This window comes from Sphaerodactylus townsendi, linkage group LG02 (genome assembly GCF_021028975.2).
Source record: "Sphaerodactylus townsendi isolate TG3544 linkage group LG02, MPM_Stown_v2.3, whole genome shotgun sequence".
Lineage (NCBI taxonomy): Eukaryota > Metazoa > Chordata > Lepidosauria > Squamata > Sphaerodactylidae > Sphaerodactylus > Sphaerodactylus townsendi.
Window position 1 is genome coordinate 55,365,036 of NC_059426.1, and position 72,089 is coordinate 55,437,124.

The following is a 72,089-nucleotide window of genomic DNA, read 5'->3' on the forward strand; positions in this document are numbered from 1 at the left end:
ATGAACCACCAGACAATCTAACCTTTCTTTCCACTTTCCCCTGAAGAGCCTAATGTATACTTTATGTACTCCATATACAATGTGTGTAGAGATATACATTTTTGCAATATTTGAAATTTTTACCTAATTGTTTGTGTGCACAAACAATACACATGCACAACATGTTGCCATGCTTTTGACTGTTGTAGGCTATGTTCTGCAGTGACTCTGTCATAGTTTCTCACCTACCCTCACATTCTGCTATTGCTCCCCAATCTCTTTTCCCAAGAGGGTACAGGAAGTGGTCATGCTATTAATAGCCTCTCTACTGCTACGAGTCCTCCACCTATAATCGCACACTGCTTCAGCACTTTTCCTTCCTTTATTTAGTATCCCATTTCACAGTGGATGTCAATCACTTCCTGCAATTGCTTACAGGAACATGAACTCTAAAACCACACTAAGTGAATGACAGAAAGTAAATGTGCAATTAAAGTTCAGATTCATCTGTTTAGCTATAGCCCTGGACAGACATTATATGGATACAAAGAACATGCATGCAGGCTGAGAGTGGGATTATGCCCACTAGACCTACCACTGCCTTCAGTATAACATCAGAACAAATCCTGCAGGCATGATCTTCTTTTCACTATCACACATGTACACAACCAGGGTACATGAAAGCCCTGTTACTAGGTTTCCCATTTGTCCACTTATGGTGGGCGACCTCTACGTATTTGCCCTGGTTGCCCACTGATGGACAGGTTAATGTTCAGCAGTTTGTTTCATATTTTACATTAGTTGCAGGACACTAGAATTTGGATTGATTCCAGTCCAGGTTTTATTCACAGCTCTGGATAAGTAGGCTAGGCTAGACTAGAGGGACTGCCATGAAGGACTCTTGTAGGCCTTGCATTCCTTTATTAATTTCTTCCAAATAAAGAAGAAGAGGAGTTTGCATTTATATCCCACCTTTCTCTCCTGTAAGGAGGCTCAGTGTGGTTTACAAGCTCCTTTCCCTTCCCCTCCCCACAACAGACACCTTGTGAGGTAGGTGGGGCTAAGAGAGTTCCAAAGAACTGTGACTAGCCCAAGGTCACCAACCGGAATGTAAGAGTGCAGAAACACATCTGATTCACCAAATAAGCCTCTGCCACTCAGGTGGAGGAGTGGGGAATCAAACACGGCTCTCCAGATTAGAATCTACCTGCTCTTAACCACTACACCATGCTGGCTCCCTAAAGGTAGTATATAAAGGTAGTATATAAAGGTACTATACGTTAATTTAAAAGACCATAAGGGTCTTTCTGAATAATTGCTGCATTTTACATTCAACTGGTTAGCAGGCAGAAACAGGCTGGCCAAGCAAGGGGTCATAATTGGTCTGGCACAACTCAGAAATGAAAGTATGGTATGGTAACAATGCTGTAGAACTCTGCCCACATCTCTGTGGAAACCATAGGATTTTGCATGAGGGCCTCCATGTTGCCTGGAATTAAATATTTTAATTTATATATATATATATAGAGAGAGATTTAAATGGGAAACCCATGTCTGTCGGTAATGAATTTTGTACTCTCAACCTATCAGAGCAAAATTCTCAGTGTCTGAACCACCTGTTCAGTAGATTCTCCCAGAACATTTTCAGCGAAACTGCCTGATTTTATAGGCAACTGAGGGTGCCATGCTAGGGTCCCTGTCCCCTTTGCTTTTTAAATAACTGGTCCTTGAGGCACCTCTCCCTCACCCTTCCAACCTGAGCCCGTGTCCAGGAAAAGACACAGGTGTTCTGTGGATGTTTACTCTGCCAGGTGGAAGTTTCTGAGAGATATGGATGGAGGTATCTGAGAGATATGGTTGTCATTCTCTTATTGTGTGTCTGTTTATCGAATGGGAACATGTTTGTAGGAGAGGATTCAATCTCAGTTTGTTATCACAGGGCTCCTACTCAGTGGTGGGATTCAGCAGGTTCGCACCACTTTGGCAGAACCGGTTGGTAAAATGGTGCTTGTAAACAACCAGTTGTTAAATTATTTGAATCCCACCACTGCTCCTACTGTGTAAATCACAGATGTCACCGAAATCACAGTTACAGCAGAAGGTGCTGTGTCTCCTGTGTCCTTTCCACTGTTGTGCTTGCTTTGGCATGTTTTCACAGCTGTTTCCATATGTGGTTCACATGCTGCCCCATAACAATGGGCAGAGTCGCTAACCTCTGCAGTACAGTTGCTACGCTACTATCTCCTGAGAGCTGGGTATTTCTGCCATTTCCTTTCTCTTCTGAGAGAGCATATGGATGCCAAGTAGTGACATCCATTCCCAAATAGAAGTTGCCCATTGTTGCAATTTTCAATGACTGGATAAATTATGTTAAATATATTTAAAGAAAAGAGAATATTTGGGTTGCATATTAACGTGTTAATTTCCAAACGCACACACCCATTTGTTTGCTTCCTCTGATACGTTATTGAGCCCCGCCTAAAAAAAAAGCCCGTCTACACAGCTATTTGAAAGAAGGTGCACGTCCGCACTTCCAGATTAACAAACAAATTCCAAATTAAAAATGCAGAAAGTCCATTGTTACAAAGGTGGATTGTTTACAAAGATAGATTTTCATCTTGACTCTCCAAACCAAGACCCCCTTACAGAACTTTTTTCACCATGAGACTGCCTTGTGGCTACATTTGGGCTTTGTAGCTGAATGACATTTTACTGCCCCCATCGGGTCAGCATAAATTTTCATTCTTTTTTTAAGCAACAGTACATGTAGTTTCTAAATAAAAGAAAGCTCACTTCTGTATTTCATTCAATATCCACTATGTTAATTCAAAGTCTGTGAAGCATGTGTGAAAAATAGGGATTTGGTGTGGGAGTGGGGGCAGCGTCTACAAATCACTTTCTCATTACATTTCTCCATCATTGTCTCTGTAACAGTGGGGTTTGATCAGCCTTCTCCTCTGGGTAATGGATCAATCAGTATTATTCCCTTCACTCCTGTGGCCTTCTTCTAATGTCATTACTTAGTTAAGTAATTACTTCAGAGCAGGCCTGGCCAAAATGTTCTAATCTAAACTAATCTGTTACAACCACAAAGAGGAACAGAAATCAGGTGAGGTGGCACTCATAGAAGCAATCTCTGCTGCTTCCAGAGTACAGTATTTCAAAGGCAGTATGAAATCCCTGATAAAGAATGGTCGGAGCAACCTCTGACAACATTTCTTTAAATGCCTAGGAGAGCCCCAGCAAGTGTCCTAGCAGAAAAAGAGTACTCTGATAAAGCATTCTGTTCGTTCTTACCCATTTGGCTTTCCAGTAGAGCTGTGTGTACAGCTGAAGGGATTCTCCCTGCTGCCATTTTCTGGAGGTTATCCAGGATGTTTGCTCTGCAGGCTCCGATCCTGGGCACCTTTTCAGCCTAAAGAATACATAGTTGGATTCCGCTCATCCTACCGATTCTGGCAATATATGATTTTTCTATTTTTTAAAAATTTTCGATGAGCTATCTCCATAGCTACACAGACGTGAGGCCAGGAATCTCAGCTGCACAGAAGACCTGTCTGTCTCCCATTCAGAAGCATTGGGTAGACGTGCCCTCTGCACACCAACTTCTTGTGCTGTAAGAAAAAAACTAAACTACCAAGTTGGTCTGCAGAGGGCAGGTCTACCCAGTGCTTCTCAATGGGAGGCAGACAGGCTTCCATGTGACTTAAGATTCTCGGATGCGTGTCTTGTAGCTATGAAGATAGCTCATCACAAATAAAAAAATAGGAAAACCATGTATTGCTGGAAGTGATAGGACCAGCTGACAGGACCAGCTCACCCTTTTGGGCTGAAAGGGTGCCCAGGATCAGAGCCTGCACAGAAAACATCCAGGGGCAACCTTCAACAAATTGTGGCATGGAGAATCCCTTCAGCTGCACACAAAATGTCAGGCACACGCTGAGAGCAAAACAGTCAGGAGGGGGAAAGGCTCCCCCCCACCCCGATGACTTTGCGGTCTGGGAAATACATCAGAAACGGCCTCTCTTTGAAACGAACATTGGATGTCTTATTTTGATTGCGGAGTGAAAAGAGGCAATCTTCTCTTTTTGAGATGTCCCACAGACTTTTTTTTGTGCTGCGAGGAACAGTCCAACATGACTTCCTTATTCCTCCACCATGCCTGAAAAATCAAATAAAAGCATATTTTCTTCCTGTTCCCCAAGTAAACAATTTAAAGGTGCCCTGTTCTTGGCTGGAACAGTCTGGGAGACACAAGCAAGGTGCAACAGTACGAAAATAAGGTTTATTACTTAGAAGATTGATACCCTAACTCCTCCCAGGGTTTAACTAAAAAAAAGTACTTGCTTGACTGATGAACCAATCTGAAACTGTAGACTCTTATTCTTTCTTGATTCTGTTCAAGAAAGTTCACTTGTCTTGCTTCCTCCTGGTTCTTTCAGTCTTTCATCTGTACTCTGCTCTCCATGGACACCTCAACTTTCTGCCTCTCTAGACTGTAAATACTTTAGTCTATCACCATAGATGTAACTAATATTGCTGCCTTCTAACGCCCTAGGCACCTTGAACTGACTCAACTTAAACAGGATTACTCGGTAATTAAGGAAGACTGCCTTTTCGGAAACTTCTTAAAGGGACAGGGTCTAACTTAAATCCCTCCCTTTGAAGATGATACAGAGAACTAAACCATGCTAATTATAGGGGTAAGTGATACTTAATAATGAAAATAATAAAAGCTTCTGTGGGGGCATGACACTTCCATATACACATTAGGCCTTTGTGCATCTCTCACAGAGATGTGACAGAACAGGAAGCAGATGACACTTCTATTTCCTGTTCCTATACATCTCTGTTATATCTGTTCCAGCTGTTAGACATTTGTAGATTCTTTGCACACATGTAGAAATATTAAAACAATCATTCATAAACAAAGGATTCACAGGAATGTTTTGCTGGATTGGGGACCCAAGTTACAAAGCTTAGATTTTAAAAAATAATAAATGTAGCTGTTCTGTGTACCAAACATTCAGCGTGTTGATGGGAAATGTATCAATTGCTCGGCTGTGACCAACAGGGTCTGTCTGGATGGCACAGTCCAGAAACCAATCACCATAGCACAAAATCACAATTTCAGTAAGACACTCTTTCTTGGAGATCTTTACTCTCAAAACTGAAATGCTAAATCAGCTATGTATACTGCTGTCTGTATCAGGTTTCCTGTAAAGTGCTGGGAAGCTAGGTCAGTGCATTGCACCATTCAGGAGGCTCGTTCGTTCAGGAATAAAGGATGTGACTTTAAATGAGGGACCCTATCCCCATGCAGCTATTCATCCAACTTGTATTGATTCAATTGACACTTCATTCACTTGCAAAAAATGGACGGTTGTCAGAGAGAAACATCTTTTTTCTAGCCATTAGGAACTAATAGCTTTTCATCAATCATAGATGCTGAGGAAGCTTTTTTTTACTTCCCTGAAAGAGGCAGGAAGAAGAAGTGACAGCACAATTGCAACAACCTTGACTGCAGACATGTTGGCTGATTTGCTTATGTCTACTTCCAAGAGTAGAGAGTCAGCATGATGTAGTGGTTAAGAGCAGCACACTCTAACTGGGGAGAACCAAGTTCCAATCCCCAGTCCTTGACATGAACCCTGCTGGGTGACCTCAGGGCAGTTACAATTCTCTCAGAACCCTTTCAGACCACACCGAGGCAGGCAATGACAAACCACCTTTGAGCATCTCTTGCCTTGAAAGCTTGAGGGAGTTGCCATAAGTCACCTGTGACTTGATGGCCCGTTACATACATTCTCTCACACACACTTCAAACATGGTTGGTAGGTGGATCAGAAGCAGCAACGTATATACCAGACAAAGGAACAGAGCTGGATTTCTGCACAAGCTAAGTCATGGGGATTACTAAATTATCATTTAGGGTATTGCTCCAGGGTTTCTTAAACTTGATCTAGTGTAGGAGTTTAGCAAATCCTTCATCTGGCCCCGCACAGGGAAGGAACTACAGGCCAAAGCACACTAAAAAGGCATGACCTAAAAGTTTATTAGTGAGGCAGCATTAAAAAAATCTCTCTCTGATGAGGGGGTCAGCATGCTATAATGGTTAGCAGCACATTGGATTGGATTTTTGGAGACTCGGCTTCAAATCCTCACTAAGGCAGAAAACCTGGGGTCACTGATTCTCCTTCAGCATAACTTATCTAAAAGTCCATTGAGGAAGTCCAAGGAGGAATCAGATACACTGAACTCCTTTGAGAAAGGGGGGATTAAAATGTTCTAAATAGATAGAGGGAAGTATCAGTGCAGCTGTGTAGATCCTTATTGGCATTCCCCTCAAATGTTCTTAAAAAGGACAATACAAGTTCTAATAACTGTTCCAAGAGTTCACAGATGGCTCACATTAAGATGCTTCTTTTTTGTGCTCCCCCCCCCCAACTTTGGGAACCCAAATATCCATGTGTGGCAGGGGTGGGGGGGTTAGATGTTAGCTACATTATATAAAGTAAACAGTAAATAGACAGCAAGATGGTGATGCACAGTTAAGATAGTTTGAGAAAAAAATTCAGACTTAATGTCATTGCTTAATGTATCTCCTTTCATGTTCATTATCTGAATTCTAGTATTGCGATTAGGTAATGTCACTGTTGCTTGACAGTGGTATAGGTTCTAGTGCACCGGAGTGGTATAGTGGTTAAAGTATAGTGGTTAAAGTGATGGACTAAGAGTTGAGAGATCGCACCTCAGTTCTACACAGTTCATACTGCCATGTATCCAGTCAGTCTATCAGACAAGGGGCGTACCTGCCAGAGGAACATGGGGTAACCCATGTCCCCGGGCGCCACCTATCTGGTCACGCAGTCTCCCAGCCCAGCCCACAGCTTCATGGAAGAGGCGTGCCGGCGCTGCTCCAGGCAAGCAAAGCAAGTCTCCGATAGAGGTAGGGGGGCAGCAGCTGGCGCTGGGCTGGGAGCCTGCCACAGGCAGGGCCTCATTCTTGTGCCCCATCTATTGGAGGCCGGGGGCGTGGGGGTGGGGAGGGCCCAAAAACAAAGACTTGCCCCCAGGCACCATTTTATGCTGGTACACCTCTGTATCAGACTAACCTACTTCATAGGATGATTGTGAGAATAAAATAAGGTCAGAAGAACCACAAATCCCTCTGTAAAGTCTTTGGAGGATATATGGGACAAAAGTGAAGGGGAATCCATATTTCAGCAGAAATCACCATAGAAAATAATAGTCTTCTATAGGTCACTTCAGTTCATTAATCAAGAACAATACATTGACTAGTTAGAAGTTATGGAGGAAGTGCTAAATATGCCATTTCAGAGTTGGGGTGGGGGGTGGGGTGAAAGCTGGTTCGAAACTTTCCCTCACCAATAGGAAACACCCATATTCATGCATATGCAGTCATTAAATCAGGAATCCCTTTTCTTTAGTTAAAATTTGATCATGGATAACCACGCTTGTTTGAATGATGAGCTCTTCAGTGACAGCACAATGTTGACTCAGACAGCTAAGATGAATTTTGTGCCATCTGGAATTGCAGCATTTGAAATAAGTGGTAAAGTATTTCAACTGACTGATGATGATAGACTTACTGTGGGAGAGATCATTAGTGAAAGAATGTCTGAGCATTTTTCTTTGTAAAGGCTTCATCTGACTTCGTTGCAACACATGGCACTGTCTTGTTTCAATAATTGCTAAGAGAAATTTAGTGGAGTTATCATGCCATTTTAGTGGCTAGCAGTGGGGTCAATGTTCATTTTACATTTAGAAGTTCTATACAAATATACGTGTGTCAGATGAATGGAGAATGACATGCAAATGTATAAATGAGTGTTTTTGTCCAGCAGAACAGATCCAGACCTTAGTGAGACACTACTTTTCTATATGTTGCTGGAAACATGACCAGGGAATTGTGTGTCCCTTTTACAGAAGATACAAGTGTTTTGTACTCAAACATTCAGACCTTCAGACAAATGTACCATAACAGTTTAATTCAGAATTACTTTTTCTTGAATTCCAAGGTAAATCTTATGCCTGTAGTAAAGAAGCCCTGGGTAGTAAGAGTTGTGTCTGTTGATCCAACAGAGTGGACAGACCAAGTGATAATTTGGTTTCACATTGATGTTAAAATGAATTAAGCTTTCAATGAAAATCTGTGTGGGAATCCAATCTTATGAATTGCTTATCATGTGTCTAGTTTGAGTTTTCTCCATTCATTCACTAATATAAATCTATACTGTGTTCTCCATAACAGAAAGATCTTATGGAAGATGGTGAGTCAATGCTGTGTAATGTTGGAGCATTATCCCAATCTACTAAAAAGCCACACACCATGCTCACCTTGCAGAAAAATGCTGGCATGAAACATCTCTAAAACAAGAGATCAAAAGACTTCAGTACACAGAAGATTATATTTGCAGTCCCAATGAAACTTCACAGGGAGTAAATCCCACCAAATAACATGGAGCTTACTTCTGAGTAGACCTGCTTAGGGTTGTTCCCTTTCTCACTTTGCAGAAGAACCCAATCCAATGAGATTTCCTCCAGAGTAATAGAATTCAGGACTGTGGTCTAAAAGAACAATAAATCATACCCTACACATTGATCTTCTGGAAATGACAGGACTTCATTATCTATTTGTTTTATTTCTCCCACAAACCTTAGAACCAAAAAGCCAGAAAAGGTGTTCCAAAAGCTGCAAATGGACCTTTGTTATAGTGTACCTGATTATGCTCACTGCAGGCTTCGGAATGCTGGCTTATACAGGTAATTGATCTTAAATGCTATCTACTGCCTTGGAACAAATCACAAAGATAGTGTATATAGGAAAATTTTCAACATCTTGTTTATAAATTTTGTCTGAAGTTCAGTTAAGATACTTGGAGATAAATGGAGAGTTTGGTACATGCCGCTACAAGGAATGATGTGCTGGATAAGGGGAAAGACACTTGTGCTAAAGAGTTCAAACCATTTTCTCCCATAAAGGCATTGCAGATAAATATGGCTTCCAGGAACCAATTCTTAATTGACTGCTTTAGGGGTGGGTGGATATTCTTAGTCACAATTACCCCAAAGTGTCAGGAAGCACTGCAATAATAAATACTTCCACGTGTCCAAATAAAGCCCCTGCACTTGTCAACATTTCTTTACAAATATAATAAAATCTAAAACATTTGAGGGCATTTCTAGTGTGCATGGCAAAGAAAGAAAGAAAGAAAGAAAGAAAGAAAGAAAGAAAGAAAGAAAGAAAGAAAGAAAGAAAGAAAGAAAGAAAGAAAGAAAGAAAGAAAGAAAGAAAGAAAGAAAGAAAGAAAGAAATAGAGAGGAAAGGAAAGGAAAATAAAATAAAATAAAATAAAAATGGGCATGTTCAGAGATCCTTACATACATTGCATTACCACAGTCCTTCACAGAAAATATAAAATAACACCAGAAAATCAGTACATTTGAATAATAGCTCTTAGAAGAAATAGGTGGTGGGTTACTATCTATCTTATATATTCCGTAACTTCTTGTCTTCAATGTTGACAGTCTATCAGATGCACAAACAGATCGATCAGATATATGAAATCAACCTCCCTTTAACGGAAAAACTGGTGAGTCATTTTCCCAATGGAACAGGACAGATGAAGACTTTTTTGGAAACAAACTTCCAGAGAGGGGAAGGAAGCTGGGTCAGAAATGTAAAGGAAGAAATCCACATAATCAAGCTGAGCAACCAACAACTGCAACTGAAAATCGACAACATTACAGGTATGTCTTCACTTCACCTGCTTGCTATAGAATATTTTACCACTTTATAGCAAGGGCATTGAACACTTAGTATTGTAAATGAAATAGAAGCATATGGATTTCTGCATCTAGATGACAACTATGCAGGTCGCGATGATTCAGCAATGACTGTTCATTTCATGATCATGTGCCTGTCCTGGTTAGATAAAAGGGTTTCTCCACTATTATAACTCATTGTGCAATTAAGACTTGGTGTGGCTGATTTGTTGGATAGCTCTACATTTCAGCAGACTGCAGAAATTCTAGCACAGAAATCTATGGCTCATTCCGCACATGCAGAATAATGTACTTTAAAACTGCTTTCAGTGCTCTTTGAAGCTGTGCGGAATGGCAAAATCCACTTGCAAACAGTTGTGAAAGTGGTTTGAAAATGCATTATTTTGCGTGTGTGGAAGGGGCCTATGTCTCTTTCCTATTTCCATTCCTATTTTCCATCACCACTCTCCTCAATTTTTCCCTTGATGTGAAAAATCAGGGTTCCTAGACAAATGGAGTAGATGGAGAAGATAATGCAAGCCCCTTAAATTACCATGTGATGCCTCGCTCAGCAAGGCTTTGCAAAACCCTGTTTTAAACTATTCAAGTATGTGACAGCTTCATAGCTTTCCTGCCCCATCTTATATGCAACATATGGGCTACACAAAGAACAGGGTATATTTCTCTATTTTAAAGAAGGGAATTAAAGATAAAACTGCAGCAAATGCACGTACAGTACAAACATAAGATCAAGAAGCACTAGAAATTATTACTTCAATTATAGTATCTTCTGTAGTGGCTGGCAATTAGGACTTCAGTTTTATTTTACAATCTGAGCCTTTAAGAGGAAGGAGTCAGTAGCTGTAAGAGAATGTATAAGACTCCATTAATGACTTATTCAATAAAGGTAATGTTTTCTCTAAATGATATCTCTACACTGTACAACATTCTAGCTTAATGATTAAGATGTATGCTGAAACATGAAACAGCTTGCATCCTGCTGGAAACCTGGGCAAACAGAAACATTTTGGCCTGACATCTTATTTAAAAAAACCAATGTAGGTGCCAGGTGAGTCTCAAGGGGAAAGACATTCCATAAGTGAAGTGCCACTAGTGAAAAGGTCCCATCTCTGATTGTCCCCCACCTGACCTCTAAAGTTGGGGCACCAACAGAGGCAGGGCTGGTGAGGGAGATCATAACTGCTGAGGTGGACATGAGGGAGGAGACAGTCCTCCAAGTATAGTGGTCTTTTAAGAGCCATGGGACTCCTATTTATTTTAGCTTATCTGTGATAACCTGATGCACTCTCTTAAGGGCAAACTAAACATGAAAGATGAAAGATTACAACATATTTTAGGAGGCATTTCTAGGAATAATCGCATACAGTGAGCATGCATTTATGTGTATGTCTGCGTTTTCAGAAGCATTCCCTTCCATTCCTATATAGTCAATTATATTTATTATGAAAATATCCACAGACTGCTTTGTAGTTCTGAGGGAACTCACAACACAGCTCACAATAATAACCTTAGCTAAAACAAATCTCTCCCAAGAGATTTAAAATGATTTTTAAATGTCCCCTGAAGGTCCGAATATCATGAAAGTGCTATATAATAACTAAGTAAGCACAATATAAGAACATTAAGAAGAAGCCTAACACATCACACCATTAGCAAATCAACAAATGGGTGGCAAGAGTCCCACAGCTTTCTGGGAGTAAATTGTGGAAGACTAGGGAAGGCAAGGGCAAACCACTCCATAAACTTGGTCTGCCTTATAAATATCATGATATTTCACTGCACTAATGACCCTGTGCTTTCACTGAGGACTAGTTTTACACTTTTAAAAAGCCTGCTTACAAACCACATTCTTGCTGGTCTTCTGGAAAGCTGACAGTAAAGACACAAACAAGATGAACCTCATCAAGAGGCCAAAAGATATATTTGTTGGTGTTGGATGTTGCACAGACACGCAGCACAGGCCCAGTTAGGGTTGTCAGGTCCCCCCCAGGCCACTGGCAGGGGCTAGGTAGTCAAATCCAGGTTTGGCAACCCCTTCAGATTTGGAGATGGAGCCTATGGAGGACAGTGACCTCAGTTAGTTACACTACCATAGAGTCCACCCTTCCAAGCCATCCATTATCTCCAGGGGAGCTGATCTTTGCAATCTAGCAATCAGATATAATTCCAGGAGATGAGTATTCCCAGGTCCCACCTGGAGGCTGGTATCCCTAGGTCAAGTCATCTCTCTTCCCCATAACAGGACATAGCCTTTGATCAGTATACTATCTATTATTTATTTATTAACCTCTAAAAAATGAATGATTATGTCTTTTGGTTACAAAGTAGTTTAAGCATGCACTTACCTCACTGCCATTTGTTCCACTATCACCCGTCTCAAATACTAAACCCTTGAAAGCTTCTTAGAAAAAATAGGGAGAAGAAAAGTATACACTCCATAAAGAGCAATCTGCTTGTAAAGGCAGGAGGCGTAGAGAGCTGGTTTGCCACTGCCTGCATCCACAAGACCGAGGCTTAGTTCATACTGAAGACTTATTTCACAATTGGTGGTGTTTTAAGGTCTGAACGTTGTCAACAGATATTAATATCTATTTCAGAACAATTTGAAGGCAAAAGTATTCCAGGACCTCCAGGTGGGTATATATTTTACCTTTTTTGTGTGTCATCATCATAGCTGACTTGGGGGTTTTCAAGGCAAGAGATATTTGGAGATGGTTTGCTATTGCCTGCCTCTGCATCATGACCCTGGTATTCCTTGGTGGTCTCCAGGTCAAGTGCTTGCCAGGGTCGACCCTGCTTAGCTTCTGAGATCTGGCAAGATCAAGTTAGCCTGGGCTATATTCCACTCTTCACTGTTAACCTTCTCTTGTTATGTTCTAACCCTGATCCCTATAAAAGAGGACAGTTGAATCAGTTTTTAGCTGCTATGTAACTTCATTTAGTGCATAGATTGGGAGAGTCAGGTTAGAACCCCCACTCTGCCATGAAAGCTTGCTAGGCGATGCTGGGCCAGTCACTCTCACACAGTCTATCCTACCTCACCAGGCAGGATAGAATGGAGGAGGGGTTTATGATGCCACTGCTTTGGGTCTCCATTGGGAGAAGAAGTGAAGCATATATATCTAAATAAATAAATAAACCTTCATAAATATTCTAAATTCAAAATCTGGCAGAAAATATCTGTCAATCAAGACTGGCAGAGTTTACACAGGTCAGTTCAAATCTCTGAAGAAGGATTTTTACTAAAATATAAGGTACAAGCATAGCTGTGGAGGCAAAAATACAGAATTCACCTCACACAGGAGTCTGCTAGACACAGTACAGTAAAAACGATGCATCCTAAAAACTGTACCACATAGTTATTTCCACTATTTAATATATGATTGGCTACAGCTGGCTCTTCAAGGCATGATTCTCTGGTCATATATATATTAGGCAGTCTCACCTTTCATATCATAGTTTAGAGGGGAGCTGAACTAAAATGTAAATTGATTCTAATTTGGATGTTGATTTGATTGATTCAATTTGAATGTCCTTGTCTTACGCTAGCTATAGTCTGGGGTCTGAGCTTCTAAACGTACACTAGGCAAACCTGGATTTAGAGTTGCCTGTCTGTTTTCAGTTTCTGCCTTTCAGCATTCAGTAAAATTAAATCATCACTGGGGCTTTTTCCCCCATGTTCAGGTCCCAAAGGAGAAAGAGGAGTTCCAGGAGCAAAAGGTGACCAAGGCAATAAAGGTTCGTTTTCATTCACATTGTCTGTTCATTAAAAGATGCAGAAATGTACTGAGATCCCAAAACTATTTAGTTTGGAGAGAAGACGTCTGAGGGGGGATATGATTGAAGCCTATAAAATTATGCACGGGGTAGAAAATGTTGACAGAGAGAAATTTTTCTCTCATTCTCACAATACTAGAACCAGGGGCCATACATTGAAAATGCTGGGGGGAAGAATTAGGACTAATAAAAGGAAACATGTGTTTGGTTTTGGAATATGCTGCCACAGGAGGTGATGATGGCCACTAACCTGGATAGCTTTAAAAAGGGCTTGGACAGATTTATGGAGGAGAAGTCGATCTATGGCTAGCAATCTTGATCCTCCTTGATCTGAGATTGCAAATGCCTTAGCAGACCAGGTGCTCAGGAGCAGGAGCAGCAGAAGGCCATTGCTTTCACCTCCTGCATGTGAGCTCCCAAAGGCACCTGGTGGGCCACTGCAAGTAGCAGAGTGCTGGACTAGATGGACTCTGGTTTGATCCAGCAAGCTTCTTTTTATGTTCTTAACTGATAACTATATTAAATGTCATGCAATTGACAACATACAGTTGGTGACACAGCTGGGCCGGAAGATCAATAAGGTTGAATAAGAAATCCACAAAGAAGGCTACCTGATTTCTTCAGTCAAATAAGGGACAGAGCTAAAGCCTTGACAATAATTACACCTTCTGACTAGCCAAATGCATATGCTTGACCATTTTTCAGGTGATAAAGGAGACCCTGGCCTAAAAGGAAACAAAGGGGATCAAGGACCAAAGGGTAAGCAAGATACAGTGGGAGTATATAATGGTTTTGAAGAAAACTAAGCTGATTTTCATTTATTATGACAATAGTTAAACACAAAAAATGCATTTGGTATTTCAGGTGTTGGACTTCCAGGACCAAAAGGAGACAATGGTAATTTGTTTCTCTGGCATTATACACCTACCCACCTAGGAAATCCCTAATAACTTTACTGAAATCAGACTGCAGATGTGAGTTATAGCAAGCCAGACAGTACATAGTATTTACACTGATTCTGAGGCAAGAATTTTCCTAAGTCACAAAGAGTACTTTCCTGGAAGAAGGCCTCACAGAATAAAAGGAAATTAGTTCTGAGTAATCTTAGGATAGCTCCTTCATCTGCCTTGTGACTAAGATGCTAGTCTCCAGATGGGTCTGGAGGTTTCTGTCTTTTACAACTGATCTCTAGAACTACAGAGATCATTTCCCCTGGACAAAATGGTGGCTTTTGAGGGTGGACTGTGTGGTCCTGTACTTTGCTGAGGTCCTTCTCCTCCCCAAACCCACCCTCTCCAGTCTCACCGCTAAAATCTCCATATATTTCATAACCTAGAGCTGGCAACCCTACAAAGTTGTGACCCTCATCCTATTAGTGGTATTCATTGTTTTGAAATAAATATATTCCCTTAAAAGAGCAATCAAGGGATATTACGGGAGGTTTCTTAAAGTGAAAGAATACAATTTTTAGTTGATTTTTGGAATAGTACACCTCAGTTAACAGAAAAACGAAGAATACCAAATATCGGTAACAAACTTGATACTTGTGGTACACTGAAGTTACCCATCTTTCAATCTGATGATGGCATCTGAGACATATTTTTGTAAGATCATCAAAGAGTGGTGTATGTAATCCATAACATGATCACTATGACATGATCACAGAAGACACTGCACATTTTGCCCTTGCAAAGCTCACATACAAGTATCCAAACTGAACTAACATGATGTGGAAATGCATGCAACAAAACCAACAGCCCCTTTCTCTCAGCATCGGGGGGGGGGGGGATTAGAGTGCAGAAACCTTGGGGAGAAGGGGTACTTGATATTTCCCCCACCTTTACAAATTTACTTTTTTATTTACATTTTAGGAACTCCAGGAATGAGAGGACCTCCTGGTGTCCAGGGAGAAAAGGGTAAAAAACCTATTTTATCATTTAACTGGCAGCTGTTCTAATCTTGCCATTTTCTTTACATTTTATTGTTTTTAAGTGGTGCTACAATTTGAGGACTTTTTAAATTGTCTTCTGCTAGTTGAATTTCCTTGTGCCTGTTGGTGGTTTTCCTGTTGGTGGTTTTATTTATGTTGTCTTTTGATGACATTGGCCTTTTCCGCACAGACCATTTAAAACATTTGGGGAATGTTTTGAAAAGAACTGTTTTGGCTTTTTTTTGTCCACCAAGCATGAAAAAACAAAGCATTTGGGGGGGAAAGTTTATTTTTTATTTTTTCCATCTGTTTATAAAGAGTTCTTACTTTCGTTTTTGTCGTTTGTGATTGCCATTCTGCTGCTTCAGTTTGATTCTACATGCTGCCCACCATTTTCTGAGTTTCCCACAGATGTTTTCTCTGCTGGCATCACACCTGGGCAACATTTCTGTGTTGAAGTACACAAACCAACTCAGTTTTGTCTACCAATTATGGCAATGTGTCATTCCCACCGCCTTTTTCAGTGAGGTATCTTCAAAGCTACAAAGACACTATATGAGAGATTTGTCTTCATAGTTTCGAAGATACCTCACTTAAAATTTTTAAAAGGGGGAAATGACACATTGCTGTAATCAGCAGGCAAAACTGAATTTGTTCATGTCCTTCAATCGCTGAAATGCTGCCTAGTCACAATGCCAGCAGAAGAACATCTGTGGGAAAGATTCAGAAAATGGTGGGAGGCACAGAGAATCAAACTGAAGCAGCAGAATGGCAGGCGCGAGAGGCAAAAAGAAAAGTGAGAGCCCTTTACAGTTGGATGGGGGGAAAACGTTTCCTGCTGTCCACACAGCAAGCAGGAAACATTTTGAAAAAAGCTTCAGAAAAAAAGTTGCTAGTTTAGCAGTTCCAAAATAAATTGTTTTTGGGAAAACTAAAATATTTTCCAAATTTTTTGCACAAAAATCTGTTTTAAAGTCCTGCAGGAAACGTTTTATTTTCTGACCTGAAAAGGTTTTATTTGTGTTGTGTGGAAAAGGCCTTTGTTGCCACACTGATGTTTAATTTTTGTAAAATTCTTAATAGATATCCATAAGGAATAGCAAGGCAGAAGTGTTCTAGATAAATAAAATGGAGCAACAGAAGCTAAAAAGTCACATCTTTTTGATGAATTGTGTTCTTTCCTTTGATTTTAGGAACAGCAGGACCAAAAGGAACCAAAGGAGACCAAGGTTTGCTGGGTGTTGATAGGTTTCCCCTTCACCAGTTAAGCATTACACCACTAGATTCTACACATTTATACATCCATGAAAATACTTTTTTGTGTTACTCTCTCATAATTTCAGGGCAATTACTACAGCAGCATGGTAGTAACCAAGATTTGCACCAGTCCACTAGGCATCAGAATTTGTCTCCCTTAAACAAATCTGCTTTCTCTTACGAATGTAAGACTCTAAGAGGAGCTCTGCTGGCTCAGACCAAAGGTCCATCTAGTCCAGCATGCTGTTTGCCACAATGTCTAACCAGATGCCTCCAGAAAATCTACAGGCAGGGTCACAGAGACCCTAAGCCTCTTTTTATTTTTGTCCCCCAGCAACTAGCACTCAGAGGCCTGTGTCTTAAAGTTTGTCCCCACAAAACAAACACTCCTACGTGCACATATAAGACATCTGATTTTCATCCACACAGACACATTTTCAATAATAGCCAGTCAGATGCCTCTGGAAAGATTCCCTTTTAAAATGTGTCATATAAACATTTCACTAGATATACACGCCAGGTGTGTATATTTTGGCCAAATAAGAAAGGCTGGGTTTGGGCCAGGTACAGGTTCAACACAGGAGTGAAGTCATGGTGAAATGGAACTTTCCCCGCAGCAGAAAATCCATACCTGATCCTGGAGGGTGTTGTGTCTGTGCATTTGGGTTGCCAACCTCCAGGAGGGGCCTGGGGATCTTCCAGATTTACAACTGACCTCCAAGCTACTTCAGTTCCCCTGGAGAAAATGGAAGGTGGGCTGGAAGGTGGGCTGTATAGCATTGTACCCCACTAAGGCCATTCCCAAACTCCACCCTCCCTAGGCTCCACCCCCAAAACCTTCAGAAATTTCCCAACCAAGAACTGGCAACCCTAGTCTTCACACTTAGATTTATATCCTAACTTACCATATTTATCATACCACCTTTGAAGAATCACATCTCCAAAAGAGTTATATAAATATTACAAAAGGGAGAGGATTTAGATCAGTGGTCTGCAACTTGCGATTCTCCAGATGTTCATGGACTACAATGGGCCATGGTGGCAGGGGCTGATGGGAATTGTAGTCCACCAACATCTGGAGAGCCGCAGGTTGTAGACCCCTGATTTAGATGGTCTCTGCATCAGTCTCAAGCAAGGAAGTGCAAATGGGGAGGAGAATCAGCAGATGGCATAAGCTTCTGGCAATAGGATCTTCTATGGCAGTCATTGCGTAGCTGCAATCACTATGTGACATCCTTGGCCAGAGTCATTTAAGTCCACAGTCTTCAGGCCACCTTTCAGACTAGTTCCAGAAGAAGTCATTCAGAATGCTTCAGGGCCTTCAATATCAGAACTACAGCCACAATGTGCACAAACATATTATTTCATTTTCATCCAGGTCTTTCAGGTGAAAAGGGAGAAGCAAATCATCATGTGCTTACTGGACCAAAAGGTGAACCAGGAATGAAAGGAGAAATGGGATCTCAAGGTATGATTTGCCAAGCAAGAGCTTCATAAGAACATAAGAACATGCCAGCTGGATCAGACCAAAGTCCATCTAGTCCAGCTCTCTGCTACTCGCAGTGGCCCACCAGGTGCCTTTGGGAGCTCACATGCAGGATGTGAACGCAATGGCCTTCTGCTGCTGTTGCACTTAAAAAGCTTCATGTTGTACAAATAGTTTTAAGTAGTTTCTAAGGTAACTGTCTTTCCAGCAAATGTTTTATTTGAATTAGAGATGAAAATCTGACTGGATGTTCAGCATCCACCACCTTCTGTCCCTGTTTCTGTTGTGTTTACCACAGAACATGAAGGCTTTATAGTAGTTCCATAATGAATGGGAAAGTAGAAAGTATGGCTTCCTTTCCCCCAGATGACAAACTCTGCCTGCCAAATATCCTTTCACTGCATGACTATAACTTAGCCCTGGCCTCTTTCTTCCTGGCCTGGCCTGTGGTTTTCAGACTGCTGGAAATGGGGCTCACTTCTAAATGTAGCCTATTTTTAAGCCACTGTAGTGCTACAGGCTGCTGGCAGTGTTGGTCTGTGAGGCAATGGGCAGAAGCTGTGTCTAGTGCTTCCCGTACCTTTGGTGGCAGAGCCAAGCCCCTAAGAATGAAGGGAGGGGTGGGGGGTGGGGAGAGCATGTAGCAACTTCACCCTCTCTTCTCTTTTGCTGCCACTGTGGGAGGTGGGGGGAAGCAAGGCCATTTCTGCCAGCTTGGGAGTTTAAACCTTATGACCCACCAAGAAAGTGGAAGGAAGTGGCAGGAACTTTCAGATCATGGCTCATAGTTTAAGAACGTCTTCCTTAGACAGAGAAGGAGACAAATAAATAGTGAGCAAGTCAAAAGTTGCACATTGATGGTATGGTCCCATGTCTGAAAAGGCTGCTGTTGTAGAAGGCATTTGCCACACGGTGACTGTGAGAACTAGAAAATACAAGGGGTTGCAAGCAGTTCACTGGGTGGCATAATGCCACAGTCTGAATGGCTGAAGGTTCAGGAGTAGTTAATAGTGGACCACAACATAGGCACAAGAGCCACGGTTAGTGGGAAGACAAAACCAAGACTGACAGCTGCCCAGCCAAGACCAAGCCTGACCTAAAAGGCTTGAAAGCTCTCTTAGGTCACGGGGAGCCAAAGGGTCACTTGAGTGCATGGGGTCATTGTGCCATCAGAGAGGATACTGAAGCCCAGAGAACTTCCTCACCAATGCTGTCAAGTGGCTTACTTCTTAGGGTAATAGAGTACAGAGACAGAGGTTCCCAGAGGGATTCCTGACAGCCACTGGGCAGCAGAGTAAAATGTAGATTTGAGCTCTTGAAGGAACCCTGCAAACAAAGGCCATGCAAGATCGAGCTATGATACCTGCCTCCCATTTGTGAATGATTCATGGGGGGGGGGGGGAGGAGGATTGGACTACTGATGCTTCTGAGTTGCATTTCTATTCGTGTGGGGCAGAGGGTTTCGCATAATGTAAAGCATTCTTTACATTATGTCAATATTAAAAATGTTGATCAAAACAAGAGACTGGTTTTCCCCCTCGACTCCCATTCCTATCATATGTACCATAATTACTGACTAAACACTGGAACTGTTCCTTTTTGTTCTAGTACAAGTCAGATGCATCCAACAGATTGAAAATTGACAGATGGGCTATGAGCTATTATATGACAGTGGGTGAAGTTTTTTCAGTGAGGACTTTCTCTAAGATGGCAGCCTGTAAAACCACAGTCGGTGCTTGTAAGGACCAATTCTGAGGACCACATTTTGCATTCAGGCTGAAAATGTAAAAGGCTCAAGAGCAGTAACAACCGACCAGTCACAAAACTATCCCTTTTTGGCTATGTGATAGTTCTCAAAAATGTGGCTGCTAAATCTTCCTAAATCCTTGATATAGTGCATAACAATATAAATGTGTATAATATAAATGTGTACCTGAGAACAAAGGAGAGGGTACAATAAGTTAGCAACATTTCCCCCTCCCCAATCAGGCTTAAAATCTTAAATGAGTTTTGTTTAATAGGCTTTTCAGGAATTCAAGGAAAACCTGGTGAAAAAGGAAATGTGGGGCCACAAGGACTGGCTGGTGCTGCAGGGCAGAAGGGTGACAGAGGAGATCGAGGCGATCAGGGTAAGAGCACAAGTCACAGGACCAAAGTGTTGATGCCATTTTGAGACTTATGGAATAGCCTTACTGAACCAGGCAAGTGGCTGATGGAAAGAGTGGACAACGTCCTATTGCCTGTATGATTTTCTGTTCTGTTTATAATGATCCTTAGCATCCTGGTATTCTTTGTAGCTCTCCATGTGACACAGAAGCATTAATGTATTAGCCAAACCTGTATGCTCTCTGTCAGGTATGGTGGGGCCCCCAGGAATTCCTGTGAAAAGGATACACTACATAGCTGTGTGTTTTCTTTCCTCTTTTAAAAGATGATTTTTTTAAAAAAAATCTGTCCTGCCTTTATTCTCTTAGGGAACTCTTATACAGGTCTTTCCTCTAAGCACTGACCAAATAAAACACCGATTAACGTCTCTAAGGTCATTTCTACATGGTCCAAATATCCCAGGTTGAGCAAGGGAAATTATCCCGGTTTGGCCACAAAGTTTGCACGGTTCCTGTCCTAAAGCGGGTTTATCCTGAGATATTTCCCTCCTCCCGGGATTTTAAAAAATCCCGAATTGAACCCACTATCATGCAAACACCACAGGAGCAGAACCAGTTTATTTTTCCTGCCCAGCTACCTGATCTCCTTGCCCCGCTTCCCACCGCCCGATCTCCGCACCTGACATCATGTCAGTTTTCAACTTTGCCAAGCCGCCCACCATTGCAGCCCGCCCTTCCCAAAACGTTCCCCCAAGCACGTTTTCTGCTTATGGTATTGACCGGGTATCATATCACCTGGGTTAATCAGGAGTGGAGTCCCAAAATGTCCCCGTTTTCTTTTCTGTACATGTACTGGTTGCTCGGAGTGCATAGCTAGGGAGATGTGTACTTTGGACCAAATGTTAGTGGGCATATCACGAGGTGGGGAGAGTCTCTCGTTTTCCACAAAAATATGAGAATGTGAGTGGGAATGTGATGTTGTGCCCCAATGTTTTTTGCTACCGCTTGCTGTGTTGAGGCCTGCACCAAGCCCTATCCAGAACTGGAAAAAAGGGGGAGCTTCATTTCCCCCCATTTGCACCAGTAATTCAAAAGGCAGTGTGGAGACGTTCATTCAAGCTGCCACCCAAAAACAACAGCCAATCAGAACGTGGGACACCTGGGATGTTTGCACATGCGTGGATACACTTGCAGTGTAAATACAAAAGACCGGGGCTTGTGCGAAACAAATTGGAGTATTTCCTCCTGGTCTTCATTCTATTCCTTCACAGAAACAGGCAGCCACGTGAAGGGAGAAACTGGGATGAAATAGACCTGGATTGTAAGATACCAATTGTAACCCAGTATAATTGTGCCATGCAGAAACAGCCTAAGTTGCTGTGTCATGTATTCTCCAGTTAGACAGGAAATTTACCTCGCATAACCTAGCCACATTAGTTCTCTAAAGTAATTTCTAATTTCTACATTAACATGATAAAGAGAACACTTTCCTATGCCTGCAAAAACTAGAAGCTGATCAGCTGTCAGTGCCTGATTAACAAATGCTTCTGCTTTCAATTTACTAACTGACCTTTTGCTTACCACAAGCTGTCAGTGAACTGAGTTTCTACTTCATTGTAGAAATTAATTCTGAATTTCTGTGACCTTATCTATTCCAACATTTGTCAGTCTACTTGATGGATTTTCTGTCTAAATCTGTGCTCATTTACATAAGTGTGAATGGAAACAAATCTGGAGCAGGGTGGTGTGAAACTACTCAATGTGAACCAGACCATGGTCTCACTTTGTAATTGACCTGTGTTGTGAAGCAACTTTAAGAAAATGCCACATAAGCCTGCAGAGCAATTTGTGTATTGCCCCGTCTGCAAAAATGGTGTTTTATTCTGCAGGATTAAAGGATGAGCTTTCTAAATCTTTCCTTACTCGCCGGATATAGACCAGCTCTTAATTTTCTGGCTGTGATTCTTGAAATTTATCCACAGTTCACTTTGGTTCACTTTAAAGGTGTGGATGGATTCATGGGTCCTCATGACCTTCCTGGCATAAGAAGTACACCAGGAGAAAAAGGACAGGAAGGAGCAGGCAATATAACAATATTTTCCAGTCTGTTGAAATAGTTGCTTTAGAAGTGCTATCTGACACATACTTCCTCTTTTTTCATTCAGGGCTTCTAGGACCAAAAGGAAATCAAGGGGAAAAGGGTAACAAAGGAGATTCTGGTAAGATGGAAGTGCTCAGTTCAGTGTGTGAAGAGCTAAAAATAACACAAAACGCTTAAAGTTCCCTTATTTCCATGGGAAGAAAGCCGCTAATAGGGTTAGCAACCTCCAGATGGGTTCTAGACTTCTGGAGTTACAGTCATCTCCACACTGCAGACCTGATTTCCCCTGGGGGAACAAGACAGCTTTGGAGCATCAATATTATGGTATATGATAGAGCCTAGGAGACACTTATGTCATAGAGTCACAGCACATTCACACTGACCTCTCTCTCCTCCACAAATACCACCTTCTCCAAACCCCCCCCCCCCCAAAATATCCTGGAATTTCCCTATCTGGAGCCAGTAAACATAAATATCTTCCATTCCACTGGAACTATATGTATGAAATATTCCTTAATTTATCTAATGTTTTAGGCCACTAAAGGCACTGTGCTTCACAAATCCCGGAAGAATTTGGAGCAATTTAGAATTTTATTTCTGATTTATTGATAAATGGAACTTCATTTACTTCCTCTGCAGATACTTGCTGAAGACATTTCACAATGTAAAATAATACAATACAATAATTAAAAACAGAATAATAATAAAAAATGACAAATAAAGTTAAATTTAGCAGCTTAAAGTAGTATTTTTAAAACAATAGGCTACAGCAGATGACATGACATGATAGCCTTTATTGGCATTCCAAAATACAATAAATACAATAAAACAATAAATACAATAAAACAATAAAACAATAAAACAATTGTCCAATCTGCTACAGCAGATGATAAAAACAATTTTAAAAGATAGGACACCTGAGATAACAGCATAGTTGACAAGAACTGTTTTGATCTGACTGTACAGGAAAGTGAGGTAGGCTCCAGGCAGGCCTTCAGGAGTAGGCTTTTCAGTCTCCATATTCAAAATGTCTGAATACATTTATTAGACTTTTAAATATCAGGTAAAATTTTGATATATTTTTTGGTTGCTAGCCCTTTAAAAGCTATTTTTGAAAATGTTTTTAGGCCTCCAAGGAACACAAGGGCTGAAGGGAGATCAAGGCGCTTCAGGTAAGGTGGAGTTATTCTGTGAAGCAGAAGAATGAGGGCCTATTTGACAAAAACGGCACTGTAAAAGAGAGGCCTTTTCAGGCACCATGACTATGAGTCAACTGGAAGTTAGAGAGAGCAGGAATAACCCTCTGCTCTGTTCTTTTCTCCCTCAGCTGCTTTCCTACAACAAGGTTCTTGGGTGTGTACTTGCTAAAAACAGCTGTATGAGGGGAAATAGTGTAGGGACAGGAAGGGCAGAAATTACCACCCAGCCACTGTGAAGCAGTGGCTGCTCCCCCAGGTGGGTAGCAGGTAAGTAAGCCAACCAAATGACAGATCAGAGAGGAGGAGCAGGACTGGGCACTGGAGAAACATCAATCAGTGGAGTTGTAGGAGGCCTGAACTCCTGGCTAGTCAGAAGGCTATAGTCAAATACAGCTTGCCAAAGATGATTCTGGTTAGAATGGGGTGCCTCATGGGCTGAAAGGACACAGCTGAGTGGGGCCAGTTGGGGTTAGGCAGGAAGAAGAGAGAGTGGGGATGAGAGCTGAAGAATCAGGGGAGAGAGTGTGGAGCCTAGTCAGAGGTGTGAAGTGGATAGGAGACAAAGGGGAGAGAAAGGAGAAGGTAGACCCTGGGGAGGACGTGTTGCCAAACACACTGGGCCAGATTGCCATATGCACCCTGGGCCTAGGCCCGTGGTGGCGAAACTTTGGCACTCCAGATGTTATGGACTACAATTCCCATCAGTCCCTGCCAGCATGGCAAATTGGCCATGTTGGCAGGGGCTGATGGAAATTGTAGTCCATAACATCTGGAGTGCCAAAGGTTCGCCATCACTGGCCTAGGCAATCCATGAAGGTGAGCTATACTTAAGCATGGAGAGCAAGAAAAAAAAGGGAGTCTAGAGAAGTAGTCGATTGTAAAATGAGAACCAATAAGACTCTTTGGTTTAAAATGGAAAAGTTATTAATAGCTTCTTTCATGCCAGATTCAAAGAGTTATGGGTCCTGCCCATGCAAATGCCCACAATGACCAAGGAATCTTTCCTGGCACCCAAGTTTTCCAGGTGAAGAGAGAAGCTGGCATGTGGCCCCTCTCAAATGGGCATCTCCCATATGACCCTCGTTAAATGACTGTTCTGTGTGCACCACTGGATGTGTGCATTACTTTTTATGTACATATAGTTAGCACTGCATAAATCCCATGTAAGAGGGAACTTATGCCCCCCCCCCCCCCCCCCCCCGCTCCCCCGCATATTTTCCCAATCTGGAAAAGCTCTGGTAGGACACCATTGGAGGCTCCACATGTCCTGATGAGGCACATACAGTTTTCCCAAATGAGGTATCTCATAGGTTTCCCTTGAACTTTTTCAAGTTGGGGAAATTGTGGTAGTGGGAGACCTAAGACTCCTCTCCCTGTGTGTAACCTCCCCATCGAAATCAAGCCATACACCTCTAGGAATCAGCTCCCAGTGTGGAACTCGCAAAATACATCTGATTGCATGGTGGACCAGGGTAAAACCAAAAGGCTTTGTAACATCACTAGACCCTGGCCAGGTTTTTTAAACATATAAACTGTGATTTAGTGAAATGAACACAGATAGTAACCATAAGATGATTGTGTGGAATGCTTTCATAGCCTGATAACTATACTTTTTCATATTTGATAACAGTGATGCACTAATTCCTTTTCTTTAGGCTCCAGAGGTCTGCCTGGAGAAAAAGGAAGTACAGGAAGCCCTGGGTATCCTGGACAGAAAGGTGAACCAGGAGAAAAAGGAGAAAGGGGCTTTGCAGGACCTAAAGGTAAAAACAAACAAACAAAACCTTTCATTGTATACAGTTTTAGTAGTACCTGGAGCTTTAGTATTGATCAGGACTGGAATTCAAAATTATCTCAGGGATTCTGAAAAGGAGGATGAAAATAGCAAAATGGAAAGTCAACATACAAAGTGCAAAGTAATCCATAGGAAAGATAAAATAAAGGTACAATTCCTCTGTACATAAGGTTATTTGCCTCTGCATTAGAGTTATCAGTAGTTATCTTTCGTTCTAATGTGAGCAAATCGTGATGAGCAAAAATGCCAGGTGGATCTATACATTTCCACCCTGTTTAGTTCAGAAAAGGAAAGAGGGTGAGGAATTTGCACATGATTTTGAAATCTGCAAGAAGAAGAGGAAACTTTGCAGGGCTGCCTTGATATCCTAAATGAATGTGGTTAGGAAATCAGGCAGTGCATAGGAACATAAAGGAAAAAGAGCAACTTGTGTCTTTGGTTAACGGACAAGAATCTTCACTACATAATGTATTATTGTTAAAATTACAACCAAATGATCTGGCTATTTGAGCAAACGTGTTCCTTTTGATGTTCATTCAGGATCCACTGGGACAGAAGGGCCCAAAGGTGAAAAGGGTGCTTCAGGTAATTATTAGTTTTTTTCCCCCTTTACCTTACCAAATTAGGCAATAAGTTACCCTATTCCAAAGCACTGGAAATTCACTGGATGTATCAAGTTCCATATGATCTGGAGTTAATCTATCTTGTTCAATATCTTACTGGACCAATTACACAGGCAGAGTAAGGAGCTATCCATAGAGATGTTTCAGCTATTGAAATTAACAAGGCAGGGACTGACTGCACAACGAAATGGGGAGAGGGAAGAAGAACAAAATAGAAGGTCGGTATATTGACAGACAGACAGACAGACAGACAGACAGACAGACAGACAGACAGACAGTCAGTCAGTCAGTCAGTCAGTCAGTCAGTCAGTCAGACAGACAGACAGACAGACAGACAGACAGACAGATTTTTTCCTTTGTATATCATAGGGCAAGATTCGAAGGCCCAGAAAGGGTTCAAACAGACAAGATTCAGATCATACATCTAAGTCCATCCACAATGTCCACGCAGCCTCAGTTTGCCTTGAGGTAGTGGGAAAGGAAGGCAGGGTATGTTGAAGGTTTTCCTGTGAAAACTGTTTTCTTCTTTAAAATGTTTACAGTAAACCCAAGTGGTGGTCGAAAGGTTAAACTTCCTTCCCTGTATGCCCTCATGGCAAATCATAGTTGTATGAGCCTGCAATTTGTATTTTCAATGCATGATCTTCGGGCTCAGACAGACAAAGCAAAGTGTTACCTATTATGCTAAGATAAGTTTGATTCCAGTGGCACTTTTACAACCAACAAAGCTCTATTCTTGGTATAAGTTTCTTCAGGTACAATGAAACAGCAGTCACCATCCAGTATGTATTGGTAGAGGGTGGGGAGGATGTTACCTGGAAGGACTAGTTAGGATCACTATGCATAAGTAACTGAGTGTTAAGAAAGACTGGATCAACACAGATGGTGAAACCTGTTTTATTGTGCTGTGTGCTAGTTTGTGACCATTCACAGGTTTCACCATCTGCTTTACCTTCACCCTCTGGGTTGACTGGGAAGCTGTGAAGAAGCAGAAATGGATTATTTGTGAGATGTGAAATAGGGGGTGACAAGTGAAACCTGTTGTTCAATAGGACCACATAAATTTCAGCCACACAGTGTGCATCCTAGCAGTCACTGTATTTGTAATAAAAACGGAATGAGAGAAAACGTATCCTGCCAACACATACTTTGGCCAATATCATGAGATCTTGCCTCTTTTTTTTTTTTTTTGATGTACATAATTTTTTTAAAAACTCAGCACCAGAAAGAAATCCCAACATCAGACTTGTCGGAGGACTTCATCGGGGCCGTGTTGAAATTCTGCATGCTGGGCTGTGGGGTACAATATGCGATGATAGCTGGGACAAAAGTGACGGACTGGTGGTTTGCCGAATGCTGGGATACTCTGGGGTGGTCTCTACTTTTTCCGCAGCTGCAGGTAATTTATTAACTGAGTTCATGTCTAATTTATCCAAGTAAAAAAATGACAGATTAATTTCAACTGTGTGTAAAGTGTCATCAAGTTGCAGCCGACTTGTGACAACCCAGTGGGGTTTTCAAGGCAAGAGGCTAACTGAGGTGATTTGCCATTGCTTCCCATCCTCCCATCCAAGTGCTAACCAGGCCCAACCCTGTTTAGCTTCTGAAATCTGACAAGGTCAGGCTAGCCTGGTCAGCGGCATAGCTCCAAGGGGGCGGGGGGGGGGCGCAATGCACGGGGTGCGCGAGGGTGGGACGGGGGTGGGACGGGGCACAGGGTGCACCGGGCGCTTTCCCCCCTTGCTACGCCTCTGAGCCTGGGCCATCCAGGTCAGGACTTATTTCTGCTACTTGTATCCAAAACTAGTAAGATGGCAAGAATCCCAGTAGGTCTATGGAGGCAGCATATAAAATCCTCTGTCATCCAAAACATGTCACTAGAGTCAATGCAAATCTCAAACATTCTTGCCCAAGATGGTTAGCCATGCATCCTACCATCCTGTGCATCCATCCATCCATACATACATAAGCCTTTATTGGCATAGTCAGAAAAAGTTACATAAATCAGGAACAATTGCATGGATACATGATAGATAAAAGGCCCCACGGGGAGCACAACAAATACGTTCTACTGGGAATTCTCAACTATCTCCGCAATGAAATTGGCGATCTCTTCACAAAGACCAGGGTCCGAGTTGTTTAACAATAGAGATAACCTAATCAGATCAGGCAGCCCAGATTGAAAGAAAAAGTGTAGGTTGGTATATTTAGATCTGATGTTATCAAATCTGGTGCAGTGCAAGAGTTGGTGAGTCAGGGTTTCAACCACATTAAGTTTGCAACTGCATAACCTTGCGGATTTTTCTAAATTGCTGAACCTACCCTTTAATAGGGCAGAGGGCATAACGTTAAAACGCGCAATGGTAAGAGCTCTCCTTGCGCGTGGGTTCATTAAGGTATGGAGGCAATAGGCCATACGTCTCTGCTCAAATGGAATTAGGAGTTGTGTTGGAGAGCAGGTTCGTTTGGCTGCTAGATGCAAATTTGCAAATTCTAGATCTAAAAGCCAATCTCTGAGCCTATTGTACGCTTCTGAATAGGACATTAGGTAGAGTGTTTCAATAGGCAAGCCGATGGAAATAATCTTTCTCTCGATTCGAGAAAACCAGGGGTTAGCCTGCGTGTCCTGTAGTGTCAATGAGACAAGGGAGCGTTCAGATGGCAGGTAGTGAAGGTGGAGCCAAAATCTAAAGGCTCTAAGCCAAGCTTTATGTTCCAGGGTGTTTTGCCCCAGTTCTAAACACAGGGCTGCGTAAGGGACGCAGTTTGGAACTCCCATTATTTGGTGGAAAAACTTGGATTGGGGGACATTCAGAGCTTGGTTCACTGCTTGGATCCAGATGGGGACCCCATAGAGTAGTTGGGATTCAACCTTTGCATTGAAGATCCTTAGTGCAGCCGGAACAAATGAGTGCCCTCTGCTATAAAAGAATCGAAGGATTCCAGAGATACTAGGGGAGGACAGAGTGAGCGCTGCCTTTTGGTGCAAGGACCAGGAAAGATTGTGTGAAAAGGTGATGCCAAGGTATTCCTGTGCATCCTAAATATATTCTCCTGACCAAAGACTGAAGGAATTTTTTTTTAAAAAGAATTGCCACCAGGAAACCCAGGTTTCACCAGTGAAACATAATGCACATGTTGCATAAATGTGCTTCATTCTTTATTGTGATGATAACATTTACATGTCTGAAGTTCATTTCAGGAGGGTAGCAGTGTTAGTCTGCAGTAACAGAATGAAATTTGAGTTCTGTAACACCTTAAAGGCCAACAATTTTTTCCAGAATATAAGCTTTTGTGAATCAAGGGCCCATTCCGCACACGCAAAATAATGCGTTTTCAAACCACTTTCACAGCTGTTTGCAAGTGGATCTTGCTTTTCCGCACAGCTTTAAAGAGCACTGAAAGCAGTTTGAAAGTGCATTATTCTGCATATGTGGAATGAGCCAAGGATTACTCTGAAGTTGTTTCAATGCAATGAAATAGTAAAGGAGAAAAAAGTATTTAAAGCATACAAGGGTTTTGCCCAAAAATTAAAGGGTTATGTTGAATATGCAACTGTTGCTCTGCTGTTGTGTAAGATTAAAAAATATTTCCCAGACATTTACCTTAGATGAAAATGGCCTTTTCCATGAACTTTTTCTCCAGCCACACTTTCTGTGTGGAATGTGCTTACACAGGCATCATGGTCACCTACTGGACAATGCCTGTGACATCATTTCCCCACCCTCATGCCCATGCCATTTTGTAAATATTACAAAAGTTCGACTTTACTGGATTTTTTTAAAGACGCAGAGTTTTCCTTTATTCTATATAAATCATCAGGATACTTCAAAACCTTTTTAAAAAAAGATATATCATCAAGGCTACACACACCCCCCTTCCATGAATAGGATCTGCCCAGTGATGGGATTCAAATAATTTAACTACTGGTTGTTTACAAGCACCATTTTAACAAACAGTTCTGCCGAAGTGGTGCGAACCTGCTGAATCCCACCAATGGATTTGCCATTTTTTTAATCCTTCTCCTAAAATACTCATTGTTCACACAGTGCTCCTATTCACAGCCTGATCCTGTGCATTTTTCTTATTTGTTGACTATATTTGTGGTCCACTTTTCTCAATGAGATTCAAATAGTTTACACAGTGTAAATCAATGCAATCAATCAGATGAGATATCTAATAAACAATGCAATAAGACTAGGATTAGTGTAATTTGAAACAGAACAAAAATCATTACACATATCTCAAACAATGCAGAAAATGGTGTTGCAGAAGTAGAAGAGGCAGAACTTGAGAATGAGTTCACCAATGCTATCTTCTAGAATTGACCCTGAAGGTAGGAGAAGAACCACTGTAGCACGATGCCCATCAACCTGTTTCCACAGAACCAGTTCAGCAAGATACCATGGTCTATAGTATCAAAAGATGCTGAGAGATCAAGGAGAATCTACAGAGTAGTATTTCCCCTGCCTGTCTCCTCATAAAGATCATCCATCAGGGCGACCAAGGTTTTTTCTGTGTAATACCATGCCTGAAACCAGATTGACATGGGTCCAGAAAATCAAAGATCCACAAGTTTTGTAGAATTAAAGACTCCACCAGATGTTCTTCAAGTTACATCTTCCAACACACTTATTCACTGAACACTGCTTTTTCCAAAGTTCATAGGAGTTCATTCTCATGTTCCGCTCTGTCTCTCGCTCCCCTATATTTCTGGGCTCTTGCTACACCTGAAAGCAGAACTTCCTTAGTTTTCTAGAAAAGCTGTTCTTGCAAAAAATATTAGTCTTTGTTGAAAGAGCTTCAGCGACAGTTCCACACTTTTGGTTATTTGGTTCAGCATTATTTACAACAAGGAGTCCTTGTAATCCTTAATTACAAAGTCTCGTGTCAGTGTCTGCCCCATGTTGATAGGAATTTAAGGGCTGACATGAAAACTGATCCTTTTGCATAACAGTTCATGACACATATTACTTTCAGATTGAAATCTGTAATGTTTGTGAACTAGGAGCATTTGACTTTGTTCATTTTAAGTTACTTGGTTGTTATGTTTTACAAAAAAAAGGTTATGGTGATTTTCCATTTTGGCATTAATGGTAATTTTAATTTTTGATCCCAATATGAAAATAAAAGTGGTCAGAGGAAGGAAAGATGGGAGAAGCATCAGCACATCCATAAGTAAAAGAGTAAACTTGGAAGCCAGTAGAAAATGGGCCTCAAGAAATACAGAAATGGACTACTCAGAATCATGCCTAATAATCAAAATAGTTATCTTCGGCCCCTTCCACAGAATAATGCACTTTCAATCCACTTTCACAATTGTTTACAAGTGGATTTTGCTATTCAGCTGCACAGTGCATTGAAAGTGGATTGAAAGTGCATTATTCTGCATGTGCGAAAGGGGCCTGCTTATCCATTTCCCACACACATCTTTTATTAAGAACATAAGAACATAAGAACAAGCCAGCTGGATCAGACCAGAGTCCATCTAGTCCTGCTCTCTGCTACTCGCAGTGGCCCACCAGGTGCCTTTGGGAGCTCACATGCAGGATGTGAAAGCAATGGCCTTCTGCGGCTGTTGCTCCCAAGCACCTGGACTGTTAAGGCATTTGCAATCTCAGATCAAAGAGGATCAAGATTGGAAGCCATAAATCGACTTCTCCTCCATAAATCTGTCCAAGCCCCTTTTAAAGCTATCCAGGTTAGTGGCCATCACCATCTCCTGTGGCAGCATATTCCAAACACCAATCACACGTTGCGTGAAGAAGTGTTTCCTTTTATTAGTCCTAATTCTTCCCCCCAGCATTTTCAATGAATGCCCCCTGGTTCTAGTATTGTGAGAAAGAGAGAAAAATTTCTCTCTGTCAACATTTTCTACCCCATGCATAATTTTATAGACTTCAATCATATCCCCCCTCAGAAGCCTCCTCTCCAAACTAAAGAGTCCCAAACGCTGCAGCCTCTCCTCATAGGGAAGGTGCTCCAGTCCCTCAATCATCCTTGTTGCCCTTCTCTGCACTTTTTCTATCTCCTCAATATCCTTTTTGAGATGTGGCAACCAGAACTGGACACAGTACTCCAAGTGTGGTCGCACCACTGCTTTATATAAGGGCATGACAATCTTTGCAGTTTTATTATCAACTAGCGTGGCCCGGCCACGCGTTGCTGTGGCTTATTGTGGTGAAATGGGAAAGGAACAGTAGCAGCAAATCAATTGCAGAGGCCAGCAGTACATGCTCATGCAAACACGCAGCCTGATACTGTGCGATGTCAGTGATGTGTGTGCCCACATTCCTTGGGGGGGATGGAAAGGCACCCCTCCCACACATCTAGGCTGGCTGGTCATGATCCTTTACCTGGGAGTAAGTTTGGTTGGTGGCAGTGGGTGTCGCTTCTGAGGAAACCCTCTGAGGGGCGCAACGCAGCCATTCAAAGTATGTCATGGTGGCTGTACTGAGCTTACTCCTGAGTAATGCGTGCCTGGTTTTCTTAACTGTAACTGCAGTATTCAGGGAATCTAGGGTGCCTGGCCCCTCCCTCCCATCCCTTGCATGTCACCCCTCACTCTCTTCCCTCCCTCCCTTCTCTTCCCTTGCATGCCACCCCTCCCCCTCCCTCCCTCCCTTCCCTTTCCCTCCGCTAGGGTGGGTGGATCATATCAAGATGCTGGGCCCCCTGCCTCCCCTCCTTTGCATGCCACCCCTCACTCTCTTCCCTCCCTCACTTCTCTTCCCTTGCATGCCATCCCTCCCCCTCCCTCCCTTCCCTTTGCCTCCGCTAGGGTGGGTGGGTCCTATCAAGATGTTGGGCCCCCTGCCTCCCCTCCCTTGCATGCCACCCCACACTGTCTCCCCTCTCTCTTCCCTTGCATGCCTCCCCCACCATCCCTTTCCTCTCCCTCCTTCTCTTCCCTTGCATGCCACCCAGTGGTGGGATCCAAAAATTTTAGTAACAGATTCCCATGGTGATGGGATTCAAACTGTGGCGTAGCACCAATGGGGCTGGGCGGGGCACGACGGGGCGTGGCTGGATATTCCAGGGGCGGGGCATTCCTGGGCAGGGCTGTGGCAAGGACACAGCCGCTGCGCCGGTCCTTGGGTGGGAAACGAATGCATGCAGGCGCAGGCTGCCACGCACACCGGTGCACCTCCTGCTAGACTGCTTCAAGTTCTGCGCGCTACTTCTGAGAGGAGGGGCATAACTAAGGCAAAAATCACGTGGCAAAATCACCAATTAGTAACCCCCTCTCAGCACACACAAATAATTAGTAACCTACTCTCGGGAACCTGTGAGAACCTGCTGGATCCCATCTCTGATGCCACCCCTCCCTCTCAGTGGCAGTGGAGGTTAAGAGCTCGTGTATCTAATCTGGAGGAACCGGGTTTGATTCCCTGCTCTGCCACTTGAGCTGTGGAGGCTTATCTGGGGAATTCAGATTAGCCTGTACACTCCCACACATGCCAGCTGGGTGACCTTGGGCTAGTCTCAGCTTCTCGGAGCTCTCTCAGCCCCACCTACCTCACAAGGTGTTTGTTGTGAGGGGGGAAGGGCAAGGAGATTGTAAGCCCCTTTGAGTCTCCTGCAGGAGAGAAAGGGGGATATAAATCCAAACTCCTCCTCCTCCTCCTCCTCCTTCTCCCTTCCTTCCCTCTCCCTCATGTGTATGTGTGTGTATGTGTTTCACTTCCACTCGAGTGACTGCCTATGTACTGTTTTCACTGCTCATATCTGGCCGTCTGAGTGAACATTCTAAGCAGCACGAACATTCTAAAAGTGACAGTTATACACAGGCATGTCCTTCACCAGGGAGCGCCAGGAAAAAGGTGTTTTACCTGGTCCAGGTATGAAATTTCAGGTATGTGAACATCTAAAAACACTCTCGCATGACTGACTATAGTGGCTGGGAATTTTCAGAGGAATTGGCCCAGCAGTTACTGAGGTACCCTGTCATCAACACATACACGGTTAGCTTTTTATATATATAGATTCCTTTCCTAATTATCCCCAGCATAGAGTTTGCCTTTTTCACAGCTGCCATGCATTGAGTTGACATTCCCATGGAACTATCAACTAAGACGCCCAAATCCCTTTCCTGGTCTGTGACTGATAGCACTGACCCTTGTAGCTTGTATGTGAAGTTTGGATTTTTTGCCCCTATGTGCATCACTTTGCATTTTGCTACATTGAACTGCATTTGCCATTTCTTAGCCCACTCACCTAATTTATCAAGGTCTGCTTGGAGCTCTTCACAATCCTTTGTGGTTCTCACCACCCTACATAATTTGGTATCATCTGCAAACTTGGCCACCACGCTACCCACCCCTACTTCCAGGTCATTTATGAATAGGTTAAAGAGCACTGGTCCCAAAACGGATCCCTGGGGTACACCACTCCCTACATCTCTCCATTGTGAGAACTTCCCATTTACACCCACTCTTTGCTTTCTGTTTCTTAACCAGTTTTTAATCCATAGGAGGACTTCCCTTCTTATTCCTTGATTGCTGAGTTTTCTCAATAGTCTCTGGTGAGGAACTTTGTCAAAAGCCTTTTGGAAATCCAAGTAGACAATGTCCACTGGTTCCCCCTTATCCACATGCCTGTTTACACCCTCAAAGAACTCTAGTAAGTTTGTAAGACAGGATTTGCCTCTGCAAAAACCATGCTGACTCTTTCTCAGCAGGTCTTGCTTTTCTACATGTTTAATAATTTTATTCTCTCTCCTTCACAGAAGGCTGCTATTTTTCCCTTCTTTTTTAGCTAAGTGATCTGAGAAATGTATTAGGTGCCTGCTTTTGAGACACATTGCTAATGGGTGGTAGGTTTCTGGTTCTACAGTAATTCATTCCTACTTTTGTTTACTTCTTTCTGGCTGATAACAGGCACTGGAAAAATCTGGCTGGATGAAGTGAACTGTTCAGGAACAGAATCCTCCATTGAGATATGCAGCAAATCTAGCTGGGGTGTACACAACTGCAATCATAACGAAGACGCTGGTGTAGAATGTTCCTGAGGACAGATTGTACTGTATTGATGCCTGTCAAAGAATATTACTCAATGAAATGCTTCTGCACTGGATTCAGTATGACTGGGACTTGTATTTCTGGACTAGTTACACAGTGTGTGTTTTTAATGCCACTTTACCAATAGACCCCTGCAACATCTTTAATGCACAGAGTATATCTGTCAAACATTGATGTATTTTAAAAAATGAATAATGAAAATGATTTGAAAATAAGCCTTGCTGGGTCTGCAATCTGAACTTGTAAAGCAAGTTTATTTTGTTGGATATTAAGATAACGAAGTATTTATCTTTGATGGAATGTATGCTGTGGACACACCTTTAGAGAGCAAGTGGGACTTTGAAAACTATTCATGGTCGTTGTCCTGTATATCTTTATAAAAGCTAATCGTTTTCACTGAACTGATCTTTCCTTGCTGAATATGTGAAGCTGAGCCTTGTTTATAACTTCTTTACTTCCTTTCCTTATTTGTGAGATCCAGTTGCATTCGACCATTTAAGTCACATGATATTCTCCACACTACCAAAATACAAGATCTGAGTCTGCTCAGTTCTGTCCCTTTTGCATCTGGATGGGATTACAGGCCTCCCAGCAGAGCCAGTTCTATGCTTAGCACTCTTATAATCACCACCACGTACTGGGTCTTCTGAGTGGCGCTCTTAAAATTTCCCCCATCCATGTTTTGGGTCTTCTAAGCTATTCAAAAAAAGTCACTTGCATGTGGCTAGCTTAATGTTTTTTTAATGTGCATCTCTCAGCCTTGCATATACTTATACACAGTGGTGGGATACAGCAGGTTCACACCACTTAGGCAGAACCGGTTGTTAAAATGGTGCTTGTGAACAACCAGTTGTTAAATTATTTGAATCCCACCACTGAAACCAGTTGTTAAATTATTTGAATCCCACCACTGCTTATACATGACAGAGAATTACCAGTCCAATTTTGATCAAATGTTTAAATCAACAGCAATGACCTATTAGGCTGACATATTTAAAGACCTTACATCATAATAATTTTGGGCTGAGCGGGTTTCCTGAGAAATGGCCTTGAGTAGGTATCGCAGAAGATGGTGTTTCAAATGAGCCACTCCTATGATGTGCCACAAAGTCAGATGCAAGGGCCAAGGAGAAGTGAAATGCCCAAGATTCTGGATAAAGGAATAAAAGGCTCAGAGTAAAAAGGAGACAGGGTAAAGAAAACAGCAGCACGGACAAACCAAGTCTAATTATGAACCAGTTACTTTTCTCTGTCCAATAGTCCATATGAAAAGACTGCAATGTTCAGACTTTGCCCAGAGGCTAGCAAGGGAGAAAAGCACCGGTGCACTGGTGCGTCCTCCACCCCCGTTCTGCCCCAGAATGCCCCAGAACACCTCTTCCAACCCCCAGAACACCCCCGGAACACCCTCCCCCCCCCCACAGGGGTGCACACCCGGTGCATCACGTCCCCCTGCCCCCTTGAAGCTATGCCTCTGACTCTGCCACTCAGCTCAAGACTTAATCATGGCCTGCTAAATTCCACCCATCTCCCGCTGCTGACCTTTCAAATTGTGCCATGTTTCCACTTGTCCTAGATCCTATCCTTGCACTATTTAAAAATCCACTCGATAAAGTTCCAGCAGTTTCAGTAGACATAATATGAAATAATTCTGTTTATTGCTAAAAGTGGATTTTGCTATTCAGCTGCAAAGTGCATTGAAAGTGCATTATTTTGCAAGTGCGGAAGGGGCCTGGGTATCAATTTCCATAATATGAAATAATTCTTTTTATTGCTAAAAGTTTCTGTCTCTAGTCAGATAGCCATGAAAGGTTTGTGGAGACCTCACTCTGCATACGTGCTGTGGCAAAGTTGTTCTAATAAAGCCAGAGTTTGTCTTGAACTCTTCTGTACATTCTATGAAAATCTCAGAAGCTCCACCAGGAAGCTAATTTTTCAAATCTATGATTGGCCACGCCATGAGCATGTGAAGATTTTGAATCTTATCAATAAGTAAGTGTAAGCAAAATCTCTCCTAGCCATTGATGCTGACTGCACTCATTTGCAGAAAAAGAATCGTAAAACTTGCTATTTACACGATTATTCAGCACTGTGCCCTTTGCCAAATGAATCACACGTTATACTAATCCTGTGGCCGCTTTTCTTTCGAATCAATTTCATGTCACAACGTTTAACACATTCCCACCACTAGGTGGAGCTCAAGGTCCTCATCCCCATTCGGAGTAAAGATGTAGACCACGGACTTTGGCAAAACGGAGCAGTGAATTACTGCCAAAAGAAATCAGAGCCTCTATGACATTGTGTTAATACAAAAGCTGTCGAACTCAGGGTGCGTGCTTAGGCAAGTGGCTTTGTAGGGTGGGTCACTTAGCAATTTCTAGCCATTGAAGCAATGTTTGGACTTCGAATAAACAAAGTTCTCTCATTTTTTATCTTCTCTCTTGCTGACCCCCGGGCTTCTCTTACAACTTTTTTGTCAGCAGCAAATTAATTACCAGACTGGTAACAATCAGATTATGCCAAGCATGCACTAATTGGCTTCTCTTCCAAACTCTCTGAGCTCACAGATTTCCAGGTCTACCTGGTTGCTACCTGGACATTATCTTTTCACCTTTAAAACTGAAGTAGAGTTGTCACTAGAGCAGTGATGGCTAACCTTTTTGAGACCGAGTGCCCAAATTGCAACCCAAAACCCACTTATTTATCGCAAAGTGCCAACAGGGCAATTTAACCTGAATCCTGAGATTTTAGTTTAGAAAAAACGGTTGGCTCCGAGGCGTGCATTACTCAGGAGTAAGCTTGGTGGTAGTCGTTAACTTTGCTTTGAAGCAACCATGCAACTCTTTGAATGGGTGAATCACGACCCCAGGAGGGTTTACTCAGAAGCAAGCCCCATTGCCAGCAACCAAGCTTACTCCCAAGTAAAGGATCATGCTTTAGTTCTTTGCATGAGAATCAGTGGGGTTTAACAGCGCTTAACAGGGTTACCTACACTGATTCCCCAAAACTAGGTCTTAGGTTTAATGCTAATAATCGAGCCCAGTGGCCCAGGCCAGCCTAGATGTGGGGGGGGGGGGCGATTCCCCCCCATGATGAACTCTGTTTGCGCGTGCCCACAGAGAGGGCTCTGAGTGCCACCTCTGGCACCCGTGCCATAGGCTCACCACCACTGCACTAGAGTGACCAATTGCCCTGGAGAAAGATGTCCTGTCCCTTTAGTAGAGGCATAACCTGTGGAAATGACCAGGTGTCACATTTCATGACATGGAGATGAATAAAATCACCTGGTAAATAACATCACCATTAAGCTTCTAATAAAGGGCCACCAGGACATTTTTATCCAGGCTGTTGGCAAACCTAGTGGTCACCTGAATAGCTTCAAAACAAAGAGTATCTTGCAAGTCTGTAAGGAAAATATTCAGGTATCAGCAGTACTTTATTAGACTCTTGCAATATTTTATTGGAAATGAGAGCTTATCGTTTGCAATTATAGCACAGGTGGCAGGCTGAGGTGGAAACAAAATGCTGCCTCCCTTCTAGAAGTTGTTCACATTGAACTTTTTCTCAAGCTGAAGAAGACCTGAGAACATTTCGAGAGCAACGAATCCTCTTCCCTTTGTACTCCTCCATCGCTGTTACCAGAGTTGTTGTGAGCATAAAATGGAGGAGTGGGGAATGTCATAAGCCACTTGGGGTTTCCCAATGAAGAGAAAAGGAAGATATAAATTAGATAAAAATCATGAGAGTGATTTGCCTAAGGCCATCGATTGGATTCATGGTTGGGGTGAAGTTGGAAGCAGCAACAGATCATTCTTTTCCAGTGCTTTCCTAAACAGTGTGACATTCTTCTCAGCCCCCTGACTTCAACAGACTTCAACAGACCAGCTCCAAGGGTGACTGGAAGAAATCATGGGCTTTAAAAAAAAGAAAGAAAAAAAGGATAATTAGAGGTAAAAGGCATTTTTGCGTTGCATGCTGTGCGTACATTTAAGGTCATAGCAAATCAGTTCCTACCCTAGAAGCAATTGAGAACTATTTTTTATAAGTCATTTATTGTAAAAATTACACTCTGCCTTTCCTCATAGTTCAAGGTGGTTTACAATAGTAGCTAAAACACTTCCAGTTAAATATAAAATATTCCCCCTTCCTTCACCTTTAAAAGAGGCTCACCAATTCTAGTTCTGAATCTTTTGGAGTCCAGAGCCATCAAGCTTCCCCCTCTCAAAATTAATAGAAACAACTAAGAAGAACTTTGGGGAAAGATAACTTATAACACACATGAGGCTGTTTTGATTCCTGGCATCCTTGTAGATGCTGCAACCAGGCCTGACCTTGTGAGATGTGGACTTTCTTTTTAAAAAAAACAACTCTAACACTTATGGTGGTGTCTAAAAATTATGCAGGAATTGTGAAGATTCACGCAAAGAGAACCTTGAACAGAGCACCTAGTAGTCATCAACTACAAGAGCTGCATATGCAGCTTATGGTCTAATCTGCTGGAACCTACTCATTGCAAGCAATGCTTCCAAACTTGTGATAAAAACTGGGCAGAGCTAGCGTTCTTGGATATGGAATTGAGAGGGCAACAGTGACAGATTCAAGAGCCAGTCGATCCCTACTTCCACTGAAAAAATACCAAATGGAGAAGTTAAAGGGTATTAGTGTGGTGTAGTGGTTAACAGCAGTGGATTCTAATATGGAGAACCAGATTTCTCCACTCGTCCACATGAGCAGCAGATGCTTATCTAGTGAATAAGATTTGTTCCCCCACTCCTACACCTGAAACCTGCTGGGTGACCATGGGCTAGTCACAGTTCTCTTGGATCTCTCTCCGGACCCACATTTACCTCACAAGGTGTCTGTTGTGGGGAGAGAAAGGCAGGGTATAAATCAAATTTCTTCTCCCCCTTCTTTTAGATAGTATTGGTTGTTCACATCACCTATTAAACACTTCCACCCATCCCTCACTAGCTAACCACTGGGGGGAAGTTAACAGTACAGCTTCCCCTTTTCTCCATCAGTTTCCTCACCCAGACCTTCTTCCTTGTGGGCTGCCATCCTTTTTGAAGCTCCCATCTCCAAGAAGGAAAACAAAGCCTCTATCTGGAGTCAGTGCAGCTAGTGGAGCACAGGGTGAATATAGGCCCGCCACAAGGTCCCTGTGAGGACTCTTGCTGCCGCATTCTGGACCAGCTGGAGTTTCCAGAGCAAGCCCAAGGGTAACCCTGCATACAGGAATGTGGAGAAAAGAAAGTTGGCTCAACTCGTGTGTTTGACCCAACATTCTACCATCTAGATTTGTTGGGTACGATATGAAGCTAAAACACACAGCCATATCGCTGTGACTGTTGGAAGTAGTTCTGATGTACACATTCATATTTCCTCTCTATGCAGGAGAGGGAGGAAAACCAATATATTACAAGATAGCTGTGAAAGAATTGCACAGTCACTCTTATCATTACTTCACAGCGCCAATTAAGATTTAGTTAAACAGAATGCAATTACAATGTCATGGATAAAAGGGATACCAGTAATTAAAAAATGAGTTATTTTCCCTTAGGAATGGTTATTATTTCCAGCTGTTCATTCTCCTTTTCCCATCCTTGATCCCTTTTATGATGTGAGGCTAAGGGGCTTTTTTTTTTCCTTTCTGAAAATTGGCTGGTTGATTAAGAAGACTTAAATAAAAAAATTCAAAATGACCTCTTTGTCCTCTTCCTCCTCTAGAAGGACTTGATCTGTAGCGGTCATTGTAAGGGAATGGAGCTATGTAGGGAAGAATGATAAAATCACTGTACATGGGTTATTTTCCATGCTAGCAAATCACTTCTGGGGAAGTAGGTTTACACCTGCTTCTGGCACACCGGTCAGGTGATTTGAGAGGTGGGTACTGTATATGGAGGCTTATCTGCACAGACACCCATCCCATGCAATCCACAAGACTTATCACAGCTCCTGGCCCACCCAAAGCTAGTGTTCTATTTAATACAACTATAGCTTTAATACAAATATAGACAGAGTAGTTCCATGGAATGCAAACTTCCTGTCTGATCAGAACATCACAATCTACTTGTAATCCCAAAGAATCCAGTTACCTGGTTATCTACTGAATCCAGAAAAGTGTGATGAAGGGAAGGGGTGGGGGGAACTCTGGCAAGGATTCTAAATGGAGGTACTTTTATTTAAATATTTATCTTGTTCAAATTTGACTTAAAATCTATAAGTAATTAGATATTGTACAAGCTACATTTCTCTTCTCTCTCTCTCTCTTTTTGCAAAGTGCATCCTTTAATTTCTTATTCAGTTCTGAGTTAAAACTCTAAAATCATTCTAGACACACCAAGCATCAAAGGTCTACATAATTGGGGGGGGGGGGATTAAATGCCTTTAATATCCTTGAGATTTGCAAAGATATTTGAGTATTTGCTAAGGGATTCAGTGTTGGATGAAGAAAGAGTTTTTGTAAGCAACCAGAATAATTGTTGGCTTCAGCTCAAAGGTGAGTATGCATCCAAGTGCGCAGAGATTATTCAGATGTGAGCTCCAAACAATCATTGTGATTCAATGACTGCTTTTCTTTTTTGAGCCTTAGGTTGAAACTAGTTCAGAAGAGACTAAAAACAGACACCTCTCCCTCTCCTTTCTAGCTGGGAAATAAATATTAGCACTACAAGCATTTAAAAGAAGATACTTTTGCTAATTACCAATTGTGATTAACGAAGGCCAGAATTATAAAGTGACTTGGAGGAATTGTTTAAAAAGTCTTGTCATTAGAGCATGGGAAGAGGGATAAGGGGAAAGAGGGAGAAAGAATGATAGAATCATAGAAACAGAGAGTTGGAAGAGAAGGAAGTAATATGATCCAAACCGCTGCAAAATGCAGGAAATGCGCAACTACTCCCCCCACCCCCACCCCCAACTCCCCCAGTGTTCCTTGCTGCATGCCCAGAAGATGGCAAAACAGAGCCTCCAGGATCCCTGGCCAATCTGGCCTGCAGGAAAATTGCTTCCTGACTTCAGAATGCTGGTCATCATTACCCTCGGCATGTAAGAAAGAGCCACAGGAGACAAGCCGTGATGCAACCCTTCCTGCCCTTCCTCTCATGATCTACCTAAATTCACAGTATTAGCACTGCCGTCAGATAGCCAAAGATGGACAGCTCTCCTACTTCTAAGGAAGCTTGTTCCACTGAGGAACCACTCTGTGTGAGACACCATCTGGGGCTACCAAGGCCACTGGCCCTCCACTGTGACTCTTGGAACCCTTGCCTGACCTCAGAGTGGGGTCAAGCCTCACCCAAAAGTGGTCCTACTTCCCATGGCTACAGACTGTAGTTAACCCAGGTGAACCCTTCAGGGTACATCCTTCCTGGCCATCAGCATCAAATTCCCTTTTATCCCACCTCAACACCATCTGTCTCTCCCACATTGCACAGCTCCATTCCTAATTTGTAGAGTGGAGCAGTCTCGTTGCTTACGTCCCTCTGTCATGTGCTTTTCTGCCAAGTCCTCCCTCCTGCCTTTGGGTTGAGGACCTTCCCTTCCTTCTCTTACCTAAACGGACCTCTGTCAGAGGTGGCCCTCGCAGTGGTTGCTCTGTGCCGAGCCTCCTGAGTCACTCCTCTGGCCATCCCAGAACTTAGCCCTGCCACTGCTTTGGGCTATGGGTGGGTGGCTCTTCCCAGGGCATTGGGACTGCTTTGCAGGGATGGTTGGGCACCTACAATGCTACTCTCCACAGTGGCTCCACAGTGCACCTTTCCTGGTCAGGCCCCAGCCCCACCCCTCTGGCATCACCTTGTAAGTGCAGGAGCATCATGCTGGGGAAGTTCAGAGAGGTGGGGGACGCCATCTTCAAAGTTCTCCCTAATGTTTAGCCAAACATGATTGTGATTTGATTTCAACCTTTCTGGGACAACAGAAAACAACTCTGCACCATCATCTATATGACAGCCCTTCAAGTACTTGAAGACGGTTATCATATCCACATCTCAGTCATTTTCACTCCAGGTTAAACATACCAAGCTCCTTCAACCTTTCCTCAAGACCTCCACCATCTTCACTGTCCTCCTCAGGATACATTTCCAGCTTGTTCATATCCTTCTTAAATGGTGGCGCCCAAAACAGAACACAATACTCTAGGTGAGGTCTAACCAGAGCGGAGTGAAGCAATACTCTTTGTATGATCTCGACATTAAACTTCTGATGATATGGCGCACAACCACGTTTGCCTTTTTAGCTACTGCATTACACTGCTGACTTATGTTCAGTGTATGGTCTTCTAAGACCCCCATATCCTTTCCACACATTCTACTTCCAAAACATGTCTCCTCCCTCTTATACCAAGCATTTGATTTTCCCTACCTAATGCAAAACTTAACATTTTTTTAAAAAAAATATTGAATTTGTGTCTCGTCCTTTCCCATCCAGAGAAATTCCACTGAAATTAATGTTATTTGTTTTAGCCCCAGTTTTCCAGGCTGTCAAGATCCTCCTGTATCCTGACTCTGTTTTCTACCACATTTGCTACACCTTCCTATTTAGTATCATTTGCAAATTTAATAAGCATTCCTTCATCTAAGACATTTATAAAGATGTTGAACAATGCAGGTCCCAGGACAGATCCCTGAGGCGCTCCACTTGTCACTCCTCTCCAAGAGGGTGTGAGCTGTCAACCAGTTACAGATCCATCTAAGAGTATAGGATCCAAACCACATTTCACCAAGGCAAAAAAGATGTTTTGGGCAGAGTTGGCAGAGACACTGTCAGTCATTCTAAGAAGGGTACTTCAACGGAATACAAAAGGAGAAACTGAGATTCTAGGTGGGGGCCAAGAGAGGCATTAGTTGAGAGAAAGTCAAGATAGTAGACGTAAGGAATGTTGTCATGGCCATCCTCCCGTGCCCTGCCTCTGGCGCCTCATCTGACGCCCTGCCTTTGGCGCCTCATCTGACTTGCATGGCTTCAGGAGTGATGCCAGCCTCTCATGCTCCACCCTTGACCCCTCATTAGACAGCGAAGACAGATTTTATGGTTTTGAAAGCAATGCCTAGCTCATCCACCCTGTCCTTGACTTCTTCGCTGACAGTGGGGAAACATTCCTCAGCTTTGAAAGTGAGGTGAAGGGAGAGCCAGATGACAGCTGCATCAGCCTGTAGGAAGAAGAAGCAGCAGTTGTCAGTAGGGAAGCATCAGGCTGTTTAGATCCGCCAATGGGAGACCAGCTGGCCATGCAAGCGCATTAACTTGACCAGGAAGCATCACCTGGCAATGACAAATCCAAGCCAGGGCCGTCCCTGGCCATCCTGCCCTCTTTCAGAGCATGCCATCAGCACCCAGAGCAAGCCCACCCCCAACCCACCATTCCCACTGGAATGCCATCAACCACCAGTTCTGCTCTGGCCAAAAGGCATCTAGACCATCAGTCCATCAGTTCTGAGTGACTCACAGAATCGGTTCCAAAGAACAAGGCAAGATGACGCAATCCACTCCCCCAGCTGATAAATGAGAGGCTGCAAATGGCTGCCTCTCTGCGGAAAGCAATGCATCATCTTGTCTTGCCGCTGCTCTGCCCCGGACCTGCATCCTGCTCCTGAAGCCCTGCTGCTCTGCTCATCTCTTTGGCTATTTGACTCTGGACCGACCCTGGACTTCTCTTCTGTACTTTGATGTGTTGTTTGCCAATGGGCCGTGACCTGGGACTTTGGCCTTTGCACACATGTGATCACCTCTGCATTGAGCACACATTCCCTTTGGGTTGGACTCTTGGTTACACACACGTTTTCTCCTCTCCCAAACTCACTGAATCTCAGATCAGAGAATCCCTGCTGTTTCCAAAACCTCTAAAAGCTTGACTTTTCCTCTTGCTCTATAGGGAAAGTGAAGGGAGACAGCATCTGTTTGATGTGCAGTTCAACAGCAGTTCCTCTCACTTTCTGGGGCAACATTTCAGAACAATTGAAGAGTTTTTTTAAAAAAAAATTAACACTGCCAGTCTATTGCTTGAGCAGTAGACCAGTGAAATCTACATGAAATGTGCATGGTCTAGTAAAATAATGCTAGACCCAAGACAGCACATGTACACAGACACAAAAAGGCAGCGGAAAGCAACCACCCTAGCTGGAGGTTGCGTGAAGAGAACAGGTGGGTAAAATGGCAGATAGGCTTGGTTACAAAGTGGAGAGTCATGGGGTAAGCACAGCATGCATAAAGGGCCACAGACCTACACATCCATGCTACGATGAGCATCTGGTCCTTGCAGAAGACCCAGAGATGTCTTTTTATGCAGGTGTGCATTCCCATCTGGGATTATTAGCATTTCCAATATGAGGCATTATATTTCTAGAATGGGACATTAAAAATATAGTCATGTAAACCCCCAAAGTCTGGTTCAGTGAGTAGTGACCAGCGGGCTAAGCCTCCAGCAGTTTTCTCCTTCAAGAGGGAGTCCTCTTTTATTGCTCAGCTTTTCTCTCTGTTTATTATGATGAGTCACTTTCCATTTCACCTTCACATTCTTTAGCCATAGACAAGAGCCCACGCTGCCCAGCCCAAGTGATGCTACTAGGCTTGCTTTCATGTGATAAATATGACTCATATGCCTAAAGGGCAACTTGATCAGGATCACAAAAGTGGCAGGTTTTCTGGCCATGGCTATAAATCGCTCCTGTTGCTGTGTAGCTGCTTCTGTAACACACAAGGACAAGCTCCTACAGCAAGGCCGGGGGAGGACACAGTGGACTGCTGGAGAAAGATGTTTATTTCAATCAACCTTAAAGTATGGGATATTTGCTTGCAGTGTACTAGCTCTTGAGCACAGAGAGTAAGGGAGAGAGAGAAGTGATAGAAACACTTCAAGTTTTGTTACTATCAACAAGTTTTGTTACAAGAAAATGAAAGTTGCGTGGTTCGGTTATATGGAATGCAGTTGCAGTATTCCGTATCCTTATATACCCTGCATTCCTCTTTGGCTACTCTTACGATGGCTTTATGTCTTTTCATATTTTGCACTGGGATATGTAAAAATAATACTTCTTATGGTGATAAAATCATGTCGCTCTTAGACATTTGGTGCCCCATGCTATCATATCTCTTCCTGTCAACTATGGGAGACACCTCCAACACCCATGGATATCCTCATAGAAACTAGTGCAATTCATGGAGGGCATAGCAAGTAGAAGTCCCATTTTTGGCCAATATACAGAACTCTAAAAGGGCCTGCTGGCTACTCGTCCATTTGACTTGGAAACTCCACGGGCATTTTAGAACAAACTTGTTAAGGACAACTTATCATTTCTAAAGGTTTTACTTTATTTTTACAAAATGGCTACCCTGAGTTTTTGTCTTCACAAGGGCCACCAAGACTGACAAATTAAAACATACACAATGTTATCGCATTTTAAAACCTTTAAAACCAACAACAACAAAAAACCCAGAGCTAAAATACATACAAAGAAATACAAACAATTTAAACATGGGGCAAAAAGGAGGGAAACTTCATGTGAAATAAAACATCTTCCACATTTCTTCCACAGACTAATAGCCAAGCTAATATGTGCCAATAGCATCAAGAGAAATTGTACAAGTAGCAAAATATTTGACCTCACAAAGGGTCATATATAATTGCACTCAAACAGTTTGCACTGGAAATCTTCACTACTGCATCTTGCTAATTCACAGTGCATAATTTGCACTAGCTAATTGGCAATTCTTGTCTTCATAATTCATAGCTTCACAATTCATAATTAATGATTTCATAAATCCTCCATGGAATAAGGAGAACATTAGAGAAAAGTTATGTATTTTAATATTTGTTAAATGACTTGTATTTCTAGATGGTGTCCATGAGGACCAGAAAATGTTCCTCCCGCTTTAATTACAGGAGTAAGTTTTTGAAATCTGAAACCTATACAAGAAGTTCTTGTGCACTGTTTCCAATCAACAAGTTCTTCAGTTAAAGAAAAACTCGTAATCATGACGTTCTTTAGAGCTGTCGACTTCTAAGGAGTTGCTCTTATATCTCCAGACTGCACAGACCAGTTTTCATGGAGAAGGTAGCATCATTAGAAGGCAAACTCTATGGCACTGAGCTCCTCCTCCTCACCCTGCTCTCCTCAGGCACCAGCCCAAAATTTCCCAAGCCATAGTTTTAAATCCTAGTGTTAAATTTTGCCCAAAATGGAATGTTGGGGTTCCACCCAAATAAATGTGACCCAAAATTGCAAGTTAACTTACTAAAAACTGAACTCACACACCTGTTTCACATTCATCTGGGAAGGTTCTCTATCCTTGTAATATTATCCTTCACCTTTTAGTGACAAGTCTCCCTTAAACACATATATAAAAGAACTACTACTACTTCAAGAAACTTTAAAACTATAAAACTCATGCTTGTGACAATGTCCAAACCAGAGTATACAGCATCCACATGGTAGGCCTGTGGATATTGTAATGTCTAGTTTGGCCCTATAACTTAAATACATAGGTATGAGATGTGTAGAAGCTAAAGCAACAGTATCAGACACAAAATAGTATATGGAACCAGCCAGAAACTGAAACAGCAAGCGGGTCTAGTACAGAACTCCTTGTACTTGTGAACTTCAAACTGGATTTTCAAGTGGAAACGTTCCATACATTGTAACTCATAGCTGTCTTTGGTTCTTCCTTTTTCAGGCTTTTTGTTTATTTTCCCTCTTTCCTAAAAATCCTCCTCCTAAATGGTTTAAGATAGTGAATGAGGTGACAAGAGTTAAACTGGAATGATTCCCATGGCCTTCTCCAGAAAAGTGCTTCATAGAAACATGCTATGAGTCCACCTTTCAAGTTTGAGGGTTCATGCTTAGGACCTCAGCATTGCAAGTTGAATGCTTTTGGGGATCATTCCCTAGCAGCAGTTTTCTCTAGGCCAGCTGGCAACCCTACCCATAGTAGGCCCTTTAGCCTTCTGTAGTAAATGTATATACTGGCAACCCTGTGCTGTCCCAGTCAACCAGCTTTGAGAAACAGACGGTTCAAAAAGGGAAAAAAAACCCTGAGAATTCTACAGTTGGTAGTTTAGAGAAAAAAGTTGGAAACTGCTTGTTGAAGTGAGAGAATCACAGGTCCTTTCTGCACAACACAAATAAAACGTCTTGCAGACATTTTAAAAAGAACCATTTTGGTTCCCCAAATTCCCCAGAAGAAACAGCAACAACAAAAGTTAAGAGTTTTTATTTCATTAAGCCTTTCTATTACCATAATTTAATTTTCATGAAGAAAGAGATTTTTTTGGCAGACCTCCCTACCAAGATAAGCACTGAACAGAAAAACAATAAGGGATATTTCATAAATCTCAGGAGGAAAAATAAATAAAAGGTGATATGCCATACCTGGCAACTTTGGTATAAAGTGTCAACACCCACCAATAATATGTTGTGGTCTTCCTCTCAATTCCAAGCTTTCTTTCTTCTTCTTTTAAGCAAAGTTTCTAGCCCTTAAATTGCAAGATATAAGGGGAAGTGTGCAAGCATTAGTAGTTCTAATTGCTTGGGAAAGAAGGAGCCAGTTACAATGCAAGACTACTAAGCAGGGACATATTTACCTAGGGGACAAGGGGGCAAAGTGAAGGGGGCAAAGATTGCCCCAGTGAAGGGGGCAAAAATTTCAGGTTTGTTTGTGTGTGTGTTGTATTTTTTAGTGTTTTTTCAATTTTCAGCCTGCAGGGGAAGCATTTTTTAGGCTAGCAGCACAAAAATTTCAGGGATCTTTCAGGAGAACCTCCTGATGACACCTCCCAGGTTTGGTGAGGTTTGGTTTAGGGGGTCCAAACCTATGGACTCCCACAAGTGGTGACCCCATCCCGCATTGTTTCCAATGGGAGATAATAGAAGATGGGGGCTACACATTTGAGGGGCCATAACTTTGGACCCTTTAAACCAAACTTCACCAAACTTGGGTGGTATCATTAGGAAAGTCTCCTAAAGATACCCTGAAATTTTGGTGCTGCTAGCTTAACAATTTCACCCCTGACAGCAGGCACCCTCCAAATTTCCCCAGATTCTCCTCCGACGACTTAAAGGGAGAATGTGAGGTCCCCAGTTTAAACATTGAAAGTGATGCTGTTCAGGGTGGGGGAGAATCGACCCCAAAACAGCATCACTTTCAATGTTGTTTTAACTGGGGACCCCACATTTTCCCTTTAAGGTGAGTTTAAAAGATTTAAAAGAATCTGGGCTCCCTAGTTTAAACACCATTGAAAGTGATGCTGTTTGGGGGTGGATTCCAGTGGAGGTGTTTCGTGAGAGATGATGCTATTTGTTTGGTAAATGTTTTGCTGGGGGTGATTTGTGAGAGATTTACATGCTTAATACCCACTTGCACTGGCTTGGAGCTATTTCTCAGGCTAACAACCTACCTCATAGGGTTGGTGTGAGGACACAATTAGGAAAGAGAGTTGGTGGGGAGAGAGTCATGCATGTTTTGCTGGGGGTGGGAGGTGTTTTGTGAGCTGGTGCAAAAATCATTGTTTGGTAGTGGTAGGGGAGGGTTTTTGTGTTTGGCCCGGGGGGGGGGTCCAAACTCAGGATTTGTCTCCGGGCTCCAGTTTGCCTAGATTAAGGTGACCAGATGGTCACCTTTGTTATCTGGGACGGGAAAGCCGCGCGCGCGTGCGCAGCCACATCAGCGCACCAGCTTCTGGGGCTCGCGGTTTGCCGCTCTGTCACAGGGCAACAAACCGCAAGCCCCAGAAGCCGGTGCATGCGGCCGCAGCAGCACACCGGCTTCTGGGGCTCGCCGTTTGCCACCCTGTGACAGGGCGGCAAACGGCAAGCCCTTCCAGAAGCTGGTGATAGTGCCATTGAAGCTACGGAGCTTCTGGGCTGGGCTTTCGCCGTTTGGCCGCCCTGTCACAGGGCAGCAAACGGCGAGCCCCAGAAGCCTGTGCACTCCTGCGGCCGCGTGCGCAGCCGCAGGAGCGCTCAGGCTTCTGGGGCTTGCCGTTTGCCACCCTGTGACAGAGCGGCAAACGGCAAACCCCAGAAGCCTGTGCGCTCTTGCGGCCGGGCGCACGAGAGGCTGCCGCACTGCCTTGCGCCCCCAAGGCAGTGCAGCAGCCTCCCCAATCGGGACAATTTGTACAACCCGCGGGACAAATTGTCCAAAGGCGGGCCGGTCCCGCCAAAAGCGGGACGGCTGGTCAGCCTAGCCTAGATACACCTCTGCGACTAAGGCTTAAACTTACCCTAGTTTGGTGTTGTCTCCTCTGTTTGCAACAGGAAGTATGCTTAGGAGTGGCGGAGGGCAAGGGGCAGGGCTAACAGTGGGCCAGTTCTGTTCCATAAATGCTCCCTGAGGATGCCAGTTGTGCCTAGCATTCCTCCTTATGCTTCCTGTAGCAGAAATGACTCATAGCTGGTTCCCATTTTAAAAAAATAAATAGCACACTTTTTCAAAACTGGATAGTTATGACTATACACCTCCACACATGCACGTGGGTCAATACTTAATGATTTTAATTTCAATTCAATATGCCATTACCAGAATCTACTGGAAGACATCATCAGGACCCATGAATATGAGGGTCTGAAATGCTGAGAATCTACTCCTATGATCCCTCACCACAGAAGGGTGAATGAATAACTATGAATGTGACTAAAGTGTTTTGTGGGCTGTTGCCTACATCCTGTAATGCAGCTTGAACAGTGGAGATTAGCAGGACTTACTCCCAAGCAAGAGTGCCCCGAATTGTAATCTTTGACTGACATGCACATCCTTCCAGATAATTCTCTTGAATAGGACACCTGTGAAGGCAGTCAGGTGTGAGGCATGGCTGCTCCCAATCAAAAACTTAAAGGACTGCTCCTGTGCACACTTCAGTCACTGATTCTTGATGAGACCGACAAGGACAGTACTTGAAGTGGCTTCATTTAAACTTGCCAGTGTTTTCTTCTTTCCCCAAGCTTAAGCGGTTGATTGGCATACACAAAGCAGAGCGGGCATAGCCTGCAGATTGCGAAAATGAAGGAAGGTATCACAAAGGCATGTCGCGTTGGATTTCCAGGACTGCAGAATGCCTGCAGTTTATGATTCAAGATGTTTGAAGCCATAGCCAGCAGGAAAGTACTTAAGGGTTCATAGATCGCAGAAACTCCCCAGGTGGTCTAATAGCAATTGACATTTGGGAGAAAAAGTGTGTGGATGGGAGACAGGGGCCTTCATTTGCTGCACTACTTCCTTCTTTGAACTACTGGATCACTTTAATTTCCAAGCACAAACCAAAAGACATACCAAATTGGAGGTATGTGTGACACCTCTTCCCCCTTTGAACTCGGATGCTTTGAAATACATCTACGAATTCCTTCCCTTTCTTTTCTTTTCAAATTCAAGGCATCAGTCTGCTCCCAAATTTGTCTTTTGCTTCCAAGGGATGGCACAAAACTCATCAAAAAGCAAAGCATCTGGCACGTGAGTCAGATAAGCAATTTGTAGCTCTGTAAAATGCTAGTGCAATTCAATTTGTACCATTTAGGACAGCCCAATGCTTCTCCCCTTTATTGTTTCCTTGCACCAAAGTTTTGCCATTGCATGGAGGGGAGAGACGATGGATTCACACTGCCTACTTAATGTATGACCTTCAGGAGCTTCAGCAAACACTTCCAAATGAAAAAAAAATATTGCAAATAATCCCATTTGTAGTCCATATCACATCATACTGCAGAGGATTGTTATAAATCTCCCGCTGAAAAGTAACAGATGATAAAGGAAATTTCTTTTTTAGTACAAATGGATTATTTGGCATTCCAATTCACACACACTCTTTCTGTTTCCTCATAAGATAGCTTTTTCATTTGATTAGAGGAGCATTTCAAAACATCTGTATTAATTCTGACCTTGTGTTAAGGCTGATGTTATCATTCATATAACAACTCCTATCACATACATTTTAGCCTACTTGTTTGGAAATATTCTGATAGGAGCCCTGTCATTTTTCCAAAGGAATAAAATTGGCAGCAGAATGGGTAAGGCATATGCTTTCCTTCTTATTTGTCATCCCTCATGGATTCTCAGAAATGAGGGACAGACCAAAGAACAGGATCAGTCTTTAGCGCACACACAACTAGAGATATCAACTGAAATGATTTTAATAGGTTTCCATAGTGAACAATTCAAAATCTGCCTCTGCTTATCCTATGAAGAACAAAGTGGTTCATACACAGCATTTGTGTATTTGCCTTGATTTTCAGTGTTGAAAGTAATGGGTATAGGTTGAAACAGGCTACCAGAACAAAAGCAGTTGAACTTTCCATTTTCTGCTTCTCTATAAGAAATAGTACTACTACAAAATACATTACTTTCACCCTGTTGACATCCCTAACATAATTATAGCAGTGACAGGATGCATTTCCAGTAAATAATTGTTAACCTCACCAGAATGAAAGCTTAAATCACAATATAGTATTGGGGAGGGCAGAGGAGACATTAACAAATGTATACAAATAAATTGGGGGCCCAAGAAGATGTCTTGGTTGTCTATGGTGACCATGAAATAATGATTCCATGCCAGCTCAGAAAGACATCCTAGGGATGTAATCCAGTTCTGCTTCTCTGGGCTGGAATCAGATGAGTTTTTGTGATGATATGTGAAATGCCAGATAAACACTAAAGCACCTGTTAATAAAATGTGTGGTTGCTATTGCCAAACCACCGTCCACCTCAACACAACACTTTGAAATCCCAAGTCCTGAAGAATATTCCTTTGGTTCGTTTATGGCATTGCTTGTTGCTAACCCGTAGGTACACATATGAAGGTCCAAGGAAGAAACAGGAATAAATCGGGGGGGGGGGGGGGGTAGTTTTTTTCAAGGCCTTTTTTTTCAATTTTCGAACAGAAAAAAGTTTGGAGAGCACTGAAAAATACTCCAAGGAAATATTTTCTCTTTTAGAATGAGAGAAATGCCTTTAAAAACAAGGTGAGCATGCTGTACGCATATAACGTTCTTAAATCCTAGATCGGGATGGCCTACCTATGGCACCCCAGATGTTCATGGACTGAACATCTGGAGTGCCATAGGTTGGCCACCCCTGTCCTAGATGCATTTCCTAGGAGGATGCTTAATCTTCGTGATGGGAATATGCAGGGTTGTCGTTTCTTTTCAGCTACTATTGCATACCTTCTGTTGTCCTTTTGGTCTGACTTGTGGTTGACTTTTTTTTATCTCTCCCTCAAACCCCATTGCACATATACTTACGGACTGGGTAAAAAGTAGTTTATTGCCTTACCTTGCAGGATGCAAAAACAAGGAAGAGATAGGGAAGAAACTGCACCAAAGCAACAGAGGAACATGGGCAGCCCCAGCCAAGGCAGGAGGTGATGGGACGCAGCGCTGCTGCATCACTGCCCTGTTGCCTCCAAGAGGGCTTTCCAGTAGCATGGAGATTCAATAAATTCATGGGGAAAGCCTTGGATTCAATAAAACAAACCGACAGACAAAAAGAGAGATTTTTTTCCAAACGTCTTTTCAGATAAGGACTATGTTTTGCATTAGACTGTGGGTCATTCTAGACATTATGGTATTCGTGGCTTCAACCCGTGAATGTCAATACCATTTTACAGTCAACTCAGCCATTTAAAATGCTGCAAGGGCCCAATCCTGATCAGGCATATAGCATGAACTGACCAAGTGATCTTCCTCCCCCCCCCCCCCCCCCCCCCTGCCCCAACACACATGCTGCAGCCCAATCAGGATCAGCGCTAAAACGACTCTGGCATCCACAGATTGGACATCTCTTTCAGGCCTGCCTTCCAGTTAAGTACTCACAGTGTCATCCTAACCCTGCTTGTATGTTTCTAAAGTCAATGGGCTTAGAAAGATGTAAACTCTCCTTAACTTTACACAGTTAGGCTGACAAAGGCTTCTGCCCAATTAATGAAAGCATTCCTGGGAGAACCAATAATGACTAAAGGAATATGCCTACTTCAAACTTTTAGAAAGAAAAGCAAAAGCAAAAGCTAATCAATAATAATCAATGGATGGTTGTTAATTAATGTCTAATTGTAGAAGCCAAACATTGTCAAGCTGGTAAGCCACTTTTACCTCGCCTCTGGGTAAATGATGTTTGGTTGCCCTTTCGTGAGACAGCCCTGGTATACAAATGAGTCGTCTCTCCCAGTAGACTCACCTGAAAGGTTAGCAGTTGTGCATAGCATCTTAGATGAATGTTAGAAAACTGTGTGATACAAATGAGGATTTCAGCAAAGAGCACTTATATTTGATTAATAGGGACAAATTTTACTTTGATGGGAGTACCTGAAGGTGCTGCGGCCAAAAAGGTTATTCATCATTGTGCCAGCGTGTCAGCCGTTAAGTATCGGTGCCGCAGCCATTGTTGTGACATCAAAAGTGTGTGGGTGAAATGGATGATCTCCGTGCTGTGTTATGTTTAAAGATAAGTGCGTTAAATGTGGGAGGTGTAATGAGGGGGCTAGTCCCTCATTTGTAATCTTTCCAGTCTTCAGGCTTGTCAAAATACTTTCTGACGGGTTTGTCAGGTTTGTCACTTTCCTTCCCTTGATGCTCAGCTGTTGTTTAATTATTGATGATGCCACTGGCTTCAGAGTTGACTTGGCAGGGGGGAGGGGAGCATAGAAGGGGAGAAAAGTTTGCTATAAGAAATAGGCTTGTGGTTGAAATGTTCCCATTAGTTTAATATCTGTGTGGATCTCTGTTGGTTTGGGTTGGCATGCCAATAGCCATATTATGTGTCTAAAAGTTTGCAATTATACCCTTCCCCTCAGTTTCATAACACAAATATCCAGATTCTGCTTGGGGGGGAGGGAAGAAGGAATTAAAAATGGACTTTAAGACATGTGTCAATTATTTATTTACTTCATTTATGGCGTGCTCTTCTCTCCAAATCAGCTCACATCATTCTCCTCTTCTCCATTTTATCCTCACAACAAACCTGAAAGGTAGGTTAAGCTGAGACTGTGTAATTGGCCCAAGATTACCCAGATAGCTTCCATGGCAGAGTGGAGATTTGATCTAGGGTCTCCCAGAGTAAGGATCTGCTCCAGGGTGTCTAGATCCTAGTCAGACACTAACCAATACACCACACATGCTCTCAATTAGGTTTAAATGTGTAGGAGTGCAACCCTGTGCACATTTACCAAGTAGTTAGATCCAATTTCTTCAGTGAAGCTTTCTCTCAGGCAAGCGTGCATAGAATCACAGCTTCAGTTGTACGTTGGTAAGAGGCATAGAGGATTTTACGTCTCCCTGAATTTGTCTATGGAGGTCTATCTTGTAATCCAAAACCTGTGATTCATGTGACACACACTAAGTTTACAAGCATAGGGATCACATTTCACCACCTTGACCCCATAGGGTAGAAGCCAGGAGTCTTCTAGACATACAGCTGCATGAGGAGGTAACAAGGTAAGAGTCCCAAAATAGTAACATGGACAATACATTTTCAATGTGGTGTAGTGGTTAAGAGCAGTGGACTCTAATCTAGTGAACTGGGTTTGATTTCTCTACTCTACCACATGAGCAGCAGACTCTTTTCTGGTGAACTGGATTTGTTTCCCTGCTCCTACACATGAAGCCCACTTGGTGACCTTGGGTTAGTCACAGTCCTTTGCACTTTTCTCAACCTCACCTACTTCCCAAGGTGTCTGTTGTGGGGAGAGGAAGGGAAAGGGGTTTGTAAGCCACCTTGAGTCTCCTCACAGGAGAGAAAAGGGGTATAAAACAAAACTCTTCTTCTCACTTTAGACAATAATGTTTTGTCCCAATTGAATATTATGTTGTTGTTTTTTATACTGTCCCCTAGTTTCTGAATATAGAATTTCTTTAATTCCTCCTGATGCTTTATTATTTAGATGATGATGTTCTTACTGGTCATCATTTACTGATTAATGGAATGCTCCTAGTTCTTAGCTAGAGTTATTCCTGTCTAAATTAATTTTCCTCTGCTTTAAAGAGAGAAAATACCTGGCCTTGCATCACTTTTTCTCCTCTTCCATCTCACCTCCTGCTTCCCTTCAATTTTATTATACTTCCATTATACATTTGATTTAATTTTCTGAATTGCTCTGTAAGTTATAACTCTAACAGGATTGAAGTTTGGTGGACAAGAAGCAGGGACTGGGTGTGAATTTAACTGCCTGGACAGACACACATCTGCGGGATTGTGGGGAATGGGGGTTAACCCCCCCACCTTCATGAATAACTCCCACAAGTAAACTGCATAGCATGTGAAGAGCAACATTTGAACCTTTCTCTCCTATATTCTATTTTTTTTATTTGCAGGTTTTTTTCATTGAGGACCATTAAAAATGGGATCATTCCCTCTCTGAAGCAGCACAGCCCCTTTTTACCACATAAGGATTCTGTCACCTCATTCTGCTATTGCATTTGAAGACAAGGCCTTATTTACAGCTGAGGTAAGGCGGTTGCTATCTGAATGGTAGATGAAACAGGATAGAAACACACAGTCTTCAAGGTTATAGAGCTCAGTTCTAAGAACGTTTACTCAAACATTTATTTACATGAAAGGATGCAAAAGACTGCAGCCCCTTTATTAAAAACCCCAACTTTGTTTTGTTTACTAGCTCAGCACATCTCCCCGGAGGTACTGGAGGCAGGATATAAGAGGAGTTAGCAAAACTGGAGCATTCTCCTCTAATTTGAAGTGACTGCTTACCAAAAAAAAATATTTCTCATCATACAGACAGAAAATAGAAAAGCTTCCTTATAGTAAGGCTATGTGGATGGTTCATCGGGTCTAATTTTTCTCTAAGATCACATAGGGCTAACCCCTTTCCCAAGATTACTGCTTTTTCTCCCTATTACTTTTGACATTTGGAGACTAAACTGTTTTTCTAGACCATTACATCTCTGACAGCACAATGGTTGCACTTCTACAGGAGTGATAACATATGAAATTGAGAAGTAATGAGAGTATTGATATATGCTTACCCTTTGCCAGAATGCTGCCACTGTACCAGTTGGGGAACTTTACCAGTAAAATATTATTTTGAAAAGGTGACCAGTACCCAAGTCCATCCTGATTCGTCTTTTTTTTGTAATTTATCTCTGATGTATGTGAACTGACAGGAAAAGACACTTGATATATACATCATGATCTGTGTCTAAATTCTCCGCCACTCAATGTTATGCCAAAATAGTGGTCATTAGTACACATGAATGAGGCATATTACAATGGATCAGTAAGAGAATTGAACCTTAGCTGGGGAGCTTACCTGCTGCGGGCTTCTCACCCTGCTTGTAGTTCCTCACTGCTGCCCAGTTCTTTCCTTCACTTGAGTCAGAGCCAGTGAGGAAAGCCTCGAATGGTTTCTCACAAGACTGGGGCTTTCCCATAAGCACCGCTTAAGCACCACAAGCTCTTCTGTAGTCTCTTTCACACATGCGCAGGCAGCCTCGATTTCCTGCATTCGGATTGGCTGAGTCTCGCCCCTTTCTCCCCACTCACTTTCAGTATTTTAGTTGTGCATGACAAATCAGGCACTGAGAATCGGCACCCCCCCCCCCCCCCCGCATCTAAAATCCTTGTGTGTGCAACGGAATCGCCATCCGCCATCCTCCCACCCCCAACTAAAATGTAAATCTAAAATCCTTGTGTGTGCGAGAGAATCGCCACCCTCCCATTCGCAGCGCCTGTACACATCACTTTTTTGCCCAAGGTTTCTCCCTCCTTTTATCATTTTCGGGATTTTTTTTTAGATTTCACATTTTTTTGCAAACCTGGGGCCCTTTTCAGGTTTGTAGAAAGACTACCTTGCCTGATCACAGCTCCACTCACAGGGTTTAAATATCCTCAAATTTGGCCAACTTTGTCAAGATTATTGGAATCTTGATTTGGCTGTGTGAAGGGACTAGTACTTCTGGTTTCAGATCAGTAACACTTATATTGCATAAGTTTTATTGACAACTGGGCTGGACACCCAGCTAAATAAATGGTTCATTTAGCTTTGAAATTTTAATAGACATTACATTATGGAACATTCTAAAATGCATTTAGAAATAAGCAGATCAATTGTAAACTGTGGTCCCACTAGATATTTTAATTACTAAGTCCAGCTTTTCACCAGAGCAATGAAATTTACTTTCTAGTTGAACAACATTAGAAAGAGGCGGGAGATTGGTCAGTAATGTTTTAATGGACTGAATGATAGTTTCCTATTATCAAGTGATTGAATGGCAGGTAGCAGGTGTATATCTGCATATATTCATAAAGCACTACAATGCCTCTCAGGAAGGCAAACTTCTTTTCATGTTAACAAAGGAAATCAGGATCCACCTAGTAAAGTGTTGTGCTAGTAAGTTGTTAAATAGCTGGCTGATTGCTCCAAGATTGATGAGAGGCCAGCTGTTGCAAAAGAAAAGGAGTTTCATGCAGAGCTTTCATGTCTTTAGGGTAAATGAACACCTGATACAAGGGGGGGGGGGGAGGACTTGCATATGCACAGAGCATGCTCATTACCTAATCATGCAGCATTTCTTCTTTAATAAGATCCCCCCTCTCTCTTCTTAACTACAAGAATGGAACTGTATTCCTAGATTATTGCTTAAACAACTTTACACTAAAAGAATTGTTAGGAATTGACCAGCCGTCAAAGCTGTTTCTGTTAAGTTCAAACCAATATTTGAACAGCAGCCTCCCTGTCACCCAATTGGCCACTGCAGTCCATAGTTCTCCAGCCTTCCTTCCATCACCCAGTCAAGCCTCTTTTGCCTTTTTTTCTGCCAATAGCATATAAATTCCCTTTCCAAGCATTGATTTAAGGTTTTCCATAGGTCCTCTTCCTCTTTTTCCCTAACAGGCTCACTCAGGGGCGTAATGTGGTATCATTAGGAGAAACTCCTAAAGATAGCCTGAAAGTTTGGTGCTTCTAGCTTAACCATTGCACCCCTGACAGCAGGCACCCCCCGAATTTCCCCAGATTCTCCTTTTAAATCCACCCCCTTCGGCATGGATTTAAAGGGAGAATCTGAGGTCCTCAGTTTAGAAGAAGAAGAAGAGTTTGGATTTACATCCCCCCTTTCTCTCCTGTAGGAGACTCAAAGGGGCTTACAATCTCCTTGCCCTTGCTCCCTCACAACAAACACCCTGCGAGGTGGGTGGGGCTGAGAGAGCTCCGAAAAGCTGTGACTAGCCCAAGGTCACCCAGCTGGCGTGTGTGGGAGTGCACAGGCTAATGTGAATTCCCCAGATAAGCCTCCACAGCTCAAGTGGCAGAGCAAGAGGGGAGATGGGAACCCGGTTCCACTCCAGATTAGAATGCACCTGCTCTTAACCAACCCTTTCGCCATATTAAGAGAAAGTGATGCTGTTTCAGGGTGGGGATAATCCACCCCAAAACAGCATCACTTTCAATGTTGTTTAACAGGGGACCCCAGATTCTCCCCTTTAAGGTGGATTTAAAGGGAGAATTTGGGCTCTCTAGTTTAAACACCATTGAAAGTGATGCTGTTTGGGGGGTGGATTCCCAACTTATCCTGGCGAGCTGGCCCGGCTGGGGGGGGGGTTTGCCCAAAGCTCAAGATTTTTGCACCAGGCTCCATTTTCCCTCTATGCCTCTGCCCAGAGGGGAGGGGCAGGGGAGGACAGGGCAGGAACCAGGGGCAGGGTGCAGACGGAACCTTGGGGCAGGGCAGGGCAGGGCAGGGCAGGGCAGGGGAGTCTGCCATCCCCAACCTTGGAGAGCTGCTTTTATAAGTGCTAGGCCTGGGGCGGGTGGGGGTGTGGCCCCACCCCCAAAGCCCCCCATTAAAAATCTATACCTACGTTCCTGAACCAGATGTAGAAGTCTATGCAGAAAGAGGTTCAGAGCAAAAGGCATTTTCCAAGTCAAGCTACCTTGCCATGAGAAACAAGAATAGGAAAATAAAATTCACTGAGATTCAGTCTGTCAGTCTTTAAAGTGCCATGAGACTCTTCGTGGCTTTTGTTCCAGCATCCCTCTGTAGGTTTGATATTTACTTATGCATGTCCTTCTGACATTCAGTAAAAGCACTAGTTATGAAACAACATTTTTACTGACAAGATTTTACAGGGCAAGCTGTTTGACTGACTACCCAATTTTCAGGTAAAATTCTGTTCTCTGCTGATCTTTCAGAAACTCCTGTACCAAGTAAGCCTGTTTTCTTTGTTAGCAGCTCAGTGTCTCTGCATTAGTCCATAATTTAGCTTAGACATTCTTTTATGGTTTGCATTTGGCTATTAAACTGATTTTAGTATTAGGATTTAAAACATTTTCTTTTCAAAAGAAAGGAATGTTTCTCAAGGAAGTGTCTGAAATACTGAAAATGCTATATCTTGAGTAGCTGTATTTAACACACGTAGGCAAGATGTGTTTACTCATGTTGATATGCTATGCTTCTTCTTGTGTATAATCTCAGAGAGATTTACTTTTTGTGGCAAATTTTTAAAAACTGTGATGAGAAGTTTTAAACCTTGGCTCAAATTTACACTGGTGAACAAATTTATTTTTCCATTCAACCTGCTGTGTAGATTTCATAATGCAAAATCATATTCTTTCCCCAATGTAAGTGTGGCCAAACCCTTCCCAGAGTCTTGCAACTGACAGAGAATTAACTCTCAGTTTGAACAAGTGGTAGCAAAGTGCATTTAAAAATCGGGACTTAAAAATCATTTAGGCAGAACAATGCACAAACCTATTTCATGACCCATTTATTTCTATTGGAGTCTTTATATTGGGAATCTTTTAAGGACTGTTCATATTTTTGGAGCATCTGATATTACAGGTAACTATAATTTGCCAGAGGGTGAGGTTGCTTCTATTAGTAGCACTCACCAGAATGGTACTCCATTATTAGATGGACATCTCTTAGCGAGAGTAATTATTTAATGGAATTCCTTACTTTATATTCTTGACATGACTCATCTCAAACAAACCCAGTAAAAATAATTTGAGGTCACATAAAATAACCAATTAAAATTAAGCAATAATAACTTGTGCACTTCTGCTAATCCTTGGCCTCTTGCCACTGGGCCAAATAAAATATTTTTGACAAGTCTTCAGGGCAAGACAGTCACTGTGAATATCATTCTACAAGCTGCTCTTGTCTGGGAAAGAAGCCACTTTGGGACAAACTACTGGAAGCCTTTCCCTTTGGCAGCCAGGGGCACCTCCTCCCTTGCTGCTAGCAAGCCCCTATCCCTCAGTCAAATAGAATACCTCTACGTACACATACCCACACCCACACACTCAAAGAATAAAGTCTAGTCCCCCTTCTCAGCAATCCTGATCAGAAGACAGTCACTGTGGCCACCGCTCAATCCTAATAGACCTGTACTGGGAGTGCTTGGATGAAAGAGTCCCAGGAGCACAGGGGTCTGATACATATCAGGATCACGGCCTGGGGGGAGGAAGGACTTAAAATATTTTCCTAGCTTGAAACAGCCACAAGAATTTGCCTCATTTGGGAAACTAATGTGTACTGATATTCTATACATAAGTTTCCCCAAGAGAACAAATAGTGACTCTAAGTTTGCATGGCAACATAGAGATTATCTGTTTAGATTGCCTTAGAATACTGGTATTTGGATATTCACAGCCATAAAATTGTTGCAAACTAGATTCAGAACAGACAAAAAGAAACACATAGAGGCATAGCTAGGGAAAAATGGAGCCTGGTGCAAAATCTGAGGTCCCCCCCCCCCCATGTCCGTTTGTGTTTTTTGTATTTTTAGTGTTTTTTCAGTTTTTGGCCTGCAGGGGGCGCAGTTTTAGGCTAGCAGAACCAAAATTTCCAGGTATCTTTAGTAGACTCTCCTGATGATACCACCTGGGTTTGGTAAAGTTTGGTTCTGGGGGTCCAAAGTTATAGACCCTCAAAGGTGTAGCCCTCCTCTCCTATTAGCTCCCATTGGAAACAATGGGGGATGGGGGCACCCCTTTTGGGAGTTCATAACTTTGGACCCCCTGAACCAAACCTCACCAAACCTGGGTGGTAGCATCAGGAGAGTCTCCTAAATATATCCGGAAATTTTGGTGCTGCTAGCCTAAAAATGTGCTCCCTGCCAGACAAAAACTGAAATACACTAAAAAATACAAAAAAAACAAACCTGAATTTTTGCGCGCCCCCCCCCCCCCGGCGCATGCCCAGTGCGACGTGCACCCCCTGGCCCCCTTGTAGCTTTGCCTCTGGAAACACATCTTTAAACAGCCAATAATTAGCTGAGGAATTCACTGCCAGGAGAAGTAATTATGGCCACAAGCACAAATAGCTTTAAAAAGAGGTTAGACAAATTCATGGAAGAGAGGCCAACAATAGCTACATGGTGTCTGATGGGATTCTCCATATTCACAGGCAGCAAACCTTTAATTAGCAGTGCACCTGCCTCTACTTAGAGTAACTGGTGGAGTGCTGAGTGAAACAGGATGCTGGACCAGGTGGCCACTGGTCTGATCCAGCAGGTATTATGTTCTGAGATTCTTAGCATTTATTATGAGAGGCAGCCAAGAAGGAAAATAAACATATATTGTGGATAAGGTATGTTGTCTTGGAGGAGAAGGTAAAATATGTATCTGTTGTATATAAAGAAAACAATATATTTCAAGTTATAATAGAGTATTAGCTGATAGAGGTAAATTGTGAGGAGAATATAAGATGTTTAACTGGAATGCTTGTTTTATATTTGCTCAATAAGTTTGTTGTATAAGTAGTATTGTGTCATACTGTTACGATTTTATAATGTGTATTATCTGTTAGAGGTCAATTATATCTTTAAAATCTTAATCAGGGGGAGGGCGGTATATAAAACTAATAATAAATAAAATAAATAAATAAATAAAAATTAATATGGACAAAAAAGAAAGAAGGAAAATAAAAGAACTAGAAAACTTGTTTTGTTCCCTGACAGTACCAGGGGGAGGAGGGTAGACGATGGTGGCCTCCTAACTATGGAAAGGGCTGATTTGGGATCAGACTTTTTGCCCCAGTATATGCAGACTTCTCCATTGCACAGCATTTTTATATGAGGTTAACAAAAAAAGATGAAACCTTGTCATTGGATATCGTTCTTCAAACACTGTTGACCTTTGTGGTTTCCTGTTATGGCATAGTAGATATTACAGGAAAATGTAAAGACGTGAATGCTACTTCAGAACAAAAATAAAACATTTAGCACATTAAAGAACCATCCATCCTTTTATGTATTTAAGCACCAGGGCAGATTATTGTTCCAGTTCCCTATTCTTCCTTCAATCAGGATGGTTTGTCATCCAGCGCACTGCTGAAGTTGCAGAAACTTGAACCAATCCTCCATTTAAAAGATTTTCACAGATTCTAAATTGTCAATAGGACACTGAGCTACAATACTGAAAGTGACGATGTAAAACATTTTAAAAAAAATTTAGAGTAAAATTATATTGATCTTCCAGACTTTATAATATATATAAATAGCACCTTCTCTGAACAATGACAATGGCTGAATTGTAAATTGGCAAAACAGTGTAAGTGGTTGCTAGAATTATGCCGTGAAGACATACCTTTTTATCTTCCATCCATTACACACTATTGCGATTAATTTTTTTTAAAAAAAACTTGCTTTGTGTGAAACAGTGTTTAGCACAATGTATTGTCAAAGGCTTTCACCACCAGATTCAACTGGTTGTGGGTTTTCCGGGCTGTGTGGCCTGGTTGATCTTGTCCCTAACGTTTCGCCCGCATCTGTGGCTGGCATCTTCAGAGGTGTAACCTAGAGAGAAGTCTGCTACACACTGTGTCCAATGTTTAGCACCATTATACCCAATTAATCTAGCGGGGGAAAAACTTTGGGAACAGGACACAATATTCCCTTCCTTTAATAACCATCACTGTCTATTTAATACTTTTTTTTTGCCTTCAAGTTGCAGCCATCTTATGGGGACCCCATAAAACTTTCAAGGCATGAGACATTCAGAGATAATTTGCTTTTTTTTGCAATCCAAAAAAAGAGAGATAATTTGCCATTGCTTTCCTCTGCTTAGTAACACTAGTATTCCTTAGCTGTCTCCCATATAATCACTGACCAGAGCCCACCCTGCTTGGCTTCTGAGATCTGACTAGATCAGGCTAGCCTGAGTTAGGCCATCCAGGTCAGGGCATTTATTATTAGACTGGAAACTTTTTTTTATTGCTCTTTTGGGTGTCTTGGCACAGAGAACTGTGAGGTGCCCCCACATGTCCTTGTAATTTCCACACTGCAAAATTTGGCCATAGTTTCCCTGGGTAGAGGCTATTAGAGGGTAGGAAGGAGAGTACGCTGGGCATATAGGGGAGAGGCAGAAACAGGTAAACTGACTGATGGGTTAAAAGGAACACAGAAAGCAGGAAAGGGGGAGAGGCTGTTGATACTGCCAGAAAAGAGACAAAGAAAATAGTGCTGGATGGGGTTAATGAAATGCTCTCCACAAGTCCTTGTGGGTCCTCCATTTATTTTATATAATTTCTAAATTGCAATCATATAATTATGATTTTGATCTGTACCAGTTCTTTCCAACATCTCTGATTTGTTTATACAATTATCTGCAGTGCAAAAAAAGAGAGGGGGGAGGGATCTACTAATATTGCTCTGATAATCCTGAGGAATTTGTGCAACAATCCAGCAATGGCCATCCTTTTCTTCTTTCCATCTTGATTAATTCAAATCCAATTAACATGACAAACCAGTTGTGACAGACACCCCCTTTTACCTTTTATATCACCAAGGCAGGGAAACCACTCACACTTATTTTCCCCACCTTTTTCCTTCAGGGACTGAGGTACTTCAGAAATAAAGTAGCTTGAAAGCACTTTCCCTCAGCCCTGTTAACACACACAAGAAGGCAAAGGATATTCATCGACTTTTATTTTTATTTTCCACAGGCACTGCTCTTCACATAGGTACACTTAAATAAATATACTGAGGCAGATTTAAATTTAAATGGAATAACAGATTTTTCTAACAGGCAGAGAGATGGTAAAGTTAGGAATATTAACTTGGAGATGGATTTGGATGAGGCAAATAAAGCAAGAGGCAAGAGAAATATATTTATACTATTCACAAAAGAGGTTGGCGCAGGTCTTAAGATTACTTCGATCAGTTTAACCTAAATGTTTCACAGTTTGTACAGTTTTTGCTTAGATGTTCTGGCTACTGGTTACCCACACACAGGGTCCTAACATAAGCTAGGTACAGTACTCTCACACAGCCCTCTAAGTTATGTAAAACCCTCACAAATAAAAAATAAACTATCTACTGATGTAAACTAAGGCAACTCCTGATACTTCAGACCCACTGGAACTCTGGAACACTTCTCTAACTAAAAGATATTCCTAATCTAGTTTATAAAGCAGTGGTTCTCAAACTTCCTAATGCTGCGACCATTTAATACAGTTCTTCATGTTGTGGTGACCCCCAACCCTAACATTTATCCATTTTACAGATGGAGAACACTGATGCAGAGAGTCTTAGGCGACCCCTGTGAAAGGGTGTTCGACCCCCAAAGGGGTCGCGAACCACAGGTTAAGAGCCACTGTTATAAAGGCTCTTCAGCTAGCCTATTATTAAACCTTTCTCATCAGTACACTTCATCTGTGTATTTGATTGCTTTCATCCAGCACTCAGACTGATAACAATAGTACCTGTCACAGAGGCCGCTTCCGCACGACCGGGAAGACGGCGCCATGCTGCGCCGTCGCCCGATCGACTTACCATCCCTGCGACTGTCCAGCGCATCGCCAAGGCCAGGGGACACGCCCCCCTGCCCTGCATGACCGCTCCGGAGTCGCAGGGCAAGGGGGGCGTGTCCCCAGGCCTCGGCGACGTGCCAGACGGTCGCAGGGACTGTAAGTTGATTGGGCAAGGAGGGAGGGATGGTGCCTCGGGGAGCGAGGTGGGAAAATGGCGGCTTTGCGCCGCTGGGGAGGAGTGAGGGCGGCTCCCTCGGGACAGTGTTTTTGCCATCCCCAGGGCGCTGTAAAAGGCCCGTGCGGAAAGGGCCACACTTTGACAAAACTATCAATTCAGAGACATTTTGTTTTCACTCAGTTAAAACAGACAGGTCTCAACAGCATGAAGGATTCAGATCAAAAGTCCTTCAGCTTGTTGTAGCAAGGAGTTTAACCTCCTCCCTCCCTCTGCATTATGCAGTTACTTGCCCAATCAGAGTGCAGGAGGCCACATCCAATCAGGTGGCTCCCCTGTTCATAGGCCTTTCCTACCTCACCCTGAAGGTAAACAATATTTTACTCTTTTTATAAGATATACATTTCTACTGCAGTCCATCACATCAGTCTCAGTGGGGCTTTCTGAAGTACTAGCTTTTAGACTGGTTTCCCCAAAGCCTTCTTCAAGTCCACTGCTAGTAACAAAGGCTGACAGTCTACAAAAGAGGCAGTTTTGTACCTCCTTACGTGGATAGAAGCATATGAGGTTGCTGCTGATTGGACAGCCAATAGTACTATTGAGTCAAGAGAATACAAATGATAGTTGTTTTGAGAGAACTACCCAATAAGTCTTAGCCTAATTGGGGCAAAACCCAAATTTCTAAACTTCTGCATGAAGAAGGTCCCAATTCCACATAAGAATAACACCCCAGCATATAGGATGCCCTCACAACAACAACAACAAACAAACAACAAGAACGGCCTTTATTGGCATACAACAAAAAATACAAAACAGATGTGCGTAATAAAGAAAAATTACAAGTGAGAAAAAAACACAATTAGAAATTACTGATCTCAAGAATGAAATTTGCAACATTCTCACAAAAAAGCACATCAGATCTAGTTAGCAGATATGGAATTTTATAACATTCTTGCCTCACAATGTTGTCTTGTTTACCTTCTTCCCTCTGCTGGCCAAAGTTCAGGACAGGCTTTACCAGGTTAGTCATTTTGGGAAGCAGAGCATGGGACTTGGCAACTCCGGTGTACTTGATGCTTAGGAGAATAAAGTTGTAAAACAGACCCCACCTCAAGGAGCTTTGACAGCTAAATTGTTACCCACTTAGAATCCTAAATTGGTCAGGAAAAAAGGCAGGCATATAAGTATTTTAAACAAATTAACAAATGTCACCTTGAAAGAAAATATGACTTCAAATTGAAACAGCAGGTGGTGAACACATTAAATCCAGCTTCATGGAGGCTGCCATTGAGATATATGCAGACATTGTAGTCTGTCTCACAGAATTAGCAACCTTTACCATGCAGGTATAAACTATTTCTTTTGTAAAAATTTTATTATGAGATGAAGAAAGAATTAGGGCTTCAGCCACATTCTAATCACTTACCATATCAGACAATCTGTTTATACTAAAAGTAACCATTATCACTGGACACAGATTTTTTCCCAGTTAATTGAAGCTTATATAAAAGAGCCACAAGGTGAACTTGGGCCAGTCATTCTCCCTCAGTCTCATATGCCTCATCTGTCTTCTGTGAGGATAAAGTGGAGAAGGGGAAAACTGTATATCCTAAAGACACCCTTCATTAACTAAATGTGAATATTTCTGAGCTAGGGATGCAAGCTTCCAGGTTATAGGTCATCTCTAGACTACAGACATCAGTTCCCCTGGAGAAAATGGATGCTTTGGAGGGTGAACTATATGGCATTATACCTCACTGAGGTTCCTGTCCTCCCCAAGCTCCAAGCCCAAGTCTCCAGGAGTTTCCCAAACAGGTGTTGGCAACCCCACCTCCCACCGTTGGTCAGGAAGACACAGCAACCATATTCTGATCAGACCTGTTTGGCTTGCTGCCTAAGCCACCCTGAACTTTCTAGAGAAAGTGCAAGATAAAAATGTGAGGAGAGATAGATCTGCAGCACTTCAAACCCTTGAAAAAATGAGTACCAGTCAATCAGGACAAAATGAACCCATCTTGGAATGTGGTATCTCTATCATATTTCCTGTTACCAGCCTATAAAGTCATCTAGTTGTTTGAATTCTCCCTAACTAGTTGATTCTGTTGACTCCAAGAAAGCTGCATAGCCTGCCAGCAACAGAGAAAATTCATCCCCTTTTGACACTGCATAGACACCATCTTTTACACTATGCATGGAGATTCTTCTCACTAATTATACAAATCTACACACACACACACACACACACACACACACACACACGTCAAATAAATTCTTTGCAACTTAATTAGTTGCCTCTCTTTTAGCGCTATTACTTTTGCTAATGAGGTAACAGGACTTAGTTGCATCACCTCTTCACTGCCTTCTGCCTCCAGGGACCCTGATATTTTCAGCCATATGTCTACGGATCCTGCCAAATATAAATAAAGGCTAACTGAAATTAATTCCAGCTAACAGAAAGATGCATGCCTGGGGGTGTTAGAGCTGTAACTCAGAATTAACACTTAATATTCCATTCTGTTTACCATTTTCAAGTCTGGGTCCTAAGGCACTTGGCAAGCATAAAGTACTTAGGTTTCTCTCACCCGACAATATGCAAAAAATCACTGTCACCTGTATTGAGACTGAAGGATTCAACTGCCTCCTCTTTCCTATGCAGCACCTGAAATTTGGCTTTTTAAAAAGATGCTGAGAAGACTCCACCACTGATCTCCAAGGCTCATTCCACACACGCAGAATAATGCACTTTCAAACTGCTTTCAGTGCTCTTTCAAGCTGTGCGGAACAGCAAAATCCACTTGCAAACAGTTGTGAAAGTGGTTTGAAAACGCATTATTTTGCGTGTGTGGAAGGGGCCCAACAAGTTTCATCTCTTCTTTTGTCCCACATTTTTTCCTCACGGCCTTTTCCTGAATTCAGGATCAAAAGAAGTAAATTGTTTCACAGAGTTTGGGGTTCTAGATAAAACTTACTACAACCTGTTGCTTCCTGTGTGAGTTGCTTTATATTTTAAATGTAAATTATTAAATAAATGAATTAAATACTATTGTAAACAGTAGGATACAAGAACAGTAAAACCAAAAGAAGAGGTAATCTTGAATTGCACTTGAAGAAATATGATAAGCGCTTGTGAAAAAAACGATATTGCTATTGAAATATTGTGGGGTTTTTTAGTTCAGGTCCTAAAAATGAGACTATTGATTAGCTAAAGACTCTTTCATTCATTATGATGCCCATTTTACTTTCTGAACTGCTCTGGTCACATCTGTCTTTCGTTGCGTCCTTCAGTAAATTGCTAAGAGCCAAAGCATCAGCTATCTCCAAAACAAAAATTTCCATGTGGGTTTTAGAACAATTTCATAACAATTAGACAGGCCAGTTACACAGTAGGAGGTATACAGTTTGTTTGACTGGCAAAAGCTGAGAAAATTGTCTCTTTGTATCTGCCACTGGAATGGATTATAGTCTTGCCAAGGAAAAAAGGAAGATACTTTTAGCAACAGAGAAATCCCTGCGACATCAGTTTCCAGGACAAATTATGTCCATTCTGGGGGAATCTAAAGTGGCAGACTCGACTAGTACAGCTTTTATGATGATGTTCATGTTGCAGGATTATTCTTTCAAGAAACCTCTAATTTGAGCGAAAGATTTTTAAAAGAATCTCAACAGACAAATCTGCAGCTCCATTATTAAACACAACACAACAAAACAAGCTATCAAATTAGATTTTGTTTTCCCATTCCTGCAGTAAAGACAATTTTGTAGCAAGGATATTACAATTATCCTGCCTCTAGATACTGAGCGCCGCAAAACCCACAGTCCTCCTAAAAGAAAGAAACAGAAACAATTGGCTTCATGTGGAAATAAGGAGGCAGCAAACACCACCGTTGCATGAAACAAGAAAGACCGCATAAGATGTTTTCATGCATTTTAGGATTATGTCAAAGGCAGTTTAGGATGTCACTGGGCCTAACGTGTAACTGGAGTGGAAAATTCACTGCATGAGAGATGCTTGGACAAAACCGTTCTGTGCTTAGTGCTGACTGATATACTTGAACAGAAATGTGATGATTATGATTTTGGGGGGAGGGGGGAGGAATCATTATTTTCCATCCGCAAAGTCCAGGAAGATCCACGTCTTGACACTTCCTTCTTGTAAAAAGACAGTCTAATGACCTTGATTCATTATATCTCAGTTAAGAATCAATCCACCTGACCTAAATTTTAGATCATTACTCAGATTGTGGCCCGTAGATGAATCCTGTCAAAGGCTGTGTGTCCTTGGCTTGGAAATCAGTCAGCTCTCACTAGGGCAGGCAGCAGTATTCTATCCCTGATAAGTCCTTCTGTGTAATCACAAAAAAAGGTGAGGTTGGTGAAAAATTAGGGCACGGGTCATATCCACACACACCTGTAGGCAGTGTCAGTCAGGGCTGGAACAGTTTTGTTTTGAAATCCCAAGCCTGATCCATGCCTGTAGTTTCTGTACACTGTACAGCATCCAGCACTGAACAACTTGCTTTGATTTTAAAATAATATGTCCTGGGATCAAATCTGCCCAGAACTGACATCGTCTGTCCTGACATTTCATTGTTTCATTAGCTTAAAACATTTTTTTCATGCTTTTCCATACACTTAAGTGACCTTGTGACACGAAGGCAATGCCCAATTATTAAACCCATGCTTAGAACACCTTTTATCTGTGCCCATAATCCACAGGTACGTAAATGGAATTTCTCGATGGGGCTATTCAGTAGTGAGAAAGAGAACACGTGCATGTGTTATTTGATCTGACTGATCTATACCAAAGCAGAAGAAGGTTGCAGAGTAAGAAGATACATGTGAGAATGAGAGGTATGGGGAAATTGTGAAATGTTAGGAAAGAAATTATGGCAATGGGGAATGCTTTGCTTGGCAACTTACTAGCTGACCTCCAGATCCAGGAAATGGAATCTTGGAACAAGGGTGAGATGAGTGAAACACTGATGGTAAGGAATGCATAAAAATACTGGTTGGCAAATAACAAACCTTCCCTTTGGTGAAGCACCATTCTGTCCAAGAGAGAAAGCATTCTCTAACATCATAACATACTTGAGCTACCTATTTTATATATCTTGCATCTGCGCTTCTTGACCTTTTGTTATATGATGTCTTGGTTAGATAATTGTATAATTTTTGAAACAGGGCATCGTCTAAGAGAGAACTGAACATTTGTATTGGTGTCTTCAGTACCTTGATGATGTTTGTTTCTGGATATAAACTCCCCATGTTTCATTACCATATTCGTGATTGATTTCATCAAGCTCCTGAGAACATTGGTCAATGTAGGTAATTCTGTGGATCTCGTGCACATGGCATAATATGTGACAAGAGCTTATGTAACCATGAGGATACACATGTGTACATGTAGTGGGAACCTCTGTACTATATTTGTGTGACCAACTAGATACCCAGATTTATCAGATGTGTGTATATGGGATATTTCCTACAGAGAAACAATTGGTTTTGTGTGAAATAGCCCTCTGCACCTGCAAGCCTATATTTGGGACTTGACATTAATATTTTATAGTGAAGTCTGAGTAACCAACCCTTCCCCACACCACACCTAAAGCCTGGAAGTCTATGCGGCTTATTCTCTTCAATCCTGCAAATACTTTTGAAGCTTTCCCTCTGCAGCATTACATGTGCAATTTGAAATGTTTGGGGAAAAGGAGATGGCAACATTTGCTGCATAAAATCAGGGAACTTAATTAACTTGCTGGGGGTTTTTTTGTTTAACTTTGAGGAGTTGCATAACTTCATCTTCTTTGAGCTTCACAAGCGAACCCAAGAGTAAAGCACATGCCTTTGACAATGAAACAGCTAAGAGCAAGAACAAAATGGGCTTTTGAAAGCTTCAAGCCCATGACAGCTGCGAGAGGGCAAATAATTCAGTAAGTGTCTTGGGTAAAATCAACTCCAATGACTTGATGCTTTGTTTCATCATTACGAACATAAAGGAGTTTCTTTTCTGTTATCAGCTGCAAGCCCTCAAGAGGGTTTGTACAAGATTTGATAAGAATAACATATTGGATTGAGATGGAGGCGAATGACAGCAACAGTTGGAACAATTGGGGGATGAATATTATCCCAAAATAGCACTGTTTGGT

General features: G+C 42.3%; 1 protein-coding gene across 1 annotated transcript; it reads left to right on the forward strand.

Moving 5' to 3' along the window:
* Positions 1–7,471: 7,471 nt before the first annotated feature.
* Positions 7,472–35,475, forward strand: MARCO (macrophage receptor with collagenous structure). Its single transcript, XM_048486043.1, has 17 exons — positions 7,472–7,555; positions 8,665–8,766; positions 9,532–9,753; positions 12,387–12,422; positions 13,474–13,527; positions 14,272–14,325; positions 14,431–14,463; positions 15,438–15,482; positions 16,690–16,725; positions 18,132–18,221; positions 20,261–20,368; positions 22,510–22,563; positions 23,573–23,617; positions 25,300–25,407; positions 25,980–26,024; positions 27,282–27,461; positions 34,942–35,475. The coding sequence occupies exons 1-17, from the start codon at positions 7,492–7,494 to the stop codon at positions 35,070–35,072; spliced, it is 1,407 nt and encodes a 468-aa protein (XP_048342000.1). The 5' UTR covers positions 7,472–7,491; the 3' UTR covers positions 35,073–35,475.
* Positions 35,476–72,089: the final 36,614 nt, after the last annotated feature.

Excerpts from the sequence above, each read along its gene's own strand:
- MARCO (XM_048486043.1), top strand. The coding sequence starts at position 7,492 with ATGTTGACTCAGACAGCTAAGATGAATTTTGTGCCATCTGGAATTGCA. Across the intron at positions 8,767-9,531 it reads CGGAATGCTGGCTTATACAG|TCTATCAGATGCACAAACAG; the intron begins GTAATTGATCTT and ends CAATGTTGACAG. Across the intron at positions 20,369-22,509 it reads AGGAGATCGAGGCGATCAGG|GGCTTCTAGGACCAAAAGGA; the intron begins GTAAGAGCACAA and ends TTTTTCATTCAG.